At 40.3% G+C, this 72,089-nt stretch overlaps 3 protein-coding genes and 1 non-coding gene across 4 annotated transcripts; 3 read left to right on the forward strand and 1 right to left on the reverse strand.

Annotated features, from left to right (window-relative positions):
* Positions 1–785: 785 nt before the first annotated feature.
* LOC139729521 (deleted in lung and esophageal cancer protein 1-like) lies at positions 786–29,228 on the forward strand. Its single transcript, XM_071640447.1, has 27 exons — positions 786–892; positions 1,576–1,790; positions 2,455–2,624; positions 3,071–3,244; positions 4,053–4,186; positions 4,981–5,073; positions 5,844–5,934; positions 6,826–6,988; positions 7,849–8,050; positions 8,921–9,068; positions 9,153–9,283; positions 10,090–10,314; positions 11,054–11,218; positions 11,670–11,812; positions 12,549–12,702; positions 13,355–13,465; positions 14,360–14,520; positions 15,494–15,697; positions 16,829–17,054; positions 19,827–20,001; positions 20,919–21,268; positions 21,979–22,199; positions 22,721–23,054; positions 24,209–24,373; positions 26,333–26,486; positions 27,867–27,987; positions 29,105–29,228. The coding sequence occupies exons 1-27, from the start codon at positions 824–826 to the stop codon at positions 29,226–29,228; spliced, it is 4,623 nt and encodes a 1,540-aa protein (XP_071496548.1). The 5' UTR covers positions 786–823.
* Positions 28,367–28,439, forward strand: Trnat-ggu (transfer RNA threonine (anticodon GGU)). Its single transcript has one exon. It is a non-coding gene; the product is annotated as a tRNA-Thr (tRNA).
* Positions 29,229–30,146: 918 nt separating the features above from the next.
* Positions 30,147–36,191, reverse strand: LOC139729522 (kelch-like protein 4). Its single transcript, XM_071640448.1, has 2 exons — positions 35,965–36,191; positions 30,147–33,441 (listed from the first exon to the last, which is right to left on the reverse strand). Exon 2 carries the CDS (start codon positions 33,426–33,428, stop codon positions 32,007–32,009), a length of 1,422 nt encoding a protein of 473 aa, XP_071496549.1. The 5' UTR covers positions 33,429–33,441; positions 35,965–36,191; the 3' UTR covers positions 30,147–32,006.
* A 4,995-nt stretch (positions 36,192–41,186) lies between these two features.
* On the forward strand, positions 41,187–55,978 carry LOC139729523 (uncharacterized). Its single transcript, XM_071640449.1, has 3 exons — positions 41,187–41,336; positions 51,683–51,850; positions 52,494–55,978. The coding sequence occupies exons 2-3, from the start codon at positions 51,698–51,700 to the stop codon at positions 53,799–53,801; spliced, it is 1,461 nt and encodes a 486-aa protein (XP_071496550.1). The 5' UTR covers positions 41,187–41,336; positions 51,683–51,697; the 3' UTR covers positions 53,802–55,978.
* Positions 55,979–72,089: the final 16,111 nt, after the last annotated feature.

Raw genomic sequence — 72,089 nt, forward strand, 5'->3', positions numbered from 1 at the left:
TTTTCTTCTTGATTCCATTCTTCTCACATGTAACTTGCATTTTGTGGTTAATCAATATATCAAGCGGTGATCCCTATTGGCTTTTTGTGTAAATTCTAAGTTTCTGTCACAATTTTGTGTACAAAAGTCATGCCTGTACCATTTGAGAGGAAAAATAATCATAGATTTGCCATAAAAGTTACATCATAGGAAAGTTTGAAATTTTATCTATGATTTGCTCATGGCATAACAACAATCTATGAAAAATACATGGATTTGAAAAATAGAATTTGATATCAGCTAGTAAATTTCTGTAAAAAGGTTATTTGTTGGTGGCCTGATTGAGCAACTAAGATTCAAGATTGATTGTTGTATTTCTTTTATTCCAGGCCACCAAAATTTCAAATTCAAAGATTTTAGTGGTCTGAACAGACCACCAGAGAAATTGTTTAGAATAGTGTTGAACCCTGACTTATTACTCCCAAATTCAGGACAATAGCAATAAAAGTTAACCATTGTATTTCTTTTCTCCTCTGACAAAAACAAAACAAAACAAACAAATGCAATGTTCACCATTGCTTTGAGGGAGATCTCACCCTTTCAGAAGCAAGTCAACATAAATTCTATGTGTGTGTGTTTGTGTGAGAGATTTAGTGACTTTGCCACCCTCCCCTACTCCTTCCTCTCCCCCCCCCCCCAAAAAAAAAGAAGAAGATATAAACGAGTAAGAACACAATGTTGTGAAGATTTGGAAGACTCATTCATCTTGGTTTACTTTCTTTGACCAGCTGGAGTAATGCCTCATTATGCGGAAGCTACAAAGACATCTACCAAGCATGTTGAGATGGGAGACAAGGGGTCCATCCCCCATGCACCAGACAGTCTTTCACATAAGAGGCAGAACCGCAGCTCTGTAAGTAATGATATTGTTCATTTATATCTCTCCATTCATTTGTCATATGCAATGTATATCTACTATGTCTCTATGTATACATTGCATGTATTATAATTAGCCTTCAAACTATTGGATCATTTCTGTTATTATCTCCCCCCTTATTTTTTATAACTTTCCTGTGTCTGTACAATTTCTTCACCTAGTCTATGCATACACAGGCTCATGTAGGTAAAGGTCTTGTTGTTGTGGTTTTTTTTTTATTCTTTACTTGTTGTCTGTACTTTAAAATTTTGTTTACTAGGGCCCTTTCCCATTAGTACTACTTCTTTGGGGTTTGCACCTTTGCACTACTCTTCTTTATTTCATCCTGCTTGCACTGATCCTCACTTTTGTGTAATACATTTTTTTTTCTAATCTCTTTACTTTGAAATTGATCGTGGATGAATAAATTGAATTGAAAATGGAATAGTATCGGTGACAGCCTGTTCTTGTAGAGTACACCGCAATATTCTCTACTATGGAAAAGTCATTTCATAACTAGAGTGAAGGAAGATACAAGCAATACACACAAGCAAGACCAGAGCTGTTTGAGGAAGTTTGACAATTATGAGATATCCAGAATATTTCAAAGTGATCACTGCCACTGGAGTACATAGTGCCTTGGTCGATAATACACCTCCTCCCATCTCTTGCATCCACAGAAAAGCGATTCCAAGAACAAGTGGCGAGAGATGACCTCCCCGCAGACGCGAGAGCAGAACCGCAAGGACATGGCCATGGTGTTCAGCAAGTCCAACTTCCTGCGCAACCCGCGTCACCGGCCCCCCTCTGCCCTGGGAGGGGGCCGCACCCTAGTCAAGCCCAACATGGTCACGCATCAACTCGGGGGTGCCAAGTCCACTGTTGTTGATACAGCGTAAGAGAGCACCATTCACAATCTAGGCAAACATGCCGGAGGCCTCTATTTCCCTGAACCTGACTCAAATTTCCTATGCATTCAAAGTTGACAATTATAAAAAAAAAACTAATGCCATTTACCAGACTGCAAAATCTTTGAATTCTATGTGCTGTAGAACTTCTCCCTTTCTCCCTTTTTCCTTGTATCCTTCTCTCCCCTTCCTCTCCCCCTCCCTCTCTTCTCTCTCATCCTCACTGTCACTATTCACCTGCCTGGTAAAGAATTCTTGTTGAATGGAAAGTTGATTTGCACTTTACATGATATCACAAAGATTCCAATCATATATTTTGTTTTGTCCAACACCTTCATACGCACTATCACGACTTGAATCTAATGGCGATACAAGACTAGAAATCTTCCTGTCCTTTGTATTTGTTTTGCTAATGCCGAATAAATGATAAATAATAATAACAATGATGATGATGATGATGATGATGATGATGATGGTGATGATAATAATAATAATGATAATAATAATAATAATAATAATAATAACAATAATAAAGATAATAATAATAATAATAATAATAATAATATAATATTATTATTGTAATGTACTTTTTTACATTTGCTTGCATTGTATTTTTTATCTATTTGATTTTTCTCACATTTGCTCTGATAGGAAAAAAGAGCACTCGGTTGTGTTTGTGCCCATGCCTGAGACAGTCGTCTTCAGCGATTACAAAGTAGGTCAGGTCTATGAGATGACCCTTGATCTGAAGAACATCTCTGCAGCCAGCCGCCCTCTCAGAGTGATCCCACCCAAGTCGGAATACTTCTCCGTAGGCCTCGGTGAGTTCTGACTAGAGTCACAATCCAGATGATACATTGGACTATCTTTGTCGTGTAATGTACCAGGTAGACAGGAGTGAAATGCGTATCTACAAAAGTGGCTTTCTTATTCATAGTGCCTGTTTTGTTTTGTTTTGTTTTGTTTTGTTAAGTTTTTTTTTTTTTTGGGGGGGGAGGTGTGTTTTGCTGGGGGGGGGGGGGAGGGCTATATGAATGGGGGAGGTGTGTTGCTGGGGGGGGGGGGGGGGGGAAGGCTATGTGAATGGCAATGACATAGCTGTCATGTGCACTGATAAGCATCACAGGTGTACTCATTTTTACACCAGGGGCCCTACGACCACATTGGCTGCATGAATTTGCTCAAACCGATTCTTCGCACCCCGACTAAACCGACATCTCCTCTAGCCATAACTGGAAACCTGACTGTATATTTTCCCCCTTCCCAGGTAAATTTCCCGGTGAGGAGGGCATCGTCGCTCCCGGCATGAGCTGCCAGTACAACATCCGCTTCATGCCGGACACTCTCATGGACTTTGAGGATGAGCTGGTCATCAACACGCAGTCCAGCCAGCCGCTCAAGATCAAACTCCTCGGAAGAAGACCCCCACCGCTTTTGTCGTGTGAGTCACACATTTATATACTGATCGTAGTGCACATGGAAAATTTTTCCTCAAACCGTATATCCAGTTGTGTCCTGAAGGCTCTTTGAAACAAGATACTGACACATACTATAAAACCAGACACATTAGCAGGATGAAACTTTCACAAATTGGAGCTGACTGCCTTTTTCTTGACACGACTGTTTCATGAATTGCCACTGGCATTCATAGCTTTGTGTAGATAAAAACCTTTCACATGCATTTTACTTTCGGGAATCTTGGCTCCTCACAAAATTTGTGAAAGTGTCATGCAAGCAAAAATTCCCGGTTTTACAGGGCTTAGTGAATGGTAAAATAAGAGACATGTAAGAAAGGGAGACAAAGTATGCACACATGTAAATGTCATTGATTGGCAATGTGTGAATTTTGCAACTGATTGACGATTTGCCAATCAGTTGCCATAGAAACATCTGGACGGAAGAATTTCATGAATTTGAATGTGTGAATATGTTTAATGTATGTAGCCACCAGTACTTCATCACTTTGAAAAGCTCGTGTGAATACCTTCTGCAAATTGAAATAGATACAGCTACAGCCATATCAGTCAATGAGAAGTGAACCTCTGACATGAATAAAACAAAACAAATCAAAAGATGCATTCTTAAACTATCCTGTTAGTTTGTGCAAGTTTTCATAGCCAGGAGGAGGTTCTCTAATCTTCTCTTCCCTCTTCCCCATCAGAGTTGGTCCATGGTCCAGGTAAAATAGTATCAGCTCAGCAAGCCAGTTACAGGTCTCCTTTCATCCATCTTTCTTTTCACGCCCATAGTGTCCCCCGTCATAGACTGTGGCCATTGTCTGGTGGGAGGGGACTCCAGCACCGAGTTCCTCGTCCAGAACCACGGGGGCAGCGGCCGCTTCTGTGCCATGCCCAGAAGGTGTTGGCCAGCGACAAACTTTTCTGTGAGTGATTTATCTGTGTATTCTACAGTTCAGTCCCACTCATTGTGCTTTATAGTTTTGCTGCTGTTGCCCCCTTTGTTGTTGCTGCTTTTGCTCAGAGCTGATGTTGTTGTCCCGACTGTTGCAGTCACTGATGTTGTCAAGGTTGTAGTGATGCTGTTGCTGCTGATGCAATGTTGCTGTTGATGATTCTTTTTTCTGTCAGATTACTTTTGATATGCAAAAGAGTATCAACAATATTTTTCACTACAGAGCAATTTCAACAGCTCAAATTTCTCATTTGTTTTTTTTTTTGTTTTTTTAATGCAAAATCTTTTTCTTACTTTTTTCTGTTTGGATATGTTGTACAGGTGCAGTTTATTGTGCCAAACTGCATGGGACTGGATTGATCAGAATTTTTCTATGATAAAAAGTTCTCATTTTAATCTTTTATTCGCTTTTGATTTAAAGACAAATACTAGCAGCAAAATAAAAAAAAGAGCTACCTACTTCACATTCAGGATTATATTTTTGTTTTAAAAATTCTGTTATATTCCTTGGTATCACCTGATATCAAGTATGAATGTTTGCAGTTAATCGCTATAAGCATTTCATGCAATACTGATGTTTGCATCATCAGTTGTTTTCATCTTTAATGCACAGTTAGTACATTTGCCATGTATTGCAATATGATATGACCCGGGTCGTCAAATTAATACACTGTACATCAGACGTCAAATGAATCTAACTAAAGTATTCAGTTTGTGTGGAGCCACATGAAGTTGACATTGCTTCCCATCTGATGCTGTTCGCAGTCCATTAGCACCGGAGACAAGGTGAACGTACCCCCTTTCCAGCTCTACCCGGCTGTCTTTGAGATCATGGCGGGGCATGCCATTCCTTTACAGGTAAAGACAACTGTCAGTTGTTGAACAATTTCCTTCCCAAGTGTAATGCTTCCTCTCTCATTGTTTTTGTTTTTGAATGTGTAGGTTGTGTGTTTTCTTCATTGTTGTTTGCTTTTTTTTGGGGGGGGGGGAGGGAATGATCACAATACGCGCAGTGAAACAAACCCATTCGTTTGCTCAGTTTGCAAATGTGATCATTGAGTCTCTATGACAATATTGTCAGTTTCAAATTCATCCTCTTATACATACAATGCTGTTAATTGCATTGTTACATTTTTATTGAGGCTGTGCTTGTATTTGCTGGAAGCATATAACACTTTGAAATGTTGTTGAAGCTATGTGTACTTGGTTAGATCCCACAATATATGCACAAGTAACGCTCATATTGTACAATGTAATCGGCCATATTAAATGGCACAAACCTCCAGATGACTTGAACTTCCAAATAAAAAAAAAACAAAAAAAAAACACAGTATTTTACCATAATGATATTTTCAGATAACAGACAGCTGATGCAACCAGATAACTTGAAAGCAAGATGTAAGAAACAATGCTGTGGTAATAAAACCTGTCTCCCAGTTCTACAGATGTTGGCAGAGTATAAGTTACACAATTTATTCACTTTGTCAACATTGTCCTCAGAAAGAAATTGATGCTGGAGAATTATTCAATGCTCACTGGAGATGCATACATTCTTGATTGGCACATATTCTTGATTGGAATAAGTGTGCAAAAACATACCCCCATTTACTCGTTTGGCCTCTTTTCAGGTTTGCTTCAGTCCGCCTGGTACAGAGGTTTACGAGCAAGAGATCACGATAGTGTGCGACAACTGTACAGTCAAACACTTCACATTGAAAGGTCTGTACTCATTTTTCTATTTACTTTTTTGTCCTGTTTATTTTCCTTTCTAGTGAACACTTGCAGTCATTATTTTAAACCCAAATATGCATATGGATTGAGTAAATACAGCAATATCAATAAATAGATGAACACATCAGCAAAGTTAGAGGAAAACGGGATAATCTGTTTAAAAGTTATGAATTTTTAAAGTTTTAGGGCAGCTGTCACTGGATGAGAAGATTACAGCACATTGTGATGTCACATATGGTAATAAAAAGGATATAATGAAAAAAAAAGAATTCCACATCGTTTGATTTTTATGATGAGAAAATATTCCCTCGATATGTTGCTCACATATCTGAAGGGTGATATTCCGTCTCCTTTCTGGAAGAGGTAAGTCAGTGCTCATTTATCATGCTAGAAAGGTGATAATGTGTTGAATTTTCTTTGTTATTTGTTAATTTCATTTTTCCGTATGTGACGTCATTAAAAAAAAGTGTTTTAGTTCTCTCATCAGTTATGGCTGTGCTAATGCTTTAAAAAGTTATACTTTTTAAACGGACTGTCCGATTTTGAAGCATGAAGAGGCTTGTTTAATACATTTTTAAAATAAACTTCTAAAAGCATGAATATTATATATACTTTAAATGGCTTGTGTTGTTGAAGACATAAGTCGTCCATAATTCCAGTTCACATTAGACCTACTTCTATATGATGCTAACTGGATATTTAGATAATTGGGACCACTGCAGTAATCATGAAATAGTTCCTTTTGGATTTACTCGTGTGTTATGGGGACTTGAAATTAATGTACATGTAACAAATTTTAAGGTATGATGGTGATGGTAGGAAGCCATGCAGGATACACTAATTCCTCTCTCCGTCTTTTTTCTTCCCATAATGCTCCAGGTGAGGGCCAGAAGGCTTCTGTGGTCCTGGAATCAGTGTCCGGGGCCCAGAGTCATCCAACGCCCGGTGAGCTGGCAGATGCGACAGCAGAAAACCACCTCAAGTTTGAGGACATCAACCCTATGACTTACGTGACGGAAGAAATCACCGTTCGGAATCTAACGTGAGATGATGCTCTAATGCAGATTCTATCACCAAATTTGTGTGCCTTTTGTTTTTTCCATTTCATCCATCTAATTTGTCACTTGGTTTTTATTCAGTTTCAGATGAGTTTATCCAGTCAATTTGTAGCATGGTTCCTTTTATAAGGGATTGACAAGGCATTCAAATACTAGCAGTGTTTTTGAAGAAGACCAACCTATGTCAGATCTTTTTCTGTGTTTTGTTGCTTGGACCAAATGAGGTTATAACGGTTAAAATAAGAATAACAGTGCACACTGTAAATTCTGTTATGTTTGTACACAGGAGCATTAGTGTCTCTACTGTGATACAGGAAATAAAGTTACATCCTGCATGATTTAGCATACATCCAAAGTAACTTCAAGTAATAACTCTTTCTGCACTAGAGTTGTTTTGAGAAGTTACAGACATTTTGATAAACTCTGTTATATTCTCTTCTCATGTGGTCCTCTTGAAGATTTATCGTTTTTTATGTGTTGAAATATTGCTACTAAATAGAATCAGCTTTGTTTTGGAGAATTTTGGCACTGTAGATGCACATTTTAAAAACATTTCAGAGAAATTTCTGTCATTGTAGAATAGCGTCAAGTCTCATGCACAGTTTCATCGCACAATTCTTTCATGGCGAACAGAAATCCTTTGTAAAACAATAGGGCTTTCTGAAAATGCAATCATTTCTGCTCATTGATAGCATTTTATCACTGCAGATATCAAGATACAGAATCTTGGAATAGGATGGTGACTATTACTCTCATATTCGAAACAATTCTTTGTGAACTGATTATGCAGAATGTTCATAATTGAAAAAAAAAAAAATCTTCACAATTCAAATCATCTAAACAGCAACGTCGAACTGCCTTTCCAGTGGAAGTTGGTGAGGTCGTCACCACAGTGCGGAGCTCCAGGGCAGGAAGAGGAGAAGCAGGACGGGCACCAAGTCTCCAGGGTACTCGACAACAGAAACATATTCTGCATCAACATGGAGAGGGGAACGTTACCACCCTCTGGCACAGCGGTCACTAGCGTGGCATTTGCACCACCCAAGGTGAGTTCATAGATATGCTGTCAGGCTTTTCAATTAAAGGTCTTGTTTACCTTTGGGAGCAGTGAGTTAAAAAAATGTTCAAGATATCACTTTTGATGCATATATGTAGGTAAGTTGTATCACAAAACTTCCTACCATATACAATTTTTGCAATAAAGCCTAAAATATAAAGAGAGATCACTATATTTCTCATTAAACCATAATTGTAGATAATTTAATATGGAAACATTTTCATAACTATGGCTCACATTTTGTATATATAACAGTACTTAACATCGATTATACTGGTTCACATTCTTACATAGGTTGTTTCTATCCCTAAATTGTATAACTATGTTTTGAAGCACTAATGCTGTGTTTTTGTTTCATCTGCAAATGGTAAATTATGCCCTTAACCCCATCAGCAGAAGATTCATCTGGAGGATAGAAGTTGCCATTTATAATTGAGAGCTGCTGAGAAAGCATCAGATTACAAACATCCTACCAAATTAGAGCGAATTATAACACGGCTATGAGAGTGTCACTGTCAGCGTATTATTGATCATATCATCCTATTGGCCATTGGGACTGCCATTTCAACCAACTGGCATTTGTGCTCTTTGTCCCAGATGAATGTGCAAATGCAGATTTAGTTGTTTTGCAGAAATGGTGAAAAAAAAATCATTTGTTTTTTGTTCATACAATTTATAACACTACGATAGCATCTCATTTAAAACGTCTTCATAATCACAGGTGAATTATCATCTGCACTCGTGTATCACCCGGAATGGAAGGATGTAGTCTTCCCTTCTGTTTTTTTTTTTTTTTTTTTGTGATGTCATGCTATGCTCCATTGTTTTATCTTGACATTCTAATGCTCTGCTGAAACAGGTGGGCGAGTTCGAGAGCGTATTGCAGCTGATTCTGAAGAATGTGCCTCGCCCGACCTCGCGATCGAAAAAGAAGAAGACATCACCACCATCCTCCTCCTCCTCAATGTCCGCGTCACATTCCGGGAGGAAGACGAGTGCCACGCCCCGTCCCGACCAGCCAGCGGAGCCACCCTCCTCACTACCAGCCCTGGAGGCAATGGAGGAGGCGGGTGGGGACGGGACGGGGGAAGAGGGAGACATGCTTGGCCTGGAGGTGGAGCTCAAGGGACTGTGTAAAGAGTATGAGGTCATCATCGACCCCTACGCCATCTTTGTTCCGGGCCAGATGCTGCACTCGACGGCCGCCAGAAAGAAGTTTACTGTAAGTCTTAGTTTGGTGATCAGGGAAATAAATCTGTAAAAAAAAAGAATGAATTGACCAGGCCCTATTTCATAGAAAATTGCTATGATAAGAAGTCTTGTTTGTATGTTTCTTTTTCTATCTTGGAAGATGGTTGGATAGTCCGTATTTAGTTGCACTAGTTGGTCTTCCATGGGGTGTAGTTGTATGTGAGGCAGGACCACTTCAGCGGGTTATGCACCCTGCTCTTTTTGCAATGAATGAATGAAGCAGGATCTCTTACCGTGACTCTCTCACACACAGGTCTGCCGTTTTATGTCCTATCCGAGGGACAGAATGTTTTGCCTCTTACTAGGGGGGACCGTATGTTGTTGTGTTTTTCTGTCCAAAGCTGCAAAGTAAATCGTCAAGTGCCAAAGTACAATGAAAGCTAGTATAATTCCATTCCTCACACAGATACAGCCCAGTTTGCATTGCGTTGTGACCAAATAATGGTATTCTATAGGAGTTTTTTGAGTAAATCTTAATATCCTGTCACGGTTTTGTGTATAAAAGTCATGCCTCTCAGACCTGGACAATGACATTATAGCTACTGGCCATTTGGAAGATCTGTGTAATCAAAGCTTTGTTATAAAATTTACTTCTTGTGTAGCAAAGCCTGGAATTTTCTGTACAAATTTGCTCATTACATGTCTAGGATAAACATTTCTATACAAAGTTGCATGGCTTTGAAATAGATAATGTTTTCCAAAAGCATTCATGCCCTGCAGTCTCAGAATACTGTGGCACACATAGAGTTAATACACCTTCTCCCCATCCTCTCCCAGATGCTGAATTACAGCAAGTTCCCAGTGGTCTTCCATTGGGACTCCCTCAAGGAGAGTCACATCATCGAGGTGCAGACTCCGGAGGGCCAGATCCCACCCGAGAGTTCGGTGGAGCTGGAGATGACCATCATAGGGGGCCACCCGGGTCGGATTGACCACACCCTCCAGTGCCGCATCGACTACCAGGAGACCACCATCCCACTCCGCGTCATCGCTGACATCAAGGTACTGTGTAGACCAAATATTTCACAAGGTTTTTATTTTTGCAAATTTCGTGAGGTGGATGCTTTTCGTGAAATTAACAACACGCGAAATTATTAACTCTCATCCCGACATGAATACAACGTGCATGCATACATGTCCCCATTCTGGACTGTACTCCATAATCATGAAGTCCACCACTCGTGAAATTATTGGGAAGTTCGATTGCCGAAATATTAGACTTGCTATTATATATAACGTACATGGTATTCAACTTTAAGACTCGTAGTTGCTAGACTTACATGAAGTGATAAATCAACTCAAGATAACAGCATGTTGCATATCACCTATAGTGTAAATACACACTTGAAATATCTTTTAGTCTGCATATTTGATAACATAGGATAGTGGTTGGAATGAAAATAACTGCACATTCAAGTGGTATCGACCATCAGCCATGATATTGGTGGGACTTGCTATAGGGGCCTGATGATATTACTCATCATTTGCTAATCAATTGTTTTAGGCCAAAGACAAGCAGCCATGTCATACATTACTGGTCCTGGACAGGTTAACTGTACCTGACATATTGCATTTGTTCTCTGACATCAATTTCACGACCGCTGTTGAGAATAGATTGAATTCTTTACGAAGACTGAGAGAAGATTGAGAGAAGTCTGAATGAACAACAGCAAAAGAAAGTTATTTTCACATCATTTAAATACATGTCAGCTTATTCCATGCATATCCTTCAATATTGCAGGGTCCTGACGTTTCCATTGAAGCACCGTCTTTGGACTTTGGGCTGGTGCGCTTTGATCAGTCAGTGAAGAAGACTTTCTTCATCACCAATGAGTCGCAGGTCGTGGCAAAGTGGAGATTACGGGAAGGCGCAGAATTCTTACTGACGGATGCCGAATCGGGCCAGGTAACGACCTCACCATAGAGTTTTGTGGAACTCAATTGATATACGCAATCATCTTGCAAGAAGAGAAGTAAATTCCTAGTTTGAAATGCAAATCACAATATCATTATTGAAAGACTGACTGAACCAGGCTTCATGAATATGACAGCAGTCACATATGGAGGAGAAGAGGATGAGTTGAAATCAAGGAGGGTACAAGAAAGGGGGAAAGAAAAAAATGCCATGAAATTTCTTTGCATACATGCATATGCTGTGTTATCAGGCAAATCTATCTTTCTTTCATTAACATCAGCCCTATAATCCATGAAGACATTGCAGAGTATTATTGCAAACATATTGCATTTTTGCGAAGATGGTGGAAAAGAAATTTCTACATGTTGGTGGACAACATAGTATAATCTCCATCACTGCCAATATCAGGATCTTGTTTTGTTTTTCTCCCGCATATTTCCAGAAGTTTTCAGAGTTCAGCATCACACCATCAGAAGGAGAGCTGGGACCGCTGCAGTCCACGCCCATTGAGGTTGTCTTCACCCCCACCTGCTGCCGGCGCCTGGATTCTGTCATCGAGATGAACGTGGAGGGAGGCAAGACAAGGTAAAGGGAACATTTCAGCTTCCACTCAATATATCTGCTTCAGTAGCCACTCACAGCAGTCCAGAAACAATGTACCAGGAATCTCAATAAAAAAATTTGTTACCAGTTGTGTGAATGAGGAGCTAAGTTCCAGAAATGTCAATTTCAGTTGGGTAGAGACAAAAATGAGAGATATTACCAAAAATGCAGCATTTCAGAAGAACAGCAATGCATTTTCAGAGCATTCCCAATTTTATTTGCTATGTGATGTTTTATAATCTATCACATCAATTACAATATCTTTGACCATTGCAGTATCCATCCCAGGATAGTGAATGGCATGTGCAGCTTGTTAGCTGCATGCGATTCAGTACTGATGCTAGGGCATGTTCTGAGTCATTACGTACGTATTTATAGTGATGTGTTTTATACCATTATCCACTTTTGAATTGGGTGGCACTTCAGGAAGTTGGGTGCACCTAATTTTATCATTTTAAATAACTGACTATCTAAGGAAATTGTATCAGCCAGACAAGTTTCTAGATAGAACCTTTCAATATTTTGCAAGCAGATTGATAATGGAACCCTTTTGAGAAACCTTTTTTGAACCCTTCTGAGAAGTATATTTTAGCTTTTCGAAAAAGAAATTTTGTGATGATTTTTGAGCAGTTTTGTAACAGATAGTGACATCATTTGTGTAATAGATCGACTTTTCTTAAAAATAAATCTGATCTCTTTCCTTTCATTGTGATTCCAGGTATGTTGGCGTATACGGCGTGATCCAGAGGCCACAGGCATGTCTGCTGTCGTGTTCCCTGGAGCTGCCGGAAGTCTATGTGGGCATTCCAGTCACCAAGACGGTACAGCTGTTCAACCAGTGTCAGCTTCCAGCACACTTTGTATGGAGCAAGGTAAGATTTTGGACCCGTTTTATCATAAGATATTATACAAGTAGTGCATGATTTGGAATGCGATATACTTGATTATGTACGCAACAAATGTACAATTAGCCCAAGTGCGGTTTTATTTCACTGAGGCCGATGCACTATAACAAAATTTATGCACGTCACATGGTATCAATCCAGCCAATTACAAATTTTGCTATCGATAGCACTATTTATTATAATGACTTATAAATTCCCTTACCACATATGCTGCCATAGACTTATGGTAGAAATCCACTATATAATCCAGTATAACTCTTCATAAAACAGGGCCCAGGACAATCTTTGTGTCATCATTTTCTCCTTTCTCACCTTTCACTGCTGTGGTCCTGTTCGGTTAGCAGTTTTTTGTTTTTTGCTTTTTGTTTTTTGTTTTTTGTTTTTTTGCCTGATTTCTAGTTTTATCAGACTGCACCATCTGCCTCTGTTATTTACAGCTCCCATGTTCAGATGAAGCCAGCATTGTGGATCGTGTACACTAACATATGCATGTACCTAAGGTGATGGATTGTTTTCGTAGACACCTCGTAATTATTGTTTGATCATGTGGTATATTGCCAACTCAAATAACTGTGTCTACTTTGGCTATGCCATATCTTTTTTTTTTCTCTCCATGCAGCCAATTGGAAAGCAAGCCTCGTGTTGTGATGTGACCTTTGACCCCGCAGAAGGTGTCCTTGGAGGACATATGCAGATTCCAGTGACCGTCACGATCACCGCCAAGGAAGAGGTTTGTACTAATAAGGACACTTTATGGGGTGCCCAGCATGCAAGGATTTTTCTTAGATTTTAACCCGTTGAGGACGGACTGATTTTGCTACAACACGCATTTCCAATAGACACCTGCCCGAGTATACTCGGGACTCGTCCTCAACGGGTTAACAATAAAAAGGAGCATGTACAGTTACAATGAGCAGATCTATACAATGTAGTACAATACGTATTTTGTGTGAATATGTTCAACATTTATTTTTGTATGTCACTTGTTGAGTGAAAGGTTCAACAAGGCTACTGCCGTCATTCATCATCCAGCGTAGGGTGTCTGTCTTCCATCATGCGTGGTGCATAAACTTTTTCACATTTTCAACTTCTTCTTGAAAACCCCATGATGGATTTTCACCAAATGTTGCAGTTAACATCTCTAGGGTGAAAGGATCTCAGTTTGTTAAAATGGGCACTATGCCCCCTGAAGGCCCCCAAATCCCCAAAGTTTGCTATCTTCTTAACTATAATAATCTGCAAGAATGCATGGAGGGTGAATTTGCGATACTCATGTGAGCGCCAGACACACTGAGTCTTTTTTTCTTTTTTTCTTTTTTCATTCAGAAACCAAAAGTGTGATGGTCAAATCGTCAGCAAAGCAACATACCACATTGGGGATAATGTCACCATGACAAAGCGGACTTGATGAAAATTGTTAATATGTGTTCACTGCACTTTCTATCTCAGAAGCTTAGTTTTCCAGAAACTGCAAACTTGTGTATAAGAAAAGTCTTTCATCTCTTAGCTGCTAGAGTCATGTATGTTTCATGGAAAATAGTAGATCAGATTTCTCTTCTTCCGTGGATGATATCTGAATTCAAGCCACATGTAGTCATAGTCTTCATAATTCACATTTGAATAGGGTGAGCTGACGGAAGTTTGGGTCCCCTGCATGGTCAACGGGATGGAGAAGCCCATCTTTCTGGACGTCAAGGCCAATGTCCAGGGCTTGAGAGTGACCTATGCGACACCTGCCACCAGCAGACCGGTCACTTCACCAGACAATCTCCTCGGCCGAGAAGAGTGAGTTAAAAAGTTCATAGGGCCTGCCTGAAGGATATCTTTACATACATAATGAATTGACTTAGACAGATACACACCAAGCTCTGCATGATACAAACCTACATGATACAAAACCCACTGCATGAAATGCATGTGCTAAAACAAGAGACTTTACACACATTGATTGTGGGGTACACCATTGTTCTCTCCTTATTATTGTTCTACGTGCCCCACAAGTTGGTTTCGGGTACCCACTGAGTGACAGCTGTACACTTTGTGCTGTTTTGTTCTCTTGTTGGTGTGAGGTCACACGCACCAAGAAATGTGTAAAACACAACGAGACTCGTGCTCAGTGGCACACACACACACACACAAATACCGCACAAATAAATAATAAATACCAAGTAACCAAGTAAATACCACACACAATTAACAAATGACTTCCTGCAACCAATCCTGAAGCCAGTGAACTATTTTGGCACAGTTTCCATCCCATACATGCCAGCTTGAATAACACATTGACTGCAAGACTGTAGCAACCTTTTCACTATCATTTGTTGTTGTTGTTGTTGTTGTTGTATGTGTGTGTGTGTGTGTGTGTGTGTATGTGTGTGTATTCTTCTTCTTCTGTACCTCTCTGTCATCAAGATTCAATGTTCAATCTGTATTTATTAAGCCAAGTACAGAACAAAGGACCCACCTTGGTTAAAAGTGGTCACCTCCTGCTTACTGAGCAGCTGCATCATGCAAATTGTGCTGAAGTGTCCTTCCAGCAGTAACACATGACAGAATTAGGCTTGCAGTCTCTATTCGCAAAAACAATCATCTCTTAACATGACCTTCTTTCTTAAAGACATCAATGTACTCATTTATATGCTCTGAATGGTTGACATTCTGATGATACTCTCATTAGTATCATTGTTACATGTGTCACCATAAACATACAATGTACAATAACTGCAAAGTGCTTTCCACTAACACCCCCTTCTGTCAGAGTGTCAAAGGATGACCAGAAGACACCCCTGGCCCTGGACTTTGGGGGTGAAGTGGAGCTGATGTCCACACCGAGCAGAGTTCTTGTCATCACCAACCACACAGCCATTCCTGCCCCCTTCAACCTGATTGTGGATAAGTTCACCGCGGGGAAACCTCCCACCCCGCCTCCAAGGGAGAGAACGAGCGCAGAGAGTCAGAGAAGGTACACACATGGTCTTCTCTTTAACCCTTTGTGCACTTTCCTTGTTGTTTGGCACAGTGGACTTCCATTATAATGAAGTGTTCGTGACTATGGCAGTTTTCTTTCGTTATATTGAAATTTCGTTTTAACTGAACAAATAAACAATAAGAATAATAGAGCCGATAATGTTACAGCCTGAATTTGTATTCCTTTGTAACTGGAATTTCATTATAACCGTGTCTTTTATAACGGGAGTGCACTGTACAGATACACGTATCCAGAAACTAATGAATAGGGATTACCTAATAATCCCCCTTATCACTATGTTTGTATCACCATGACCTTCTAGTTGGACTGGTATCAGAAGGACATTGCTCTACCCAAGTGGGTTTGCTAATCTACTGAATACGTCTAGTTCAAGTCTGGATGTATTACCGAATGCTGATGACAAAGTTTGTCAAGTTCAGCTAGAGGCCTGCTGGGCACATAAAGGGTTGATCTTCCATGAATTACGAGTAAACTCAGCCTCTCCTGTCTTCAATCTTCCTGGTTAGAAATAGCAAAATAATACACAGCAAACGTGCTGTGTGTGTAAATCTGCTCTGCGGTGAAACCGCTTTGTTATGAAATTGGTCTCTATGATTTTTGGAGCATTCATTGTTGTTGTTGGCTTTTTTTTTTATAATTGTCTATCCAGTGTCTTCCTTTACTAATTTTTGTTACTGAGTGCGTTATTCCTTTACACTTTTGTCACTTAGCCTGTCGAGGGCGGACTGATTTTGCTATAATACGCATTTCCGATAGACACCTGCCCGAGTATTCTCAGGACTCATCTTCAACAGGTTAAGAACATATTATTGTGATCAAACCCTACAGGTAGCTGTGCATGAGAAATCGGAACATTTACAATGGAAGATAGCTCAGAGACTGGTGAAGCTGCTGAAAAGAAATAAAAGGCCCATTTTCCAATTATGAATATTAAAAAGGTCCTCAAGTTGATGATTATTCTTATCATAACAAATTATGTCTGTAGGTGGAACTGGGTGGAAATTTTAAAGAAATTGTTAAAAGGTCGTGATAAGTTGCATATTGTGGCTGAGATTTGGAAAGTGTGTATTTAGTTCGTTGTTTTTCTTTGTCTTCCTTGCACAGACCTGGAGCTCTGCTGAGCCGCACCGCCAACCTGGCAGACCCCCGAAGCAAGTCCTCAGCCAAGAACCAAGCCGACTACATGAAGGCCATACTGCGGGATGGGAGGGGAGCCGCGTTCCTGGTCCAGCCCGCCTCAGGGATCCTGGAACCGTTTGCATCTCTGGAGGTGACAGTGACAGCACACAGCGACATGTGGGGCCTTTACACTGACCAGCTGATATGCAAGGTAGGGATCACTGTGTGTCCAGTGCCTCAAACTTAAAGTGTCACAGTGGTACCTGCCCCTGGGGGAAGTTGTATTTTTTTCTGATTAATGTCAGAAAACTAGCTGCTGATTGTGATTTGTAAGCTTTTCAATCTAACTTCTGCATTGCTAAAGTGCTCTTACCTTTTACATGACCCCAGCATTCCATGAACTAAACAGATGAAACAGGAAAGCACTTATTAAATAATCATCTTATAAGAAGTTATTGACACGAATTCAGAGCTGTAGTTTCCAATCAAATCAGAGAATCTAGGGGTTAGATACAGTCCATGGATTCAAACAAGCATGAAGTAGGCTTGCCGTGCTCATGTACATGTTCATTATTGGTTCCCTGTTGATGGACACGACGTGTCATGCACATTTATACAGTCAAACTTTGCATGATCCATGGACTCGATTTAAACTACCTTTCAAATTCTGGCCATTGCGGCTCAAAGTGCCAGTGACTGGTTATTGCTGACTGACCAACACAGTTGGTGGTTGTTGTGTGACTGTTAAAGAGGAGCATTAAATGAACATTCAACAGAATTTAGGACATCTCTGTGTTATTCACTTTGCCATGAAGTGCCATACTACTATCAGTTAATGACAAGAATCCATGTTGCTGTCTTATTAAAGCAGAATACTAAAGGAAACGCATATTTTGTTGGATTATTCCCCCATTTCAAGCTTAGAGCATGTTTAACACAGCGGCCTTTAATTCATCCATTTAGAAAATTGCGTTTTGGAGAACGGCTGCTTAGAAAAATTGTATCCTGAATCATGTTCAATCGGAAGATCCATGGCTATTTTTGGGGCGTGTCCATGACGTCACGGGGTGAAGGGCAAACCCGGAAGTATCACACAACAGCCTGAGCTTACCTATGTATGCTCTCGATGCAAGCGAGATGTCGAGGCTCGTACCCCGAAATCCCAAGACATTTTTTATCAGAATGTCACAAAAAATGAAATAAAATTGTTTTCTACTTCAAGTCTCCTGTGAAATCACACATTTCCTCGTTTAAATAGAGTCTGTTACGTGTTATTTAGGCCACGAATACAGAAGTTGTCAGGCCTAGTGCCTGTAGTGGGTGCTTCGTAGTCGATCAGTCACATGCATGGGCCCATCACCGGCCGCGTATGTCGCAGTGCAGTAGCCTCCGTGTACCAAAGAGCGGAGAAGCCTGGGCTTCGTACCTCTTTGGTACGTACGTACAATATACTATATCAGCAGTTCCTTGGTATGATGTGTAGTACTACAGCTGTGTACGCAATATATTTAGCGAATCTTTTTTTTTTTTTTTGCGAATGGGGACTTGCCAATAATTTCTAGAGTGCTTAAGTTCGTGGTTGTGGAGTACACGAAAGAAGGGGGAAATATATACGGAAAGAGAGTTAATATTTTCTCGTGTCTTTAAATTCGCAAAAAGCACCAGGTTCGCAAAATTGGCAAAAATTTAAAAAACTCGCGAAACATTCGGCGTATGTGGATCGCTAATACTATACCACGCAATGTGCGGGCATATCGGCTAAGTCGAAGTCTTGACTAGGCCGGTTGGCCTATCTGGTGATAAAATAAACGATACAGAGCACTGCGATTTTCATCGATAGTGATAAAACTTTGATGGACTCGGTGAAGTAATGAATGGACCGTGCAGCGAATTTGTGAGGGTACCTAGCTAGATAGAATGCTGATGAGCTGTGAACGGGAGTACGGAGAGAGTGTGATGTGATAAGATATGATAGTACGTAGCCCGACCAGATGCTGCGCTACTTACAGCGACTGGGCTGTGTTCAGTTAGGCCTACTGCTGCTCTGAAGTACGAGTTGAAGTCAGCACTAAGCTCGGTTCATTTTCAGTTCAGAATAAAAACAACTCTTACCAATCTAAATTTTGAAGTCTATCTGCAGCATTGGTCCTGCGTCACCAACATTGTCCCCTGGCCTGCCGTGTGGCAAGGGCTCGTACTGCGGTAAGTCCGTCCGCTTCAAACGGACCGCCCTGGGCCTTCCCCACTAGCTTGCCCGCAGCGTCTCCCTCCTGCGCCCCGCTGTGCGGCTCGTCATCAACATCTATCTCTCCAACTTTACCAGGGTCATCATCACTAGTTTCATCATCACTCGTATATACTGTATCACTCAGTTCATCATCGCTTCCACATTCAAATTCCACCAAGAAATCATCCTGATCATAACTGGCCTTAACGTACGATGTCATTATCGAAAAACAAACTGTCACAAGTTTATATGCAAATACTATCTACAACAACTTGTATAATACAATGCATGCATTATGCGTGCGGGGGCCTGCGGCGCTCGAGACCTTGCGCGATTCTCTTCACCCCATGACATCATTGGCAAAGCCTCGAAATTTACGCTGTGACCTAGATTTCAGAGGGGTGACAGGTGTAAATCTTCAATATCCTCTAACTCCACTTCGAAAAGGCCATTTTAAAAGATGTAAACGACAAATTGTTCTATGTGTCCCACTCTTTGACTTCATATACATGTATAATATAATATCTTCAGTATTCCCCTTTAAACAAATAATGTACATCATACCATATGGTGTATGTAAAACACCTGCATTAGGGAACTCTGAAATAGCCTGAGCACACTCAGCCAGACCCTGTGTATCTTAGACAATTTCAGAAGTTGCATTGTGTTTCTTTCAAACTCTGCAAACAAGCTTTTAGGAAAATCTGTCTACCACCAACTCAATGCAAAACTCTTTTGTTTTGTTTTTTCCAACAGGTGTCCCACCTGGACCCTGTCCACGTCCCGATCAGCATGGATGTCACTGGCTGTCCGCTCAAATTCCAGATGGCCACCATCAAAGGCCAGATTCCCTTTGTGCGGTTTGGCACCCACATCTGCGGCGTCCCTGCCATCAACCGGCCTCTGAAGATCATGAACAACAGTCCCTGCGGTGAGTGCACCCCTTTATTTTGGCATTTATAAAGAAAAAAATTGAGTTTACGAGGACCAGTAACTTTGTGAACAGTGAAAGTTCATTTAGAATAGACCCTTACTTCTCAGGCCTTTTTCACCCGAGGTCCAGTTTGACTCCAACAATTTTTGGGAGGCTCTTTTAGATCAAATAGGATTTTTTTGGGGGTTTATATTTTGAAGACATCGCAACCCATCTATGAGAGCTTTGTCGCTCATCAAGAGTCACAGGTTGAGACCATGCTCTATGGATCAGGACACGTCAATGTCTGGCACATGCTTCCATTATCATTTTGCAAATGCTTATGTTCCTCCAGTTTATGAAGCTGCCTGCAGAGTCTTGTGAAAGGGTCTGCTTCTGGCTCATTAAAGGTCAACTTCTACTGCCTCCAATATGACCCAAATCACCATCTTACGCAGATGATGCCATAAAGATACTGCAGGGAGACTGATTTGATTACTGCCTGACGTCATTGTTGGAGTTCAATGATCTCCCTCACACTTTTTATCTCTCACTCTCTTACTCTCTGTCATCAAAGTTTGTTCTCTGTTGTAACTTTTGAAGACTGGCACTAAGGTTGGAGTTGTAATCAGTTTGTGAGGGCAGCAAGCTCATGCAGTGGTCAAGTTGTGAAGTACTGGTGCACAAGTGCTGGGGTCAGGTGCTGGACAGGGGAACATGTGGTACAGGTGTATGTCTATTCAGAATGTATGATCATGATGCAAATGGAATATTGTCAATCGAGTGGTGAAGGCATTTGCCTAACAGTGATACCACAGCAACCATTTTCAAAACTTCAGGCCTGCAGACACCTCATTTAAGGGAAAAGTGCATCATAGTATTGGAAGAGCTCAATATCTCTAACAGACCTCTCCATCCCACTATTCATCCAACAGAAATCCGGGTTGACTGGCAGATCTTCAACTTGGCAGAAGGTGACCACAAGCTGGTGGACCTGCAGGTCATCTATGGCGATCCGTTCCCCATCAGGGATCCCAGCGGCAAGGAAATCATCCCTGCAGCGGACATCAGTGACCAGGGAAACGGTGGCCTGTCGGAGGAGACGGAAGACTCCGGCGATCCGGAGACCGGTGAGGGGAAGGCATCGATGACGGGCCTCCTGTCCAAGATTGCCAATGACCTCGAGGCGCGGGAAAAAGGGCGGCCCAAGCTGCTGAGCGTACGGCTTCGGGAGCACGAAGGTGTGCCAGCCAATGGTCCTTTTACCATCGACCAACACCAAATGGTGAGAGCCAATCCTAGTTTCTGGCGATTCGTCACTAGACTGCTGTTGGATGCAATGGGTCTGTTTAGGTGCAGATTGTTTTGCTTTGTTTGTCTGAAGAAGAGGATGTGTGTGGAAGGGCACCAAATCTGTTACAGGTCACTGCTGCTGTTGAAAATGCCCCTTCTGTACTCACACAACAGAGCATAATCTCAAATATTTTAATGAACATAGAGGCAAAACCTAATTATTCTTCAGTTATTCTGCTTACAGAACTCAAAGCAACTGTTCATCAAGGCTAATTAATTATGTTTGATTGAGAGATACCTCTATGTAAAATAAAAAAAGGTACCATTGACCCTTCGCCCCCGATTGCCCCTCAGTCCCCAACCCCCCTCCCCCCCCCCCCCCCACACACACACACACAATACACACAAATGTTCCACAACCCTGCTATAAAGCTAACTGAATGTTGAATTTTGTATTGGTTGATTTTACTGGATGAACGGGACTCCTGGTATAAAGGGAGAAAAGTAATTTTCCCCTACCCTTCCTGATTGTACCAGGTCTTCTGTAAGACAGTTAGAGATTATAGGGACCATAAATTAAAAAAAAAAAGCAGGTAAGTCACATGATGTACAATCACCATCATAGTGTACAAACCATTGTTGCATGTCTCAGCAAGCAGGATTGTTGAGGTGCAGAATTTGTTGCAATTTGTTTTTCTCCAGGTCATACCTGGAAGGGGAACGGCCAACATTGTCGCCAGCTTCCTTCCCGATGCTAGCTTCCTTCCAGCCCAGGAAGCGGCAGACTGCGTCGGCTATGCACTGGGCTTCCTCAGTCTGGACCGGCCCGAGCTGGTCAGCGAACCGGGTCGTGTGACCAGGGGTCAGGGCTACGAGGTACCACCACTGCGACTGGACTTCACCGCATTCATCAAGACGGCCTTGTATGTACCCATCATTCTCTCTGAAGTTTCTCTAGTTCACTTCTTGCTATTCGAGATGCTTGCTGAATATGAAATATCCTACAAGATTCTTTTATTTTTCATTTTCTTCAACCTTAACTTTTGCAAGAAATCACTTCATAATAAGATTCATCAAGATACTCCATGGTATATGAGGATCTTTTAATGTAAGGGAAACAAGTTGAAAGGACATATTCAATAAAAAAAAAAGTTTTTGGGTCTGAGCAAAACAAGACAACCATGTATGGCTTACAGTAACCATGTCGCATGACAAGGATAACACTTTCGAAGGAATGCTGTAGTAGCCTTATTACAAGATTTCCTGACGTTTAAAGGGTCATAACTTTGTTCAGTTGTCAAATATTTGCCAGTCTTTTGCAAGTCTTTTGCAAAACAGGAAAACAAACATGGCAAATACAGTAGGAACGGCTGAAAGGACGGTCAGGTGTTAACAGTTCACATCCTCATGACTCCTCTCTCTGTCGCCCTCACTTGATGCGCAGTGTCACAGTGGAGACATCCGAGGAGGAGGGACTAACTTACCGCACAGCTGCCAGCCAGCTTCTGGACCTGGCCCCTCCCCCACCACCCACCCCGACCCTTAGGGACCGCCCCACCGTGAGAGAGACCGCCCTCCACGCCTGCCACATCACCAGCCTGTCCGCCACGCTGACCAACAACACACAGACCCCGCTCTCCTTCCAAGCCGTGACCCCGCCCCCTTTTCTGCTCCAGAGGGTGGACCCAGTCAGCAAGAAGGGGGCAAAGGGCACTGTGAAGTCGCAGGTCACTGGAGACGGGATTCTGTACACCCTGCCTACGCAGCACAACCTGCAGGTGAAAAGCATCTCCATCCATGTCTTTGTGATATACATTGTAGACACATCGATCTGCCACGGTTTTCAGTTGTACATGTAGTTAATGGTCTATGTGAATGCTCTTTCCTATAACTGTGCAAAGAGCTTATGAAATCAGAGTCATATTACCAATTGTGTACAAGAACCATAGATAAGAAGGAATATCAATTCTGAAGGTGACACTTTTGCATGAATTTCTTGTGCACAAACTGTACCACTTGCATCATAAGCAAAAATGGTTTGAATTAATGCAACTGAAACATATTTGACAACTTTATAGAACTTTACTCTTTGCTCCACACGAACATTAAAGGTTAGTTTTGGACTAAATCTATTTCCTCTGCAATTGTTAGAATAGCTTTTTAATAATTGATTGTGTCTCACAGCTACAATCAGCCCAATGTTTACTGGAATCTTGTCATCCACAAATGGTCATTTAGCTACATTCAAGCAGTCAGAAGTTTTGTGTTGTTACATTATGATAATTACATAATTATATATTATACAGTGCACTCCCGTTACAACGAACACGGTTATAACGAAATTTTGTTATTACGAAGTAAAACTTCTGGTCCCGAAATTATTACCATTAAAGTCTATGGTACAAAATTCGCTTATAACGAACACGGTTATAACGAAATGTTCGATATAACGAAGTCTTTTTCGAGTGCCACTGACAAAGAAAAACAAAAGAATTGTGCCCCGTTATAACGAAATGCAAATTGCTTTCGAAATACATAGTGGAACAAGCATTTATAGCGTCTCTGCATGGGCGAACGCTGCACATCACTGTGTGTTCGCTCCGTGTGTCACACACAGTTTCTGAGAGGAACTTGCGTTTAATATTTTAATACAATAATCCCATCCCATTTCACATATCTTTCCAGTGTATGATGAGTATTCAGCAAACAGAATATATATGCGTGGTTTCATTGTTTCGTTATGTTGTCTTTGTTCGGTTATAACGAAATTTCGTTATAACGAAAGAAAACTGCCGGTCCCGAGCATTTTGTTATAGGAGTGCACTGTATTGGATTTAGATTAAAGTTTTCGCTGCTCCCCTGGCATTGCCGTCGAGACTCGACTTTGACAGCTCAAGATCTCACCATCCCCCTCCCCCTGCTTCTTTCCCAGGTCAAGCTCGGTTTCCAGCTGGACTTGGCTCTCATCATGAACAACCTGGAAGGGCTGTTGGTGGGCCAGGCCAAAGATGGAGTCCTTCTAACGTCGGAGCAAGGGGAGCGTAAGCTGAATATTCACAAGGATCTCCTCCTTTGCTACACAAACAACACAGTGCAGGTACAAAGATGCATCTAAAGTTTTTTTTGTTTTTGTTTTTGTTCATTTTCTTCATTCATATCTGTCAAAAAAGTGGATGGAAAGCATTTTGTTTTGCTCTACTGTTTGTACCAGGGAGTTTAGGATTTATCATTTTACATTGTTTTGTTCCCATTTTGTTTCATTATTTTGCTTTTATCTTGATACAGTATTATGTGCAGTAGTTTTGTACTTGAATACAATTAGACATATTTCTAAAAAACAAAACAAAAAAACATCATGTATTAACCCTAAAAGGGCCAGGCTTTTTTGGCTATGCTAAGACCGAGGGGGTGGGGGGTTAGGGGTGGAGCGGATTCCGCCCCCTTGAGATCTCAGCCATCGGTGGTGCGATCGCGATGAAATTTTGCATGTGTGAGACCCATGTCATAATCTACAAGATTGTGTCATAAGATTTTTTGAAACAATCAATTTCTAATTTTAATTGATTAATTATGCACATTAAGCTCAAGATCATATTTTAGCCTAATTAAAAGCATTGAGAGTCTAATTTTTTATCAGTGTATCTGTTTAAACATTTTCAACAATTGTACATCACAAAAACTTTCAAAACTGATTTCAATTCTTATGTACTTTATTGTTTTCAGAATTTCTTATGTATTTCTTTGTTTTTTCTTTGTTTTTTATTAGAAATTGTCACTGACCACTCTTCTACCATAATTAGCATAAAATTAATCAATAAAAGTGATTAATTGTAAAAATAATCAGGTTTTTATGACTTTCATGACAGACCACTGTTTTCCATAGGAAATGTACACAAAATCACAAAATTGTACCTATTTTGGGGCGACATTCTGTTACAAAAATGGGCGTGGCTTCGCACAAGTATGCGCGGATGTTGCAAATTTGGTCTCAAAAGTTGCGCAAGACTTGAACAAAAAAAGTCAAGAAGCCTCGCGATGAGACCCTCTCGCGCTACAGAATTATAGCGCGAAACAGCGAAGGGGGGGGGGGTGGATTCCGAACCCCCCGGCCCTTTTAGGGTTAAGGGGGTCATAAAGTTTGGGTTGAGACCTAACTTCAGGTTTCTAACTTTTTTCGGTGAGGTAATGAGAAACCTCTTATGAAATATGAAAGAGCATGTAATTCCAAGAGGAATTCAACGCCAATTTGGTGAAAATTGGTTTTGAAATGGCCGTGATACGCAAAATAGAGCAATCCTAATAAAAGGTGGGACCCACCTTTTATTATAATCGCTTTATTTTACTTTGTTTTTGGATGTCTCAGCCATTCCAAAACCGATTTTCATCAAATAAACTGTGAATGCATTTTAGAATGGTATGCTCTGTCCTATTTCATAAGTGGTTTCTTGGTATATCACGAAAAGTTAAAAGCCTAATCCTCACCTCCACCAATACTGTACTATCCCTATAAAATGTATTTTGCTGGACCATCTATTGAGATTTTTTTTTTTTTTTTTTTTTTTTTTTTTTTGGGGGGGGGGGTATATTCTGACTGTTCTCTCAAAATTTTGGGATATTACCAGAAATACCCAGACGTTCTAATTTTAGGATCCTATTCTTAAGGCAATGTGGCCCAGGATAGCCAGACTGGTAGTCTTGTCAAATTAACACATAATCTGCCATGAAAATGAAACATCCCACTCCTCATAATGTTTGTATGTTTGCATGCATGGATGTATTTGTGCACATGTGGGTGTACATGGAATGCTTTGATGTTTAGGTGGGTTCGACGATCTGTACAACCAAGAATTGATATATCAATGAATTTTTCTATAGAATTTTTTTTTTTTTTCCAGGCTTGGAGGACTCTTCTTAGTACATAGGAGGTGCTTTACCCAGTATTCTCAGGTTGGGGTAAATGGGAAATGTGTGTTACAGGAAAATCAGTCTGTCTGTAATGGCTTAATCTACAGCGCTTTCACCCTCAAATATACCCACCTCTTTTCCTTCCCTCTAGCGACTGCCTCTCTACGCTGTGGTGGTCCTCCCATCTTTTGAGCTCGCCCCGTCGCAGCTGGACTTTGGCTCCTGCCTGGTCGGTCAAGAGCGCAGTCTGAGAGTGACCATCACCAACCCCACTAGCTCTGGCTCGTACTGGACGGTGTCCTTTGGTAAGGACTTCTAGAGGAGAGGGTGCCCCTCTTCGCAGATAACAGGGTTGCAAGGTGTTTCCTTGCTTTGAAATTGTGGAAAACCAGAGCAGTTTTTCTTTTATCCTTAATTCACTGGAATGGGCTGTTTTACTATGCATATCTAAGATTCATGGACACATTTGTACTATAAAATAGCTCTTCCATAATATGGGATATAAGGGTTCTATTGACATTTGACCTCCGGTGCAAAGGATGCCCCACCCCCCCCTTAAAAAATTTTTCTGTGACCCCTGTTTATTATGAATATCTGATTTGTTGGTCTGAGCATGTAAATATGGTCCAGAGAGATGGGGGAGGGGGGAGGCTGAGGGAGAACGTTCTACTTCCACGTCACATTTCCACTGACAAACTTTTAACCCGTTAAGGACGAATCCCGAGTATACTCGGGCAGGTGTCTGTGGGAAATGCGTGTTGTAGCAAATTCAGTCTGTCCTCAACGGGTTAATGGATTCCTTCCATTCATTCACACAGGAGAGGAAGCCTCCAGTAATCACAGCATAAAGATCTAGTGTCACTCTCTCTCTCTGTTGATCAGATGCATATATATTGGTTGATAGTTCAATGTATCCTACATTGAATGGAGGCTAAACTATACATTGTACACTGCACATCCTGTGTATAACGAGATTCAATATGACCAACGTTTGCCTTGTATGATGTGTGCAAGATGTATGCCTCTTTGTACACTCTCTGAGTTAGCTGGGAAGTTTAGTATTTTGCTACGTTTTTCAGTCTGGTTGAAATGGACAAAGCAACAAGGGAAATCATGTCATTTGAACCCATAAATCCTCTCACACCGATGATATCTCGTGTGTGTCTGAAATTTGCTAGGTATGTTTAGCGAGTTGTGCCATACATGTGGGTGCTAATAAATCTGTACTGGGAAAATGCATGAATAATATCCTGCTTTATTTCCTTTCATTACGATGGGGTTTGCTTATATAATGTAGACCATTGCTGAATTGGTAGCTCATGAGCAGAAGTACGGTATATATCAGGGAAATAAGTTCAGCTTCAAGTATCATACATTCCTTATTGTCTTCACTAATATGTAGAGTAGTATAGTTGTCATCTGGTGAAGTTGAAACAAGGGTTCATTTTTGTGACGCATGTAGTATATCATGTCATGTATCATGCTGTTCCTTCCCCCCTCTAGGAATATGTATGCATGGGCCATCACAGAGCAGTTAAGTTTACATTAAAAAAACCCAACAAAAACAAAAAACAATATTATGCAGCTCATTGAGTTTTGGAGTACATTAAACAGTATGTTAATCTGTCCAGGTGTTTACATTTTCTATTTTCTTTCTTTTTGCATCCATTTGTGTGTGCATGTAGATGCATGGAGTACCACAGCAGATGATGTATTTGAAGTCTCACCTCCAGCAGGCTACCTGGAGCCTCACGTCACACACGTCTCAAACAGCAGAGCCATTCTGACTGTCTACTTCAAACCTAGGTATATGTGAATCACAAATTCATATCTGTTGTATTACATTTTACAGCACTTAAGTTTTTCCTTCAAATTCATGAAATTCTTCTGTCGAGGAGTTTTCATTGCAACTGATTGACAAATTGCCCTACATCGACGTAAATATTTTTTCTTTTTGCATCCATTCGTGTGTACATAGATGCATGGAGTACCACAGCAGATGCATGTGTTTGAATTTCGCCCCCAGCGGGCTACTTGGAGCCTCACATCACACACATCTCAAATAGCAATTTGTCAATCAGTTGCAATGAAAACTCCTTAACGGAAGAATTTCATGAATTTGAATAATTACGCAGTACCAGCTGCATGCTATAAGGATTAGAACCAACACTTGCTGTCGGGTGAAAGCTCGGTGGTCTAGTGGAGATGACGCCTGTCCGGTGATCAGGAGGTCGTAGGTTCGAATCCTACTCGAGTTTGTACGCCCATGATTTTTTATCATGGCTACTACTAAAACACTGATCAATTCAGTGCTTATTTATGTCGATGCAGGGCGATTTGTCAATCAGTTGCAACGTTAGTTTTTTTTGTATTATATTTGATGTATCATATCAAATATTCTCCAACATTTAAAGCAAAACAAATCCTGTGAAGTGGTGCTAACTAAGCAGAACCACCCGAGTTACACACATGCAGTTCACACTTGTGCACTCTTGTATCCATATCTATACTGACATTTGCAAGCATTCTATAGCAATTAACCAACATCTTTTAGCAGCTGTTTGTACAGTAGAATGTGGCAGTTGAAACAGTTTCTGTAATTACAAGTATGCCTTTTTGTTTACTGCTGTCTTTTACTGTCTCAAAACTGAATTGGCTACACCAATATCCTTTTCATTTTGTTCTTTTCTAAAACAGTAAATGTGTTGTGGAAACAATGGACAACATAAAGTCTTTTCTTGATTTGCTCCATGACAGTCCCTCAAGATGTATCCTTTATTTATTTTTTTATTATTTTTTTTTTGGGGGGGGGGGGGGGGGGAAGGGGAGGAGATTATAATGGCAATATTGGCCATTTTCCCCTTTAATTTATGTTGATTTTCTCTCTGTTGTGATGCCAAAAACCTTTTCATTGATTTGACAGGCACAACATTTCCTACCAAGGGTCATTCATCTTCAAGGGCATGCTGGGGGAAGAAATCAAATTCCTACAGGTCAGAGGTCAAGGCACTTACGACAGCCGACACGAGGCCCTCGTGAACCCCTGAGAGGAGCGATGGCCGGATCATGTGACAGGGAAGCAATACTTGTCATATAAGTCATGTGACTACCATCTCCTTTTGCGCAAGTCAGTCGGGACATCGAGTCTAAAACAAACAAAAACCCAATAAGAGCAGCAACAACAAACAATTCTTGCTACTATGCAAACCTTCCTAACACAAACCTTTGAACGATTTGGTGGATTTTGCTGCCAGTGTTTTGTCAGGCATGCATTCTGCATGAGCACATCATATCGTATACATACTGTATAGCATGCATGAATGGCAGAAGATGTCATAAATAATGCACTCAGAACACTGCACAGCATGGAACCATAAGGACTTTTATTGCTTTGGACTCTTGGAATATCAACAGTGTACATGTATGTTCACATAAGACTTTATGGCTTTCTATGTACATGATTATGCAAATGAAGATTTAACATCAATTAAATGGAGTGGCAAAGACAACATTTGGATGAGAGTGCAGAGTTTCAAGTGAAGAAAGTTTTGTCTTATTTTTTTTTTATTTTTTTTTTTTGTGACACCAAGCTCAGAGCTTGCCTTTTTAACACTACAATATGTGTCATCATTGATGTCAATGAGCAAGCCTCTGCATATAAAGAGCTGTATCAGCAGCCAAATTATTTAGATTTTCCACCATGCACCATTACCGCGTTTTGATTGGCATTTTGATTATGCAGTCAATGACAACAACGTAATATGCCAATTCTGATGGAACATCACTGCATGGGTGTTTTAATTACTAGGAAGGACAATGTTCGTAACATGAGATTTATTGTTTGACTTGTCTAAATCCCAGATCCTACATGGTCATCGCACTTTATAATTTAATTCTAGTCAAATGGATAAAACTAATTTGTCAATATTTTTTATTATGTACATATAGACTAAACTTCACAGAGATATTAAGTGTGTGATACTACACCACGCTTGAAGTGAGAGATAGACTGTGTAAATATGTATACAAAATGACTGTAAATAAATATGTATTATCATAAACTGCAGAATGGGAAATTCCCCCTTTTACATTTGCAAATGCTCTGTACATTGCTTCAACTTCTATTCGTGTCAAGTGTCTGATTATACATGGTGTGGTTTGATGTCCTATACATACATAAGGTATCTACATTTTTGTACTATCAAAGATAATCCACAGAGAGCTGTGGATCGGTATCCTAAAACCATTTATGGAACATACTTTCACTGCATGAGCACTGCAGTCATCAGTCTGCCCTTTTGAGGAAACTGTAAGTAAAGCTCAACTTTATGTTCAGGATAACTTTACTTTTTCATAAAACTACATATAGGATAATCCCCAACAAATAAATTTTTGAAAAGTTCCTTTGTATTTGAGCGAAAGAGAACTTTGAGATGGTCACTACCATAAATACAGTGTATGTTTCCCCAAACCATCTTATCGTTTACACAAAACTCAAATGAACAAATGTACCATCACCCCATGAGTGTCCTGTTCGTTTCCACTCAAACATGAACTTCAAATTTCAATTATGAAAGCAATTCAAAATGAAGAAATTATATTTGACATAAGAAAGTAAAGAGTAGTGAAAGGTGTGGGTGGAGTGGGAATTAGTTAGTGTGAAAGGGTACAATCTGATTTGATTAAAAGAACTGGAATCAAAATCGGAAGGTAAAATACTTCGATCACAGTGGTAGATGTCCACACTTTAATTTTCGCCATCTTTTCTGCCAGAAATATTTCAGGTAGCTGCAAGGTAGTGCCTACATACAGGAAGATAATTACACGTATAATGCAGCTCACACTCTTATGTACAGTTCCGAAAGGAACGTTGCTAACGTGTTTTCAAATCTATTTTTTTTTTCCTCTCTTCTACAGTATGTTTACTGTAATACTTGGGGCATTGTGTACAACCGTAGCCCTGACATAAAAGCCACCTCCTCTTATATAGAAATGGTAAATAAAAGAAAAAGTAAATAATAAAATGGTAAATGTACCTATTCAGTCCCACGCAAACGCTGCATGTACTGAATGCCTGTATGTACCACATCGGCCGCAAACCAAGGTGCTACCTACTGTTCTTTGTGGATTTTTCATTCCTTCACACTTCCCCATCCACGGCCCACCAATGGGCAACCCATACACACAATATTTTCCAGTTTTTTTTTTTCCAGATGAGGAGAGAAACTGTTAAAACTAGCAATACACCAAGACTCTGACAGATCATTACAAAAGCTACATCCTAACAGACATCACAAAAACAAAAGAAACATGCTAAAGCTGAAGCACTGTCTCTCACACTTTAATGATTCACGTGAAAAAGTAAAAATGATTTTAGCCAACAAGTTAAGACTTTAGATAGAGTCTCTTTATATACAATGCTATTTGAGGAATTAAGGCAAACTTGCATTTTCTTTTCTCTTTTTTTTTCTGATTAAAAAGTTGTATACAGATGCATTTTCAATGTATAGGGGTCTTTGCTGGATGCATAAGGTTGCAAAGTGGGGCCTACTTGTTGGAGAGCATCCAATACTTGTCCAAAAAAAGAAACTTTGCATATAGATTTTGGATGTGATGATTGTAGCAGAGACGCTTGCATCACACGAACTTGCCTGATCTTTGCTATCAACTAGCTTCATACAAAAGTTCATAGGGCCTACGTACCTCACATGGGTCTCTGGGAGAAATGGCAAAAACCCCAAACACGAGCAGCATGTCAAAATAAAATCTGGCAAAGGGTGGCGTTATTCTTGAAACTTCATTAGAATTATTCCCATTCCATCTCATCACTCATGTATGTCGTCATCTTTATTTGATATGTAAATACAACTCATTGCCTTGATTCTTGCGGGCTTCTTCCCAGCAAAGATGGGTGGAGTGCGTACAGTGACGACATGATGGGATTCTCCATGGTAACAATTTGACACTTCCACTAAGTTTGACACCTCCTGGAAGGAACCCTGGCACACCGTCACAACTGGGTTGTCTAGTAGGTAAAATTCAGCATCCTCGTCGCTATTTGTGGTCACAATGGCTATTCTGTAGTACTTTCCCTTGTGTTGTATTCTTGCCCTGGGGGTTTCATAGTACCCACACTCATCATTACATAGACCATTGTGCAATATGATATTGTACTTTGCACGCCATACCTCTACATCATCTGACTTTTGGGACTCCAGCTTCACTAACATCCCCTGGAAGGTGTGCATCCATAACCCATTCTTCATCTGTATGCTACACCATACCTTTGTTACAGAATCTACAAGAAGCGGCTGAAATTTCTCGTCTTCAGATCCTCTGGAATGATGACTGTGTCTTTGCTGGGTAAATGATGCAGCGTTAAGGTATAACCTTGGTTGAGTATTCTTGCATAGTGGGAAGCACTCTCCCTGTCCTGTTGGATCCTCATCATAGCCCATCTCGGAGCAGAGAGCGCGGAACTTATATGCCTTCGACAGCAGATGTGGGCACTCTTTGTCAACAAATTGGACTAGTGGTGAGGTCTTTGTCAGAGAGACAAGCTTGGCAGCCCCCACCAATGGAAGTCGTATCTTACTGGCCATCTTCTCGTACAGCTCCTTGATGCCTCCAGCGTGTTCATGCCCCAGGAGCCAGGCATCCACCTTCTTGATGACGGTTTCTTCATCAGCCACAACAAGGTCACTCCTTTCTATGATGGCCAGAACCTCGTCCGCTGAGAGTCCAAGCCACAAGGTCTCGGTTATGTACTCAAAGTACTGAGCCAAGGTTTGGATGCATCGATCCTTTATAGTCTTGAAACAGCCTTCATCTGATTCCCTCAGCCACTTGATGACACCCACCATACTGTCACCATGCAACGACTCAAACAACCAATCCTGTGCTATTTTGCTCAATTCCGGCATAGCTAGTCGGTGAGCCCAACCAATCATCAATCGGATGTTCTCTCCTGAAAACGTAATCTCGCCAGTGTACATGTAGCCCAACATCCGCTCAAAGACCTCAATCTCACTCTCCGTGGCTTCTGCTTTCAACTGGAGAATCTTCCCAGGATTCTCCTCCATCATCTTTGCAAGGGTTCCACTTGCTGCACCGAGGACCAAGCGGTGAGCGGGGTACTGTCTTAATCCGACTTTGATGAAGATGTCTGATAGTTCACTATTCTTTAGATATACCTTGAGCTTTTGAGGAAGTGCCCCTTGGCCAGAGTACAATGCCTCCTGAGCCATCTTGCAGGAATACCTGTGTGTAAAATATTCATTGATTAATTGGATAAGAGGGTGATCTTTACGTGGGAAACTTTATGAATACAGAAAAAAAAGAAGCTCTACTGAGGAAAATAATCATTGTACTTCTCGGTCTTCTATTTCAGAATATTATGCAGTATATGTGCACTCAAAATTATTAGGGCCCATATTGACATGCACTTTACTAAGTACTACAGTGTGTATAAAAAAAAAATAATCCAAATTTGGATAGCTACTATTTCATAATTGTCAGCTATGGAGAGCTCATGCAATGGTGGTTGTGAGGAAAGAAGAACTCTTCCTCTTTCCATTGGTACCGAAATGTAATCGTGTTGACAAATGCCATGCATGACTGAGCACATGAACTTTAAAGACACCATTGACAAATTGCACTTTTTCCAAGTTTGAACATCACATGGAGAAACGATGAATGGCTCACTGAATGGATGAGATCTGTCATTGAAAGTGGCCATGATAGGCCAGCCTGTACAAATGCAGATTTGTTTAAGATTTTTTGTGTAATATTTTAAGATCCATAATCTTTCACATTAGGAGTTGCCACCTGTCCAATAACTGTCACTCCTACATTCGTACAAAGGCCAACCCACATAGACCTCTTTTCTCTGTATATATTTAACATATATAGCTTGCAGTGACAATCCATGTCTTGAATATGAAAAGAGAAAATGCATAGTGGGTTAGCTTTCTTGGGGAGTGGCCAAGTTATTGACAATGTGTCTATGTCCAAGGTTATGTACCATAACATGTTAGAAAAACAAACAAACCCTGAACACAAACCTGCAGTTGTGTAGCCTGGCCTCTTAGTGTGATCACTTTCATTTGCAGATCTCAATTATGAGTCAGTGAGATATTAACTGTTCCTTCACGGTATTCGAACACTCAAAATTGGGGGAAAATTGCAATTTGTCAGCGTTGTCTTTAAAGTTCATACGCTCACTTATGCATGATATATATGTCGGCATAATCCCCTTTCTTCACAACCAACATTGCATTCTCCATATATGACAGGTATGAAATAGTAGCCCTCCAAAGTTTGATTACCTTTTTTTGATATGCCCTGTAGAGTGATTATGATCTTATGAGATGATTTTAGGAGTTGCAAAAGTATTAACTTGGTTCCAGACATGTCATGATAATGGAGTAATTTCTTCATGATTGATATTCTGTTCTCTTCACTCACATAACATGTTACACTATCAGTGTGTGTTAATACATGTATGTGGCATCGGCTTCTCTCTAGAAGTGACACTACAAAAATGGCAGCTCAAGGGGACCATTACCGGTACTATATTACTCCATATTGGCACACATGCAAGCGTCTTCTAAAGGCAGGCTTACATCACTGAAAGATTACAGTCAGCAATGATGCACATAAAAAAGGGAAAAGTACATAGATCTTGAATGGAATGTAAAATTTTCCTCAAACTTCAGTGATGTGCTATACTAATCTTGCTGCATCTCCCCCCCCCCCCAACACACCCTCAGATGTTCAACAATACACATATATAAGCCTACAATAGTTCCAGATTCTTAGAGATACCTCATTTAGGAATGGAAATGATCTACGATTTTGGCCCCTGTCACAAGCTTTTGGAAGGGAAGCCATCAAAATCACCCCTATCATGCTACAGTTATGTTTAATTTTGTGTTGTGTTGTGTTGTGTTGTGTTGTTGTTTTTTTTTTTTGGGGGGGGGGGTATTGAAGGGAAGATATCACAAAATTATCCCTTTAACGAAGGAAGAGTTCAGAGGTAAAGAGTGTTCACAATTTCAGCCCTTGCATTCACAGGAATGTCTTTAGAGACTCTCCAGTCATGCCTGATATACAACTGTAGGGCCTACCAGAGAAAGTATACTTTCTTGCAAAAAAGAAGGCCAGCAAAAATGCAGTATGCACATTCAGGAGAATCGGGACGAACATGCACTACTGGTAATTCTTTATCTTGGGGCGGGGGATGAAACTAACCCTATTTGGGATATTTCAGGATTGTTGAGAAATATTTCAAAAAGCACCCCTACCTGAGAATATATATCTCGGAGAAAAATCCTGTAAGACCCCCCAGCATTTCAAATTTTTTTCGGGATTTCCCTGTCCGCATTGGGCCCCTAGAGTAAACACCCCTTTTCTGAAAAATCGGGAATGGGCATTCAATACAAAATGACCACCTTAGTGAGGGGGGCGTGTGCTGCATTCACTCAATCCACAAGAATATTTGGAAAATTTCCCCTTTTTAATTCAATTTTAGTTTTCTGGCCAGGTAGCAGCTGTCTCCCTCACTCCTTCGCTTCCTACTCAACCTCTCTGCTCAAGCTCCTCTCCATCAGATAGGCCTATCTATCCCATTCAACTCTTGTTGATGAATATACACGTACTAACTATATTGTTACTGTCAAAATGTCATTGTACATAATGATCATAGTGCGATATAGGCAGTTTCTAATCTCATGCAGGTGACTGGTGAGTTTAATAAGCAACATTACGGCTTTATAGTCTTACCATCAATCGCAGTTTTCGATTTTAGTTCGTCGTAATGCGTCTTCTCATGTCATGCGATTTTTTGTTCCTCTGGAAATTCCGATGTCCTTTTTCTGCTCTGCAAAACAAGGATTTCCAACGATCTTGCGTGCATGCATGAACACACAGTTACACAATAAATGTAATTGTCACAGTTTTAAAAAGTAGCAAGCATTCAGAGGGCGCAATCATGTCACTGCACTGTAGGATGCCCGTGCACTCTCTGCTATATCTTCAGTGTGAACAATATTCAAATTCCCTGCATGGTTTTCTCCACAGCCTGTTTCCCGCTGTGGAATTTCCCCACATGTTTGGCACAGTATCTATACATAGCAACAATGATGGGGTTTCCCACTGCGTATAAAGATTATAAAGAATCATTAACGGTCATATATCATTATGGTAATAGGTTGTACAAAAGAGTGTGCAGATGGCAATCTCTGTATACATCGTAGAATTATATAGGACAGATAGGACCTAGCAATGGTAAAACAGACGTTGTATTTACAGCATATAATTATCATGTGCATAATCTTGTTGGAACGAATCGTATCCCAGACCGTAGGCGAGTAGGCCTATCTCAGGAGGTTATGCACAGTACAGGAAGAAGAAGAAGAAGAAGAAGAAGAAGAAGAAGAAGAAGAAGAAGAGAGTGTGCAAGAAAATCATGGGATCCGTCCCACACCCTGTACTGGAACCCCATGCTCGGTACTGCCCATTTCAGTTTTCCAGCAGCCGAAGTATAAAGAAATAATAATAATAATAATAATAATAATAATAATAATCATCAAAAGAAATAGAAAATTGCGCAAGCCCTCCGTTTGAAAAAAAGAGAAGAAAAGACGCAGACGCGGATCTAGTGGGGCGCGGCGCCCCTCCCCGTCTCTATTTTTGTTAAAACAAATGTAATAACATGAAAAAAAGGGGAGGGGTTGAGCCAGCTTTTAATTGTGAAGGCGCCTCCCCTTTACGGAATATCTGGATCCGCCCCTGTGATGCGTAATTACATTTGCAGTAAATTTGGAAATTTTGACATTTTTGTGGTCGACGTGTTATGACAATTGTGATTAATCCGATTGTGACTTTTGTGGTTGACGCAATCTCGGATCGAAAGTGGGCGCATTCCCCTCTTGTGCCCTTTTCTATTTTGTTTAAGCAACAGAAATGAATAGAATGGGGGGGGGGGGGGGGTCGGCCAGCCTTTGATTTTGTAAAGGCGCCTCCCCTTTCCTGGATCAGCCCCTGTGACGCGTTATGGCATTAGATGCAGGTAAATGGAAATTTTGACATTTTGTCGTCGACGTGTTTACGGTGTTATGACATTTGCGGTAAAAATGAACATGTTGCCAATTGTCGTCGACGTGTTATGACATTTGTGGTTAATCCGATTTTGACATTTGTCGTCGACATTCTTTGACATTAGTTGTTGTTATGACATTAGTGGTACCGTTGTTACGACATTAGCGGTCGATTTTGACATTAGTGGGCTCTCCAGGGGTTGTTCAGTTCAAACTATGTCCGAAACTAGGGTTCGCAAAGCCAGACTTCGAGTTCTTGTCACTCCAAAATCACCTATTTTCTGTATATGCATCTATTGAAATATAGTCCGTGCAAATTCCACGAGAAAAGCTCTCATCTTCCAACCAAAACGCAGTTTCAGTCAGACCGCAGTACGTATGCTAATGAGCCGATCCGGCAAGATTTTATTCAGCACTCTCGGCTCGTTGACGATCTTTGCGTTCGAAAGGTGTCTCGTACGTGCGAGATTTTGCGAGAGTTTGACACTGATGACAGGGCTATGGTTTTCACAGTGTAATGACTTGTACATACATCTATCACGGCTACAAGTCACGGTAAGTTGTTCTCCAGACTTTGATCTTTATTTTGACACCAATTTTGCGTATAATATTGGTTCTTATCATGACGATATAATCAGTTGAATTTGCGTAAATTTTACCTGCTTTTACGGAAGATTTTGTCGTCTAAAGTTCGTTTTTGGTTCCTTACCGGATTAAGAAACTGTTGTTTCTAATTTTGGCTTTTTCGTAGGGAGGAAACTATAGATGCTAATTATACATTGGAGTGACGGTGACGCAAGCATGATTTATAATAGTTTTTCTATTTTGAAATGTCTGTAAAATTCATTCCTAAGCCTGCAGTATGCTCCACACAAAGTGTACAGTGGCGCGAAACAAGTCCGAAGCACAGAGCTACACGCGTGTCTGTATCTCTGTGGCCTGTATGCACCCTGCTCGGAAAAAAAAAATACCACAAATGTATTATAAAAATATTTCAAAAATCACCCCAAAATATATTTTTACGATATTTTTGTATTAAAAAATATACTGAAAATATAGGACAAATACCTAAAAAATATATTCACTTCCGCTATTAAAGGGGGAGGTTATGTTTTCGTTACCGTTGGTTTGTTGGTTAGTTCGTTAGTCAAGCATGCACTATGCACGCACGTGGCATGGAACCGTAGCAGCGTAATGACGTAATGCAAGCGCTGAATGTAAGCGCTGTCCAATGAGAGAGCTTACTCTTGAGATTTCACGGTTTGAAGCTGACCAGCACTGACATCGATGTATATTCCCTGCTCGAAAAAATATCACAAAAATATTATAAAAACACTTCAAAAATCACCCCAAAAATACATTTTTAATCTAAAAATATAGTAAAAATATATGAAAAATACTTCGAAAATATATATATTTTTTTGAAAATGTATTTTTTTCGTTCAGTTTTTGAACGCCGAATACTGTATGCTGAAAATATATTTTTTAAAATATTTTTTGTCACGTCGTGCTGAGCACTACAGAAAAAAAAAATCTGTAAAAATATGTTTTCTAGCTATTTCTAATGCCTTTATGATTTGGGGCTACAAAAAATACTGCAAAATTATATTTTCAAATATTTTTTTTTACATGTTCGAGTTTGGACAAAATAAAATATATTTTCTTGAGTTATACGTTGATATTAGAGCGTATCCCAGAACATAAAACTGTATGTGTGAGGACACTACCAATATCCAAATTAACCTTTCAGAATCATACCCCTACAGCTAGTGTCAGAGACTAGGCCTATGTAAACCAGTAAACCTATGTCTACACCTTATACCTAGATACTTGTAGTACCGGTTGTTGTTTTAGACTTGTGGAGCTCTCTGCCGGGTGGGCAATTTGCTCCAAAAAATATAATTATTCAAATATACCCTTAAATTCAATTATAAAATCCTACATTACTTCTAATTATTTACAAAAAAAAAAAACTAATCACATCTATTTTGATATTTACGAGTGATATATTTACATAGGAAGGAAAGGGGACAGGTTTTCGTAAATTATGTCACCTGCCTACTCCTGCACCGAAATGCAAGGGATACGCCGTTCCCGTCGGCAAAGCAGGTAGAGGACCCGCCCGCCGACGCCGGTGTTGTACCGGATTCATCACACTCACTTATATAGGGCGATTTTGTTATAAACTTTTAAGGCATGGTTACCAAGTAAATTACACTTTTGATATTGAAAAATGAAAAAGCCTCCCCATAACACAAGTTGAAATTATGAATAACGCAACAATAGTATTGAATAAACTTTTAAACAAAGTTCAAAGCTTATTGTTATCATAAAACAATAAGAACTAAAATTTTCCTTCTCCATTCCAAGAGAATTTGAATAGCTTATGAATATTCATGACCAAGAAACCAGTAAAAAAACAACAACTGGAATCAATTGGTATTATGGTAAATGGGTTTCAATCTGGAATGAACTGGTAAGCAAGCCCAGTCAGGTACATAGCTTTCAAGTGTCAACAAACTGTTTACACACAAATTAACACACACACGCACACACACACACACATATATATATATATATATATATACGCACACACATGCACAAACACACACAAGAGCATTATACATACCTGGGGGGCGTTTCATCAACGAGTTCGTTGGAGGCTTTCACCGACGAATTTGCTATCAGCCAATCAGACGCAAGGATTTACACTGACAACTGTTAAAAGCTAATGAAATCCTTGGTCTGATTGGCTGATAGCAAGTTCGTCGGTGAAAACTCCGACGAACTCGTTGATGAAACGCCCCCCTGGTCTATAGTTTGCTAGTTGAAATGTCAACTGACTTCAATTTGTACCAACTGAATTCACTTTTACCACAATTTTACCATATTTGTAATTTAAAGCATATTTTCATGCTTTTTATCAATTTGTTTTAATTAAGCTGAAAAAATACAGAAAAAATATAATTCAAACATAAATTATATTTCTAAATTGACAAAAACAGACTAAAAAATCCTATTTTTAGAGTATTTTTACAAACTGGCAACAACGTTTATAGGGAAGATGAAAAATATACTAAAAAAATATTCATCTCATCTGAAACTCGAAAAAATACCCCAAAAATATGCTATTTCAGAGTATTTTTTAAAAATTAGGAATAAAATATGCTATTTTTAGAGTATTTTCCCCAAAAATATCACAAAAATATGCATTTTTAAAGAAAATACTCAAAAATATCCAACAAATATGTAAAAAAAAACCCAGAAACGACTGGGGTTTTACTGGTTTCTGACCGGATTAAGAAACAAATTGTCAAGATATTTACATGGATACAAAGATTAAGAGATACTAGAGATACTACCAAGTAATGCAATTTCATTGAGACGCAAGGTGAATTTGGTATTCTTTTGACGTCTTGAACGTGTACTACACGAATCACTTTTTCATCATTTTTCAAGCTCAAATTATGCTATGATAGTTTTCATTTACAATAATTTGAGTAACATGTGACAAAAGCTTACATATTTTCCTTGAATTTGATACCAAATTTGTGAATATAAGGTGTATTTTTGCTGCCGAAAGCCCAAGGACAAAATCCCCTCCCGCAACTCATTAGGTATGCAAGTCTCGAGCGGGCTTGCATACGAGTTGAATAAATACGAGCGAATTATCGGGTACTGCGGTCTGACTCGTTTGTAGAATAATTAATACTCAATATCTGCAGTCATTCAGGTTTGTTTTTGTTTGTTTGTTTGTTTGTATGTGTGTGTGTGTGGTTTTTTTTGCCAAACTGCATTTTTTTTTAATTTTCTTCATTTATTTCAGTAGGCCTATCTTCAGTACGATTTTGTGAAGCGGCCAGGGACATTCCATTACATTTACAGGTGTGAGCCCATTACGTGAGCTACTGCATTAGACGTGAATCGCTCCGTGCCCTCATTCATTTTACAAATATCTGATCTGATTCATTTCCTGATTGTATCATTACATTTTTGTCAGTATATCAGAGTTAAAAGGAGCTTGTTAAGGATTCAAGCATCACGGCAGCAGAGCTGGTAAGTGTTAAGTCATAATGATTAATCCAGTCGTTAGTTGTTTATAACAATATTTCTCTTGTTACAAAGCCAGGCGTTGTTGCGGGGCTATTACACTACACATTGTATAAGTAATGTACACCTTTCTAGCACAATACACTATTTATACATGACCATATCAGAGCTCCGAGGTGGGATCATGGACAGAAGTGTGCATTTCTCTCTATATAACGCATCACTTTTCGTTTTGTGATTCTTCATGTCTATATATTACTACTGTATTCCTCATGCACTGAGTTTTCCGATCAAGGAGGCTCAAGAAATGGAGCTCCAAATAGCTGTAATTATTCCGCAGACCGATGTGCACTATAATTGCGCTTTTGATAATTGCAATCTGAAAATTCATTTTGAACGCTATTGAGGGTATAACGTTGACTACATTTTGCTTGATTCTTTATCAAATTAAATGAAATTACACCAAATACTAAAGTATATCATGAAACAAAAGTAAATCCTGTCCAGAAATAATGTACAAAAATGTAGAAGAGTATTTGCTGTATGTTGTGGAAACGTTATTTTGTGACTGTATACTATTACTGGTAAGCCGATTCTATCAATTTTCCATCGCTTTCAAGTGAAACTGATTTATCCTCCAGCTACAATTCCATTCTTATACATAAATTTCGTCAGATTAATGTAAAGTCATGTAGAGTCGAGCAATCCTAATTTTTATTTCGTCAATTTGTTGCACAATTTTTATTTCCGCATCCCCATGTCTTTCCCAGTATGTTTTGTAAGAAAAGACGGCGAAAAGTAATCGCCGGCCTAAGAAACATATCTTCCGAACGTGACTTATCAGTATGCAATGACTTCTGGATCCACTGCATTCCTGTCTGGTTGGGCAACTCCAATTAGCACGAAGGCCCATCGATACCCCAAATAATTATTTTTGGATGGCTGCATCAAACATGCCGGATCAAAGGAAACAAGACTGTTATTACTCCGTCTCTTGAACCTCTTTGATGTAACTGATTAGACTACACTACATGTAACGTACTTGCTATCTTTGGTGTGCAAAACCCACATTTATAGTATTTTGGAATATTCATATTTACCTTTTCATATTATCTCCGTGAATGCTTACCAAACGATAACCTCTTATATACTAGTATCAAACTTGGTGAGAGAAATCCGGGTGGAAAACTCGATTAAAGGGGATGGCTAGTAACTGATCAGTGGGAATGCTGGGGAATGATTGTTCCAATTCTTGTGGGATTCATTTAAGAGTATTGTTCTGTGCAAATTACCAGCTTCAAAATGGTCTCATATTCAAGTAATGTGCAGTTTAATGTTTCCAGGTTCGCATGCCTGTACAGTGATGGGACATTAAACTACACATTATACTTGAATGTGAAACCGTTATGAAGTAGATCATTTGCATACAGCAATAGATATACTCTCAAATGAATCCCACAAGAATTGGAACAATCATTCCCCAGCATTCCCACTGATTCCCACTGATCAGTTACTAGTCATCCCCTAAAGGAATCTGGTGCACATGGGGAAACGGCGTGGTAGGGACCTATCGCTATAACTTATAATGACGTTTGCATGCATGCATGGCGATAACATTGGGGGAAAGGTACATGTAAGTATACGCTATGCAATTTTGTGGTAACTGCACGTGCAAGGTGATACATGTCTCGTGTGACGTACTGCGAAAATGTCAGTCTTGGTAAATAATTATTGAGGAACTTTGACCAGAGCAAGATTGATAGGACCTACGTGATCTGGGATACACCATTATTTTCAGAAACATACAGAATGCTCTTAATCCGGAAGTGACGTAGAGCACCATTACGGGCATGCACGTGACGGGAAAGCCCATTAAGAGCACTGTGATAGACTGCTCGGTTACACACGTAATATACTATAAGCTATACTCAAAACATAATGTCGAATTCTGTACATACCAGACTATGGGATATTGCTATATGTGAAATATCCTGATGTCATTTTAAAATGTTACATCCGTTTTTAGATCATTAATTTTCCATTTATCCATGAACATGAATTATCTGTTTTCAAATAGTAACCGTTTCCAAGTAACTGAGCAGGATCCGTTTTTGAAGATGGAATCAAAGGTAGACAGTCAATAATTAAATTTCTTTGTGGATGGAGTTTATCGCAGAAGGCAGAAAAAACCAGGAAGTCCTGCTTCTGCAGTAGTTGGAACAAATAATAATAATAAAGATGTGATTATTCTTCTGAGGCGTTACACAAGCGAAACTCTCGGCCTTAAGATGTTATCAAACGCTCGAACTTCAGATCTCTCTGTGTTGAAGTGACCAAAATGTCATCCTGTCTTTACCCGAGATCCCTTACATGTATAACATAGAAAAGGGTTAACCCTTATGGAAAAGTCATAGTGTTGCTACATAGTAAAACACACTGTGATTCACAGAGTAAAACACACTGTGATTCACAGAGTGAAACACAATGTGTTATGTCACACTATGGTTACCTGTGAAATAGGGACATGTGGTAATGCTGTTTTATTATCACGCTGTGGAAAATCACAGGGTGGATACTGTGGTAGGTAACACGTACTGTGGTAGGTAACACAGTAGGCCCTATAATGTCAAACTGAGACATCCCATACTGTGTTATCTACCACATCCCCTCACAGTCTCACACTGTGTTATCTATCACAGTCTTTCAGTCTGTGTTATCAACCACAGTTGGGGGAAAAATCTGGAACAATCAATAGCCATGTATGTATATCAGAATTTACCTAATAGTCGAGTGATGAATTTCAGGACAAACATGGCCATACCTATACAAACTGCCCTTCTCCTAAATACCTCAAACAGCTCATACGGTCTACTACCATTCTAGTCCTAAATAGATCTATAATAGTCATCCCATTCCTAATTAGTTATCGGGTGTATCAGTACATGTATATATAATATATATATGGTTATGTTACATTACGAAGAGATGGCCTATATACAAATATCAATACCGGCCTACATACATATGGAGATGGAGAGACAAATGTGTTGACGTGATCTGAATGCTGATTCAACTGAGTGTACATATAATATCAATACATATATTATAGGCCATCTATTCGAAATGCATGGCATGGTTACTAATTAGACAATACTTTATCATCAAGATATGAAATTGCACTTTCATCACAAAATCTATGACATTGGGAACGTCATAAAATTATTAGACAATCATTAATAAACTTCAAAGTCCCATCATAAATACTCTAAAATTAAAGTCTTTATGTATTTTCTAAAGTTTTGTTTGCTTTATATGAATATTCATGAGCTATGTAAGAATGTGTGCCACAGGGTTACCTCAGGGTTACCACATGAGTACCACAGGAATACCACGTGAAGTATCACATACTGTTCCTCAGCAACCTAATAGGTAATATTGTAAGAGCATAGATAGGTCAGGGTAAATACTGCTTAAATCAATTATTATGAATCACATCATAACTCATCTACCAATTAAATTCTTGAATATGTGTGTGGTTTGTTTGTTTGTTGTTTCTTTTTCCAGTTGGTACTGCTGCGTGATACTCATGTGATGTGTGAGGTACTGATGTGTGGTACGTTGTATTGTCTTGTGATAGTCCTGTGGTATAGTACATCAAGAAAAAACAAACAAACACAAGCATACCCTGCTGGCATTTTTCTGTGGTACTTTCATTCGTACTTTGTGCGATCTTGCCTTATTGTGTAATTGCTGTGTGGTATTAAGTATTGTTGTGTGCTACTGCTGTGCGATATACTGTACCATGTGGTTCTGCTTGTGGTACTCTTGTGCGATACTATACTGTTTGGTGTTGTCCTGTGGTAGTACTATGGTATGTGTGACAAAATACCACAGGAATATCCAGGGTATTTTCCTGTGGTACTTTCTGTTCTATATTTTCTTTGGTTTTGTTTTTTGGTACTTCTGTTTGCTATTGCAGTGTGGTGTTGCTGTGCGATAACTATGTGGTTTTGCTGTGTGGTACTCCTGTGTGGTATTGTCCTGTGATAAATGTCCCCAAATACCACAGGAGTATCCTGTGTCCCATTCAAATTGTGAATGAATGTTTTTTCCCATTATTATTGTTATCGTATTTTAATGGCATAGGGGAGAGCGGGGTGAGTTGGGACGCGGGTCAAGTGGGACATGTTCTCTGAATCAAAAACTGTTCAACCAATCAGCGATTGGCCTATTTCTCCTATATCTACAATAAGCCCCTAGCAACCATACTTCACGCTAAGAAAGCCATGCAGTTCGGCAAATTCTAGATATGTATAAATTGCTATTGAAAAATTTCCCCAAAATATAATATATTTTTTTTGAAATCAGGTTAATTAACCCGTTGTCTTCGTATTCATGATTTCAAGGGCACAATTTAAGCTGGTGGTGAGCCTTATTAATATGCAACTAACATGACTAATATAACTTGTTTTTGACAAATGCCTGCATGGTTACTGAGTAGTCCTATACATATTTATGTACAAGTATATGTTATGTGAGGGACAGTTGGGACAACGTGTCCCATTTGTCCCTCATAATACCATTACATGTACTTGGAATTCACACAAAACAAACAGACATATTAAGATGAAAGTTGAATCAAACAATATTTAATATTACCCAAATTCACAGTTGATATACTCTGAAACGAAAATGCAAAGACCAATAAAGATAAGGGAGATACAGCAGGCATAAGTTTATATTTATTAACTACTGGGCATAATTTGTTCAGGAAACAAAAGCAGTTCAGATTTTCAAACATGTTGTTCAAACTAGTTTTGTTGAAATAAAGATCATTTTAAAGCATGTTTGACTGTTTTCATTACCGATGTTTCATTACGCCTTCCAACTTTGACATTTCTATAGAATGTCCCACTTTACCCCAACGTCCCATTTCTCCCTTGCCGTTGTCCCACTTTACCAACGGGTGGGTCAACTTCTCTCCCAAAAGAAGGTTTTTTCTTTTCATTAGCTGCAGAAAATTGAGAACAGTGCCACCCCCAGCTTATGGCTCTTTATGCATAACCTACCATATGAACCTTAATGCAAGCCCAAAAGGAAATGTAATCACCTCTTCTATGAAAAGATATAAGAAGAAAATCGGCGAACTTGAAATAATGTCCCACTTCTCCCCGCTCTCCTCTACACCATTCACTTGTGGGTCGGTCTGTACTGCGACAAATCTTTACCACTACATTTCAACGTGCTGTGTGACACGTTCTGTGGTTATTTTGTGGTAAGCTGTAGTAGATGATGAGTCACTATGTGACTTTTGGGTGAGAAACCACATAATCTAGAATTTCACACTGTGACAATTCGGCGGACACATTCCCACAAACAGTACTGCAATATGTGACACAACGTGTTTTTTTTTTTTTTGGTTTTTTTATTTTTGGTTTTTGTTGTGTGTGTGTGTGTATTTGTGTGTGTGTGTGTGTGTGGCAAGCGCTGTAGCAACTGTTGTTACTATGTGACTTTCAGTGAAGAACCACATAGACTAGAATTCCACACTGTGGCACAAATTTCGCATATTACTGTATGTGGCACACTATGGTCATTATGATTATGGGAAGCTGTGGTAACTGTGATTTCTATGAGATAAGCATGTGGTAAGTCACATAGTTTTAAATACACACTGTGCTCTTACGTGAACATATATTTCCCACAGACTGAAATATGTAGCACACTGTGACCATTATGTGGTAGCTGTGGTAACTGTATACTACATGTGGCTAGTAGGAGATAAACAACATAGTCCATTGTTTCACACTGTGACAACCCTGTGGAGGCACTATTCCCTTTGACCCCGTTTACAGTGCGGGGCTGGGACGAGCCCAGCCTCAATTGCGAGGCCGAGCCCCGCAATTTTGTCTGTTTGCACTGCCGGGCTCGGCCGCGCTTTTGATTCAAACCTTTCAATATTTTGTCGTAGTGGCGCTCTGCTTGTAAACAAACGCAATTTGGTATTGTCTGGTTTTCAGACCCTTTGCCAATTGAATTCCGTGGCGACGAAGTCGCCGTTCGGGCAAAGGCTTTATCTCATAGAAAGGCTTTCTCTCATGGAAATCGGGAAAAAATCCTTTGCAGGACAAAACCACCTAAAATCATACTAGTTTTTGACGTTGAGGGGGTTAATATACTGAATATCGAAATAGTACAGGCAGAGGGTTTGGAAATCAGACTAAAATTGGCCGAACATTTGGTCCAGTTAGCGTTTACACTGAAAAAAGGCCGGGCTCGGCCGCGGCCGAGCGAGACCACCTCCAGAGCGTGGCCAAATGCGAGGACAATTTTGGCCTCGCATTCGGCCTTTTGCGCGTTTACACTGAAATGAAGGTGGACTCGGCCGCGGCCGAGCCGCGGCCGAGCCTCGCACTGTAAACAGGGTCATAGACTGCAATATATGACACACTGGTGGCTATTATGTGGTAACTTCATGTCACCATTATGTAAGACCCCGTTTACAGTGCGGGGCTGGGCCGAGCCCCGCAATTTTGTCTGTTTACACTGCCGGGCTCGGCCGCGCTTTTGATTCAAACCTTTCAATTTTTTGTCGTAGTGGCGCTCTGCTTGTAAACAAAAGCAATTTGGTATTGTCTGGTTTTCAGACCCTTTGCCAACTGAATTCCGTGGCGACGAAGTCGCCGTTCGGGCAAAGGCCTTTGCCGAAGGAAAAAATCTTTTGCAGGACAAGACAACCTTAAACTATACTAGTTTTCGACGTTGAGAGGGTTAATATCCAGAATAGCGAAATCGTACAGGCAGAGGGTGTGGAAGCCAGACTAAAATTGGCCGCGCATTTGGCCCAGTTTGCGTTTACACTGAGAAAAGGCCGGGCTCGGCCGCGGCCGAGCCGCGGCCGAGACCACCTCCAGAGCGAGGCCAAATGCGAGGCCAATTTTGGCCCCGCATTTGGCCCTTTGCGCGTTTACACTGAAGCGGGGCTGGGCCCAGCCGCGGCCGAGCCGCGGCCGAGCCTCGCACTGTAAACGGGGTCTTAGTATGTGGTTAATCACATAGTCTGAAACTTCATACTATGACAACTCTATGAACACACCATGCCCCCATATACTGCAGCATATGACACACTGTGACCATTATGTGGTAAGCTGTGGTAACTGCATGTGTATGACTATGTGAGTTGTATGCTGTGAACCACAGTTTGACCCCGTTTACAGTGCGGGGCTGGGCCGAGCCGCGGCCGAGCCCAGCCTCAATTGCAGGCCGGGCCATGCAATTTTGTCCGTTTACACTGCCGGGCTCGGCCGCGCTTTTGATTCAAACCTTTCACTATGTTATCGTAGTGGCGATCTGCTTGTAAACAAATGCAGTTTGGTATTGTCTGGTTTTCAGACCCTTTGCCAATTGAATTCCGTGGCGACGAAGTCGCCGTTCGGGCAAAGGCTTTATCTCATAGAAAGGCTTTCTCTCATGGAAATCGGGAAAAAATCCTTTGCAGGACAAAACCACCTAAAATCATACTAGTTTTTGACGTTGAGGGGGTTAATATACTGAATATCGAAATAGTACAGGCAGAGGGTTTGGAAATCAGACTAAAATTGGCCGAACATTTGGTCCAGTTAGCGTTTACACTGAAAAAAGGCCGGGCTCGGCCGCGGCCGAGCGAGACCACCTCCAGAGCGTGGCCAAATGCGAGGACAATTTTGGCCTCGCATTCGGCCTTTTGCGCGTTTACACTGAAATGAAGGTGGACTCGGCCGCGGCCGAGCCGCGGCCGAGCCTCGCACTGTAAACAGGGTCATAGACTGCAATATATGACACACTGGTGGCTATTATGTGGTAACTTCATGTCACCATTATGTAAGACCCCGTTTACAGTGCGGGGCTGGGCCGAGCCCCGCAATTTTGTCTGTTTACACTGCCGGGCTGGGCCGCGCTTTTGATTCAAACCTTTCAATTTTTTGTCGTAGTGGCGCTCTGCTTGTAAACAAAAGCAATTTGGTATTGTCTGGTTTTCAGACCCTTTGCCAACTGAATTCCGTGGCGACGAAGTCGCCGTTCGGGCAAAGGCCTTTGCCGAAGGAAAAAATCTTTTGCAGGACAAGACAACCTTAAACTATACTAGTTTTCGACGTTGAGAGGGTTAATATCCAGAATAGCGAAATAGTACAGGCAGAGTGTGTGGAAGCCAGACTAAAATTGGCCGCGCATTTGGCCCAGTTTGCGTTTACACTGAGAAAAGGCCGGGCTCGGCCGCGGCCGAGCCGCGGCCGAGACCACCTCCAGAGCGAGGCCAAATGCGAGGCCAATTTTGGCCCCGCATTTGGCCCTTTGCGCGTTTACACTGAAGCGGGGCTGGGCCCAGCCGCGGCCGAGCCGCGGCCGAGCCTCGCACTGTAAACGGGGTCTTAGTATGTGGTTAATCACATAGTCTGAAACTTCATACTATGACAACTCTATGAACACACCATGCCCCCATATACTGCAGCATATGACACACTGTGACCATTATGTGGTAAGCTGTGGTAACTGCATGTGTATGACTATGTGAGTTGTATGCTGTGAACCACAGTTTGACCCCGTTTACAGTGCGGGGCTGGGCCGAGCCGCGGCCGAGCCCAGCCTCAATTGCAGGCCGGGCCATGCAATTTTGTCCGTTTACACTGCCGGGCTCGGCCGCGCTTTTGATTCAAACCTTTCACTATGTTATCGTAGTGGCGATCTGCTTGTAAACAAATGCAGTTTGGTATTGTCTGGTTTTCAGACCCTTTGCCAACTGAATTCCGTGGCGACGAAGTCGCCGTTCGGGCAAAGGCCTTTGCCGAAGGAAAAAAAAAATACTTTGCAGGACAAAACCACCTTAAACTATACTAGTTTTCGACGTTGAGGGGGGTTAATATCCTGAACAGCGAAATAGTGCAGGCAGAGGGTGTGGAAGCCAGACTAAAATTGGCCGCGCATTTGGCCCAGTTTACGTTTACACTGAGAAAAGGCCGGGCTCGGCCGCGGCTCGGCCGCGGCCGAGACCACCTCCAGAGCGAGGCCAAATGCGAGGCCAATTTCGGCCTCGCATTTGGCCTTTTGCGCGTCTACACTAAAGCGGGGCTGGGCTCGGCCGCGGCTCGGCCGCGGCCGAGCCTCGCACTGTAAACGGGGTCTTAGACACTGTGGCAACAATGTGACCACACTATATTCACACAATTTACACATATGTGAACATAATGTGGTAACACTGTGTTTGTTCCATATGATTATAATGCAGTTTGTGCATTGACAAGAGGAAATGCAAGAACGAATTTAACGCAATACCCTTACATGATCTTTGCATAACTTTAATGGGTGTGTACAGTTCTGGTTGAGGTGAGGATTTAGCTTTTAACGTTTTGCGAGATATTCAGTAACCACTCTATGAGATGTCAAAGAGCATGCAATTCTCAGTGGTATCAAACTTTATATGATGAAAATCGGTTTTGAAATGACTGAGATATCCAAAAACGAGGTGAAACAGAGGTCCTAATAAAAGGCGTGACCTGTCGCCTTTAATCATTTTCACATTTTTGAATATCTCAGCCATTTTCATCAAATAAACGTTGAATCCTTCTTAAAATTACGTGCTCTTTCATATATTTCCATTAGATGTTTCTCATTATTCTCACTAAGGAATGCTCAAAACATGAATGTATCCCCCAACTCAACCATTACTGTACAGTCCCTTTAATTGTGATAAAATAAGAGAAATGTTTCTAACAATGAAGCCTTATAGTGGTAGAAGGAACATTGTGGAAATTCACTGCGGCTCCCTTAAAGAAACAAGTCTTATGGTGAAATGGCGTTTATGTCCATTTGGGCAAAATGTTATCCGTGCACTTCGGAATAGTATGTTCTTTATCCTGGAGAGAGAGAGAGAGAGAGAGAGAGAGAGAGAGAGAAACAACTTTCAGTTGGAACCCCTCCATGGTAAGGAATCCTGTCCGGAAGGAATAGAGCTTGGGAGCCTAATGATTATTATACATTAAGAACAGCAGATGATAATTAAAACACGAAACAAAAACACATCGCGTCTGGGAAGGAAAAACGACCTACACTTGTAGACAGGGAGAGGTGGGCAGAGGGGGGTTGGGCGGGAGAGGGGGAGAAAGGAGTTAACATGAGGAGACAGGAAGGATCGGGTGTTATTCTGCGACTGCGCTGTTGAAATGCAAATTAAATTGTCTATAATCGCAACTGACATTAACTTTTGATGTATTCTAATCGCAACTGACATTATTTTTTGATGTATATTAATCGCAACTGACATTAATTTTTGATGTATTCAAAAGAGTCAAGGTTTAACACCACGTATATTTTCGCAGGCAAAGAAAAGCAGGATGTACAGGTATGTCCCGTATTACGACTACGATGCCGATTCCGGGTCCAACTCCGACAATCGTTACGAAGGCATTATTCAATCAATGCAATTTGGATGGACGGAAGATGACAGCGATTCCCATAAACACAAGAAACAGCGTCAAGACAGTCAGGTACACGTGGTTCTTAATAAAAGTATGTCGATATGATACTCTAAGTCTAACACAATTGTACGGACATATTTTCTTGATATCAACTGTTTTATTGAATGTGTCTTTCAGCACTCTAGAGTTTCAACCATCTTCGTGAATAGAATTTCGAAATTCAAATGTTTTGGGGCAATTAATGAGGGGTTAATCTCACGAGACCGACACCCTCGAGGCATATACAGCCCACGAGTTTGACATCGAATAAAGGTCCGCATGAAGTTACAACCCATGAGTTCGGCATCACAGCACGGCACGTAATGTGTCTGTGTCGTGGGGCATGTTTGCTTGGTGTCGAACTCATAGGCTGTATGACTCGTGGGCCTTATGACTCATGTATGATTCGTGGCTGTCGAACTCGCGTTATAGTGCACCCTAAAGGACTGTGTTTGACAAGCAATCATTTTCAAACGAGAATTAAGATATTTATATCACATCCTTGTTAATACCCATTTTTGTCTTGTTTCTCATATAGCTGTTGATCTCGGTAGGACCTACTCTTTACGAAAACATATTATTGTATATAATCAAAGCTTAGGTACTTGTTACCTAACGATGAAAATTCACTCACTCACATTATGCCGTAATACTGTTTTTTTTTTTTTTTTAGGCCGCTCGCAAGTCTTTGCTTGAAGGTACTCGAAGGGGAAATCTTGGTGGAGACACTGCTTTTGGAGCATTGTACGACCAGGAACAGTACAGTGATCTGATTCTCAGCGTAGGGAATCGCACATTCTTTGCACATCGTCTAGTTCTCTGTGCCTGGAGTGATGTCTTTAAAACTATGTTGTCTGATCCCACCTGGCAACCTAACAATGAGCTTTGTGATGAAAGTAGCGACAACGCTTCTGGACAAGTCATCCGACAGGAGCTGGTAGAGGAAGACCCCGACGCACTAGTTTTCGAGGATTTTCTGAAGTTCCTCTACACAGCCACCGTGGCCCTCACCACTGAAAACGTCTTGTCGCTGGCCAGGCTCGCCGATAAATACATGATCCCTACGCTTCATGAGCTCTGTTGTAAGTTTGTCGACGACACTTCAAGTGACGTGGAGACGATGCTTATGCTTCTGCCGACAGCTCGAGAATTCAACATGCCAGACATCGTGAAGGTGTGCCACCAATCCTTTCTCACAAATTTCAACTTGCTTTCAGGTCAGCAGCTGCTCGACATCGACACAGAAACCATGCTAGGCATACTGGACAGCGGACCCAACTTGGTCGTGGAAAACGAGTACGCCCTCTTTGAGAAGATTGAGCCATGGCTCACCCAATGCGAGGACGACGACATCTTGGTGAAGATCATCAATTGCATTCGGTTCCCGTTCATGACTGCCGCGCAGCTGCTGAAGGCGACGACCACTGCTGTATTCTCTCGAGCCTCAAAAAAGCTCCCAGAGTTACATTCAGACGTGTGGCGGCTAAAGACACTCTTCCGCGAAGGCTTGTACAAAGACTTACCGGATGAGTTCCCATGTCCACGGCTTTATCTATGTCAACCAAGCAGCTATGACTCTGAATACCTGATCAGGGGATTCCATGGGAACGAGATGAACATCGTCCCTGCTTCTTTAGAGGGGTCGTTTGAAATCACTCCCTGGATTACGACGGTAGCTGGAGAGAAACAAATTTTTATTCTAGCTGATGAAATTATATTGGATGTGCTTCTGAAAAAAGTGTCACACGATCAAATCAAAATACACGTAAGCTCTTCAGAGCTACCCTCTTCTACACAGACATTTCATACAGCCATGAGAATTTGCCTGCCCAACCAGAAACCCAAATACTTTAAGGCCAGTGCCTTCAAACTGTCTGAATATAGACCTACTACACTTCTGAAGGTCAACACAGAATTTAGTCGGCCGATTGAACAATATCCAGTGCTACAAATTCTTGTAGCTTTGATCATTAAGCAATAAGCAAGAAGATGATAATAGGGAGCGTTAGATTTTCGCGACGGGAGCGTTCAGAGGGGAAATCAAATCTGGTCTGAGCATGCGCAGAATCGCCCATCAAAGTCGATCTTATAGCTCCCGCTCCTGAGTTTTCACTACGCGCGTTCTGTGCTATTTACGTCCGCTCAGTTCACGACGTAGAGAGTTACTTCATGCACCAATCATATGGGGGCGCCATTTTAGTTTTTTATACGTTGCGTCCAAAGAGAAATATCCCCAGTGGTGGGGAGGAGAATATCTTAGGTTGCGTCTTTGCAACGTACTTAGTAATCTAAATCTACTTTTCAGCAGGACGCAGGGAAGAAGAGAACGTCCAGCTCAAGCGTCGTCTCCAACGTCCGTGCAGCAAATCTAAAGCTCCCTAATAGCAAAAGTGTGAACACAGACAACGAAGATTATGTCAAAAAGGAATACCAACTTTGATGACTTAGAGCCGGCGCACAGTGGGCCAGGGAGATGCCAAAGTGCAGCAAAAGTAATTTTGGGCACTTTACCGAGTGGATTTTTTACATTTTTTACATACCCTGTTGAAAGACAATGGACCCTACTTGGAAGAATACTTCAATAAAAGAATAAATTAACTCAGGTATGTACATTAAAGGGCTGTATTTCCTACCTGAAGTAGCAAAATACAACATATTAAAGGCATAAGTTACCATTTGCAGATGAAACAAAAATCCAGCATTAGTGCTTTAAAATAGTTCTAAAAGTGAGTTAGGGATAGAAACAACCACTGTAAAATTTTGCATCCGTATAATCGATGTTAAGTATTGTAAAATACACAAAATGTGAACAACAGTTATAATAGGAATGTTTCAAGACTAAACCGTCTACAGTTATGGTTAATTGAGAAAAATACTGATATCGTCTTGTATTTTAGGCTTTAGTGCAAAAGTTTTACACGGTAGGATTTTTTGTGATACAACAGACCTACAAACATTTTAAAATGTTAAAACATTTTTGAATCACTGCTCCCAAAGGAAAACAGAACCTTTTAGAGTTTCAAAGCAAACTGTAACCACTTTGATAAATAAGTAATTTAAACATGCTGTTTTTAAGATATCGACCTATAGCTCCCCCACACATTTCTCAGAGTTCATTTTACTTTATGAATATTGTAAAAATGCAAAGAAACTTATTCTTCATGAATAATTATGGTAAATATCCTCCAAAAGAGGTTAATTATTTGTTGTTTTCATATAACCAAATGAAAAGCTTAGATTTCCACTGATTTCCAACTCAATTCTATTACCAACACATTCCTCGATGTCTCAGCTTTAAGCTGATACCAGATTTGCCTGCCACCTTTTGCCTCGTTTTGAGTTATAGCCAATTTCCGCGACATAATACGTCTATTTTGGAGCTGGCGGCCGCTTAGAAGTTCTTAGTCATCACACGGCTCCGCATGAGGGCGCGCATGACTTTTTTTATTTTATGTATTTTTTTTCTTACACGTTAAAGGTCCAGAAATATCATTAACACTGAAAAAGAAGTAAACTAAGGGCTAGTTCTTGAGCTATATAGTATAAGGCTTGTTTTGGCTCCTAAAAGACCCCTCTTTCAAAGATCATTAAGATGAAAGGATAGATCTAGACAATTGCACATAATATAGCCAAGGAGGTATATTAGTAGTAGACTCGCCCTGTTACCTCTTCAGTATGTGTACAATATACATGTAATTGCCACTGCGATACATGTAAGGACACCTAGAAACTTCGATCCTACTCTTCACTTTAAATATAGCCGATTACGAGAGTCATCTTTTCCGGTTCGGTTTTGTTGCAAGTAACTTATGCTCTTTTAGTGAAAAAGAAGAAGAAACATAAAAACATTTATTTTACACTTGTAAGCATGTGAAATTAATCTGGAAATTATGTGAGAGAAAAGGGATGATGTTTATTTAAAAACTGTACTTGGGAAGAAATTCTGTTCGGGAGGTAGGAGGGCAATATGGGAAAACACCCATTGTCAAATCATATCTTAATTTTGGTTAAATATTTGAAGAGAATATGGAAAGCCGCCTACTATATAATGAAATAAAAAATGATATTTTAGAGGATAGATTTGAGGAAAAGAAATTAGCATCAGGAGGGGAACTTTAACTATTCATTTCAGTAAATGGGAAAATTTGAAAGTATAAAGACAAGTATGGAAGGACCCGTAGTTTGATGGGGGGTATTGGTTTATAATCGCGGGGGGGGGGGGGGGGGGGGGGAGGGGTGTGTGATAAAAGGGGAAGATCGATTCCACTTTAGTGTGTGTATAGATTTATGACGTGTTTAGTATCTTGTTCTTTAAGTATTTTTTTTCTTCTTTATGAATGTATACCGTCTTGCTGAAAGTACAGCTCGATTTGATTTTCAACGAAAGTAAGTGAACAGTGCACGTGTTCCTTTTTTCCGGTACATGGTACATTTTTTTACGATGCACTGTTTTGCTGAAGGTACAGCTTGACTTGATTTCACTATAATTGTGTTATGCTGAATCGTGGATTTTGTAATATATGTGATTTGAGTTGTCATGAATTTGTTTTGAATATGGAATCAATAAAAGATTATGGAAAAAAAAAAACATATGCAGCTAAAACGTGAGACGCTGTTCACCAAAACACAGAGATTTTATTCTCATCGGTCACTCGCCGGAAGCTAAGTCTGTTGCTTCCATCTACTTACCGAAATGTATCGGATCGCAGTCTGATGAATCCGATTTGTGTCGGTCGACTATCGGGTCAGTGTCAGCCATTGCTCGCGTGATCCTCATCGGACGATCTCGCCTCATCGGATTATGCCCGAGATGACGTCTGACATTGACCTTATAGGCGACCCACACGAGTCGGATTCATCAGACTGTGATCCGAGACACTTTGGTGGGTTGCCGAAAGCAAAAATCCGTGCTTCCCAATGACCGTGCTGACTGATGAGAAAAAAACAAACCCTGTGGAACCGGGATATAATTTCACATGGTAGTGATGCCGAAAGCCTTTTCAAAATTAAGTCTTTTAGTGTATCTTTTTTTTTTCATGCAAACTTTCATACACTGCAGACTCGTTCTTAGTTGCTAAATCATAACCTTTCTTTATCCTGATTACTGACTTCCTATAATTTGTTCTTTGTAGTATAATTAGACAAAATGGTTTTTGGACTGCTGCGCTTGTACTAATTGATGTGACATAGGTCTATAGGCTTGTAAGGTTATAAAGTAGTACGTTAAGAACAGTACTTTATCGAAGACTGATTTTATATCACGCATTTTACATGTCCTGCTGGGATAGATGGAAGAGATTGGCCCAGTTGAACAGCGTACATTATAAACTTGTATTCTCACTAATTCAATTTCAATTTCAATTTTATTTCCGCATTTCTCGATGGAAAATGCATGATATATAACAAAATATGATAATGCAGCATGTCAAGCTTGGATATATACAAGAAGAAATAGGAATACAAACTTGTGAATATGTCATTGTCTTCAGGGATTTTTCCTTCTTCATTCAAGTCTTCACATGATACTCCAATCTTGAAAAAACCTCAGCTGGACGTGGACAACTTCGCAAATTATAGGCCAATTGCCAATCAGATGTTTCTTGGGAAAGTGTTGGAACGACTTGCTGCAAGTCAACTACGGGCATACCTTCAGGAACATGAGCTACTACCTCCTCTGCAGTCGGCATACCGTCATGGTCACTCCACAGAAACTGCTCTCCTCAAGGTCTTCAATGACATTTTGCTCGCCTTAGACAACGGACACGAAGTCGTTTTGGTTCTGTTGGACTATTCGGCAGCGTTCGACACAATTGGCCATGATACAATGATCCAACGCTTCAGTCACAATTATGGCATTGAAGGAACTGCTCTGACCTGGCTGAAGTCATATTTCGAAATCCGGAAGCAAACTGTCATCATCAACGGCGCGGAATCAGACGGACGCCCTCTCTTGTGGGGGGTTCCGCAAGGCTCTGTAATGGGTCCATTGGCTTTCGTCTTGTATACTGGCCCTCTGAGTGAGGTCATCGCGGCTCACAGATATATAAGCCACATGCTGTATGCAGATGATACCCAGTTGTATGTTGTCATAAAACGTAATCATCTAGTTGGCAGCCTTTCATCTATGGAAGACTGTGTGAGGGATATAAAGGCTTGGGCTCGCGGCAACAACATGATGTTAAACGAAAACAAAACAGAAGTCGTCCACATTGTGTCACAATTTCGGAAAAGAATCGAGTCTGTTAGCCTCACCATCGATGGATCCACCATAAATGCGTCCAAATCTGCCAGAGATCTCGGCGTTATCGTGGACAACTCCTTGGATGGAAAGGAGCACATTCGCAAGGTGTGCCGGGCTGCTTCTTCTGGCATCTACAGGATCAGGAAAATCCGGAAATACCTCAACCAGAGCTCCACGGAACGACTTGTTAATGCTCTTGTAACATCGCACCGGGGATTATTGCAACAGTTTGCTCATCAACTTACCTGCCTGTCATCTCGCTCCACTTCAGCATATACAGAACACTGCTGCCCGTCTTATCACTTGTACTAGGAAGTATGATCGCATCACTCCTGTCATCCACAAGATCTACACTGGCTGTTAATCCCACAACGAATCAAGTTCAAGATCCTTCTCATCACCTACAACATCATCCATAACCGCTCTCCCATATATCTAACTGACCTGATCTCATCGAAACCCAGACCGGATACACACATGGACCTAAGATCATCATCTGCAACCCAACTTAAACTTGGCCCTCGCACCCACAACCGCTATGGTGACCGTGCTTTTTCCGTTTGTGCCCCCCTTCTTTGGAACACTCTCCCTACTCACATTCAGACCTCCACCTCCGTTGACATCTTCAAAAAGAAACTTAAAACTCATTTATTTTTAGAGCAGAATTAATGATTATGTAGGCCCTGTATGCATTTGTATATTTGTTATTCTAAGCTGATTTGTATGTTTGTTTGTTTGGTTGTTTAGCATTGTAAAGCGCTTCGAAACGTGTTGTATTAAGCGCTAAATAAATATTTCATATTATTATTATTATTATTATAGTACATAGCGTCGATGTGTTATTTTCAATCAAAGTAAAAGATGCAAAGAGAAATACGATGGAACCTACTAAAAAGCAAAGCTTGTTGAGTGTTGGTCCCAACAAAAGCCTATATAGTGTGGGGAACAGGATGAGGAGCACGGGTACAACAATATTATTTTGCTGTAATTGTGTATTGTGGAACTTTCAGCATCTTTCAGAAATCAAAATACATACATGTATATATACTAAGATCAACATAAATCAGCATTACATAATATTATATTACATAATCGATGAAATCAAATTTAGCTGTACATTCAGCGAAAGATACATTTGATTAAAAAACAACATGTGTGGATATATCATAAATAAAGCACTTAAATGGAATCTTTTTCCTTTTTGTGTCTTCCACTCAGTGGTTAAAACCAATACTCCCATCACTCTCTATACCCCTCCCCTCCCATCCCCACCCTTCACACTATTTTCTCTACCTCTCCCATCCCACCCTCACTTTCTCCCTGATGACATCTGGCTCCGGGTTCTTCCACACTAATTAGTATACATCAAGGTTTTCCTATTTACTGAAATGAATAGTTAAAGTTCCCTTCATTAATGTTAATTTCCTTTTCTCTAATCTTTCTTCTAAAACATTACTTGTTTTTTTATTTCATTATATCAAGGCGGCTTCTATATCCTCTGCTTTGGAAAATCAACTATTAAACAAGAATTAGAATATGAAGTGAAAATTTTCTTTAATTTGTCTCCCTCTACAAATGAAATCGCAACTGCTGATCTATCATTTAACAAATATGCCGGAAAAAGGAACTAGGGACTTGAACCTGTCATCTACTGCTTTCTGCCTGGTTGCTGACAGTGACATGAGAATTGAGACAAATCGAGAAGAAAATTGTAACCTCAACCTTCACCCCTCTGCTTAATTTTTTTTTTTTTTGTTAAGATATGATTTAAAAGTTGATATTTTCCCGCATTACACTCCTTCATCCCCAACAGGATTTCTTCCCAAGTACAGTTTCGTAAATCAACATCGAACATTCTCCCACATAATTTCCAGATTATTTTCACGTATTCGCAAGTACAAAATAATATATGTTTCTTCTTCTTTTTCACAAAAAGAACGTAAATAACTTGAAACTATACCAAACCGAAGATGATAATTTGTATATACCAGTTTAAATTGAAACTCACGTAATCGGCTATTCAATATACATTGTCTTGGCTTTAAAAATGTGTTTTCTTTCTCCTTGACAGAAAACCCATATAAGAAACATAAATCTATCTCCTTGATATATAGAAAACCCACAATTATTGATGAAGCGCATCTATTGAAAATATACAGCTTATCTTTTTTTTTCTTTCAAATAGAGGAGAAATCATTGTATAGGCCTACATGGCAGTCACGCACCTGAGCTTATCATTTTCTCTCCTTTTTCTTCACTAAACACATGTTATTGATGAAGCGCATCAATTGCAAATAATTATACTGCATATTTGATATTGTATTTTTTTTCTTTTGCAAACAGAATATGACCAATGTATGTATGGCAGCCACCTGGGTTTATTTTTCTCCTTTCACTTCCGAACGGTTATGAATTGATCGTTAATACTCTCTGAGAGTGACAATAAAGGGTTTTATTGTGCGAGAGCTATAAAATACTCTTGCATATCGTTCTGTCATGCTACGTAACTAAGACATTTTGTAAAATCGATTACACTATGGTATAGAGGTTGTACATGCATTGCTGATAGAAAAGAAAGTTGTTCATGCATTATTGATGGAGCGCATCAATTTCAAACATACAACCTTTTTTTTTTTTTTTTTTTTTTTTTTTTTTTTTTGGTGTGCGCCTCCATAGGTAGCCCCACTCATTTAGGGCTCTGATTATATTGCCTATTTTACCAGGTTTTTGCTGCATTTTTGCAGTATGGTTGTTTATATTGTATTCTGTTTGTGTCAAGGATCTTGCTAGACCATTTCCAGTCAATTTGTTGGTAAGTTAGCTGTATATTTAAGCAGATGAATTTTGTATCTTGATACTGTTGCCTACTCTGTATTGCCATTTTCACTTTCCAGCCCAGTGTTGTACACTTGCTTCATGCATCTTGTATGTGTACTTGCTTTGTACTTTCAATAGCACCTTTTGTTGTCACACCGTTCACATGTGTATGTCAATAGCATCACCTCCACAGCAATGGAGGGGATTAAGATCTGGCGTCTCTGGAATCTATTCTTTTGTATACCTCTGATTGTATCTCTCTTGAACGTGAACCATGTATTCATGCTGCCAACTGATGCTTGTAACTGTAATCACAGTCTACTTTCTCCTGTTCACAGGCTTGTCAGACACTGTGGTAAACCTGTTGCATACTATAGCAACACATGTGTATGTTTTCAGTTAGCCATCCTACTGTCCGGTGACATTCAAACAAACCCAGGTCCATGTACTGAAGTCGATGTAATGCAACATGCTAATGAGTATTGCAGTAGTTTTCAACCGAATCGTATTACATATGATGTACATGCCCTCCATCAGTTTAATGGGAAGCCCAGTCATCTACTCCCTTTGACTGTTTGGAGAAGGGTATGTGATCTTGGAATTGCGCAGCAGCGGCATACTCACAGGGGACGCCGCAGGCGGAGGATTCCAAGGTCACAGTCCCTTTGTGATGCTTCCAGTGGGTCTCAATTTGGTTTATGGAACGCAAGATCCTTGACGAATAAAGTCGATGCAGTGTCAACTCTGATTATAGATAATGATATTGATGTGTTAGTCATCACTGAGTCATGGCTTTCAGGTGACCAGAGGGATGAGCCTACCCTTGCTGAATTGAAATTATCCCTTCCAAATTTCAATATTATCAATCATCCCAGAAAGACATCTAGAGGAGGTGGTATCTGCGTCCTGTATAGGTCTGCTGCGCGTTGTGTTGTCAATGACACACACAAATTTTTGTCTTTTGAACTGCTAGATCTCACGATTCATCTCACTTCTTCATCTACTGTTCGGGTTTATTGCATTTATCGCCCACCCCATTCCTCTCGTCACACCTTTACCAGCAACGACTTTCTTGATGAGTTTTTAACTCTCCTCGAGAGTGCTGCTGTTGATGCTCATCCAACCATTCTTCTTGGTGACTTTAATATACATGTAGATGATTCTGCTGATAGTTTCGCTCAGTCTTTTCTCAATGCCGTTGAAGCCTTTGGGTTTCATCAACATGTTAAGGGTGCCACTCACCAAGCAGGCCACACACTTGATTTAGTCTTTAGTAGGAAATCTGAAGATGTTATTTCCCATACCACTGTATTGCCATCTTTGCCATCTGATCACTCCGCCATTCTTTCCGCCATTAATCTTAAAAGCCCACCAAACCCTAGAAGGAAAGTTAGCTTTAGAAAGCTTCGCAATATTGACACCAACTCTTTCCGCCATGATATTAAACAGGCTTTGTTGACTTCCCAGTGTACATCTTGTCCTACAGAAGCAATTTCTATGTATAATGACATGCTGAGTAATCTGTTGGACAAGCATGCCCCTGTTAAAACCGTGACTGTGACAATTAGACCCAATGCCCCTTGGTTCTCTGATGAGATTAGGGAGGCCAGGAGGCGTCGGCGTCGTGCTGAACGTCGCATGTTGAAGTCCGGCATGCAGTCTGCCATGGACCTGTATCGTCAAGAATGTGAGCTGTACTACAGTCTGATTACCGATGCAAAGTCCCAGTACCTGAGAAAAGAGATCGCCAATGCTGACTCTAAACGACTATTCAACTTCGTGAAGAAACTGTCCACCCCTTCTGACTCTTCTATTTATCCTGAACACTCATCTGATTCAGAACTGGCGCACAGGTTCAGTATGTTCTTCATGAAGAAAATCGATGATATTGTGTCTTCCTTTGTATCTGACGTGAACCATTTGGAGTTATCCGTCCAGGCTCCTGAGAACTCTTTGAACTGCAACCTGAGCGAGTTTAATCCGGTCACTGATGAACAGCTTCGACGTCTCATCATGCTATCTCCACCAAAATCTTGCACTCTGGACCCTCTTCCAACTTGGCTGCTCAAAGAGTGCCTTGATGAGCTGCTTCCGGTTCTTAAAAACATCATTAACACATCATTGTCATCGGGTATAGTTCCAATACCTTTCAAGACATCTCTTGTTTCCCCTCTGTTGAAGAAACCGAACCTAGATCCCGATGTCCTGAGCAATTACCGACCAATTGCCAATCTGCCATTTGTGAGTAAGCTTCTTGAAAGGATTGTGTCTACACAGTTAATGTCTTATGTTGACAGTAATCATCTGCTTCCTACAAACCAGTCAGCATACCGCAACCTCCACTCAACAGAAACTGCCTTGTTGAAAGTGCTCAACGATCTCCTTCTTGCTGTCGACAAGGGCAATGAGGCTGCTCTTCTTCTTCTTGACTATTCGGCTGCGTTTGACACGCTCGACCACACGTTGCTACTACAACGACTTAGTAATGACTACTCCATCACAGGCACTGCCATCCATTGGATCAAGTCATATCTTCAAGATCGCACACAGAGGGTGATAATCAATGGGACCTGTTCACGTCCTAGTCCTATCAGCTGCGGAGTTCCGCAAGGATCCGTTGCCGGCCCCCTTCTTTTTCTCCTCTATACAGGTCCACTCACCAGAATCATCAATTGTCATCATGGAGTCAACTACGCTATGTATGCTGACGACACTCAAATTTACATAACTATGTCACCTGGCGATAGGATTGCTGCTGTTAATTCACTGAGAGAATGTCTCAACGACATCAAAGCCTGGTCCACTGCCAACAGACTCCGTCTGAACGAAGACAAGTCTGAACTCATCCATTTCTCATCACAGTTTAGGAGCACAGTTCCTCTACCAGATCTAACTACTCGGGATGGGATTATTAAGGTCTCTGACTGTGTTAGAGACCTTGGCTTTACTTTGGACAAACACTTAACTCTTAAACACCATATCACAAACATTTGTAAGTCTGCATCATGGGGTATTTTCAAAATAGGGAAGATCAGGCGTCTGCTTGATCAATCATCAGCTGAGCGGCTCGTCCATGCCTTCGTCTCCTCCTATCTGGACTACTGCAACTCCCTCCTTGCCGGCCTCCCTCTTTCTCACATATCCCCTCTCCAACGTATCCAAAATTCAGCCGCTAGATTAGTCTCCCTTAGTAGGAGACATGACCATATATCTCCTGTTCTCCGCTCACTACATTGGCTTCCAGTCCATTCCCGTATTACTTTCAAGATCCTACTTCTGACGTACAAAATCACACGCAATCTTGCACCCATATATCTTCAAAACCTAGTCTCTCTCCGCTCCTCCTCTTCTGCCAGACCCCTCCGTTCATCTTCCTCTCTCCAATTACTTCATGGCCCACGTACAAAAACCCGTTATGGTGACCGAGTCTTCTCTTCCATTGCTCCCACTCTTTGGAATAAACTCCCTCTGTATATTCAGAATGCCTCATCTGTCGAATCATTTAAAATTCTTCTTAAAACTCACATGTTTAATCAGTTGTAATTTTTTTTTTTCCTGGAGGCGCACACAGTTATCAATTATTGTACCATTGTATCACATGTATTTTTCTTTTCTTTTCTTTTCTTTCTTCTTCTTTTGTTACTGTTAACGCTGATTTTGTTAATGTTATTGTGTTTTCTAATCTATTTGTATGAGTAGCAAAGTGCGCTTAGAAACGTCAGTATGAAGCGCCATATAAATGCAATTATTATTATTATTATTATTATTGGATTTTTTTTTCAAGAAGAAGATAAATCAGTATTTACATGGCAGCCACCTGAGTTTATTATTTTCATTCTTCTTTTTCTTTTTTCTTTCTCCTTTGTCTTCACTGAACATGTAAATTTTCTGTTTGTTGCATACTGTTGAGTATTGATCGACAGTACTCCCAGAAATTTATATTTTTGTGATTTTTCTAATAAAGATATAAAATGTATTTTTAGGAGGATAAAAAGTAGCACTTTCAGTTCTGTTTTGAGGGATTTTCAATATAGATTATTGCATGGAATAGTGTACACAAATCATACATTATTTCAGTTTAATGGGACTGTACAGTACTGGTTGAGGTAGGGATTCATGTTTTAAACATTCCTAAGTGAGATAATGAAAAGCCTCTTATGAAATATGAAAGAGCATGTAATTTTAAGAAGGATTCAACGTTTATTTGATGAAAATTGGTTTTCAAATGGCTGAGATATCCCAAAAAAGTGCTAATAATAAAAGGCAACATGTCCCAACTTTATTAGGATCTCTTTGTTTCACCTTGTCTCAGTCATCTCAAAACCGATTTTCATCGAATAAACTTTTGATACCCCTTAGAACTGCATGCTCTTTGACATCTCATAGAGTGGTTTCTGAATATCTCGCAAAATGTTAAAAGCTAAATCTACACCTCGACCAGAACTGTACACACCCTTTAAAGGGGATGGCTAGTAACTGATCAGTGGGAATCAGTGGGAATGCTGGGGGATGATTGTTCCAGTCCTTGTGGGATTCATTTAAGAGTACATTATATATCTACTGTTGTGTGAAAATTATTTGCTTCAGAACGGTCTCATATTCAAGTAATGTGCAGATTAATGCCCCGTCACTGACCATGCCAGGCACGCTAACTTGGAAACATTAAACTGCACATTACTTGAATATGAGACCATTCTGAAGCAAATAATTTTCACACAACAATAGATATATAATGTACTCTTAAATGAATCCCACAAGGATTGGAACAATCATCCTCCAGCATTCCCACTGATTCCCACTGATCAGTTACTAGCCATCCCCTTTAAGTTCGTAAATGATAATTTATGTTCCTCTTGTCATAAAGAGGAAGAGACGTATAAACATATATTTTATACATGTGAATTTGCTAGGAATGTTTGGAGAAAACTGCAGTACTTTTTTTGAATATGTTGATTTGCAACAAATGAATTGGGAAGAGATTTTTTTTTTTGGTATAGAGCTACCAGATAAAGGAAAAGCTCAGTTAGTTAACCATGTTATAATTTTGGTGAAGAAATTGCTTTTTTTTTAGGAAGGAAAAATAAGACACCCCCAACGGAATATTTCATTAAAAGGTCTGTAGAGCAGGATAAGTTAGAAGAAAAGAAGAAAAGTTAGCAGTTACACGTAATACGTTGCCAATACATTTGCAAAAGTGGGAAAACTGGAAAAAGAATTGAGAATTTGTTTTGCTTTTATTTAATAGAGTAGGGTCTGGTGCACATCCACCAGGAAATGCCTTCCCACGCACTCGTATTGAAATATGTGTTATAATGTATGTCAGGACACACAGGTTTCAGTTGCCTTTGAGGTTTTGTTGTGATGGGGGTTTTGGAAGGGGTAGGGTATAGTAAGAGGGAGAATGGACAGGGGTATAGGGTGGTGGGGGGGGGGGCGGGTTGCGTGTGAGTTTTTTGTTTTGTTTTGTTTTTTTTTTAACAATAAACTTCAATCAATGGATATTGATTTTTTAAGTTGGATTGAATGAATGCTGAAAAGAAATAATTTTTTGGGGTAAGTGATTTAGTTAATAAAATTTGTAATGCAATGAAGGAATATAGTTAAAAAGAGAATGAGGGATTAGTAGTGTAAAAATAGAAAAGAAGAGATATGTATATGGATTGTGTATATGGATTGTGAAAAAATGTATCAGAATGTATCAAAATGTATTAAATTGATGTGAAGTTTTGGTATAAATTTTGTATCCATTGACGAAAATGATTATGAAATTGGTCCAGAGAATTTTGTATAAATTTGTTTGTATATTATGTTTCCCATTGATGAAGAATAAAATATTCTTTAAAACAAAAAAAAAAGAGTGTGACTATACATGTACAGTCAAACCTGTCTATAGCAACCACCCCAAGGGAGACGAAAAAACGGCCGTTGAAAACATGCGGCCGCTATAGACAAGGTCGTTCTCTTTGAGGAAATAGTGTTTAGTGGTCACATACGGTGTGTGGTCGCTATAGACGGTGGTCGCTGTAGACAGGTTTGATTGTACACAGTTTTACTGCAAATTTTTGGCTTCATATCGTTCTGTGTCACTCCGCAATTAAGATTTTTTTTTATAATCGATTACACTAAAAATTGTACTATTGATGAAGCGAATCAATTGCTAATACTCAGTTTTATTGTAGTGTTGTTGTCTTTTTTTTAAACAAAGGAGAAATCAGTGTCTGCATGCCAACCACTTGAGCTTATTTTTTCTTCGTTTTTCTCCGCTAGACATTGTCAATACTCTGTAATGCCATTAAAGCTTATTGATCGATAATACTCCCAGAGTGTGACAATTCTTGTTTTACTGTACGAGTGTAAACTCTTGGATATCGTTTTGTGTCACACTCCGCAACCAAGATGTTGTGTAATCGATTACACTAAAGATTGTATTTTATATGAAGAGCATCAATTTTAAATATAAAAGCTTATTGCAATTTTTTTTCAAAGCAAGAATTGAAATCAGTGTATAACTGGCAGTCACCTGAGTTATTTTTTTCTCTTCTCTCTTTTTTCTTTGCCCCTTTTCTTCACCAAACATGGTAAATATTCTGCATGCTGCGTACGGTTATGTATTGGTCGATAGTGACTCCCAGAGTGTGACGTTAATGTACACTGACTGTTTTACTGTACGAGTGCTAACTCTAGGATGACTGTGTGACCTATTAACTGTGTGACCTATTAACTATATACACGTGTTATGTCAGGCCAGTGATGGAGTACGCTACTCCCGTTTGGAACGCCGGCATCACAAAGGATCAAGCTACCAAGCTAGAGTCCGCGCAGAAGCGAGCCCTCCGAATCCTACTTGGTTCGCAGTATACGTCCTATGACGAGGCTCTCCTCCTCGTAAACCTACCTACCCTAGCTCACCGCCGTACTACATTGTCCCGCAAATTTGCCTTGAAACTTTCTGCTCCTACCTCAGGTCTTCGCCATCTACTCCCAACTCGAAATCCCGGCATACGGACAACGAGACACACCCAGCCTATCCCCCAACTTAGATTCCGAACAAATAGACTCCGAGATTCCGCAATACCATATTTTGTTACTCTCATCAACCAGCCGTAATTATGTCTTTAATCAATTGTTAACCGACTCTGAAATAATTGTATCAACAATTTTGCAGTATATTGCTTTATTTTCTGTCACCCCATAGCATGTGTATTTAAATGCACTGATCATTATTATACATGTGTTACACCGCTGTGCGCATGCTCAGGGCACAAGCAAACTATTATGTCGTACTTGTGGGTGTACGTGTGTGTCTGTGTTGTATACTGCTTGGGTATATTATGCGTATACTTGTATGTTCGGAAAAGAATAATATGCGTATGTGTATGCCTTTTATGTGTACAGCACATTATGTCCTGTATGTGTGGGCGTGAATGTGTTTGAGCGTGTATAATGGGTATGTGTGCCTGTGTGCATGAACTACTATTTGCCTGTTTGTACGTATGTATGTACCAGATCGAGCACATGTATACTTGCATTATCATAGATGAGTGGGTGCGAGTACAAGTTCATATAAATTGAAATACTCACGGTAGGTGTGGCTCTGTTTGGTTGTATTGTTATTACCGCAACACGAACTGAATGGATTTAATCACGGAATTTACTATGTCCATTTTTGTGTTTGTACTTTTTTTTTTCTCCTTAGGAGTGATTGCAAGTGATTTCAAGCTTTTGATGCAATGTAACATGTGCAATTTGAAGTTAACATATTGAAGATGAATCTGATATATTTTTTGAAGATACTGTGAAGTTTTTACATCTTTGTTTATAGACTCAACAAACTGGATTTTTTTTTTGCCGCTCTCATGTACTTCTGTATTATATATTCACATCCGAAATCATTTACCCTTTATTTGTGTGCGTTTGTGTGTGTAAGTGTATATGTGTGAATGTGTGTGTCTGTGTGTGTATGCGTTTGTGTACGTGTGTATATGTGTGTTGGCGTGGGTGCGTGTGCGTGTGTGTGTTGTGAGGGTATGGTGTGCATCTTAGTGTTTCACTTGTCACTTGATTGGTTTATACCATAATTTAAAGCACGCGGAATAACTGGAGCGCTAATATTTATCACTTGGTTCAGGTTATATTTTAGTACACCATGTAATAGCAACAAATGTAACCGATACTCATAAGTGATGCAATAATAATTTTTATATTTTTGATATGGTCAATGATAAATAAGTGATTGATATTTTTATTCATGTTGATTGTTGCCGTTTAAGGAGGTATTCTTACAGCGTGAAGTAAACTTATTATTTTCTCACAGTTTTATCTATATGAATATAATATGTACGAGTGTATATGTGTGTGGGCGTGAATGCGTGTGTGTGTGAATGTGTGTGTGTGAGTGTGTTGTGAGGGTATGTGTGTGCATCTTAGTGTTTCACTTGTCACTTGATTGGTTTATGCCACAATTCAAAGCACACGGTATACAGAATAACAGGAGTGTTAATATTATCACTTGGTTCAGGTTATATTTTAGTACACCATGTAATAGCAACCCATGTACCCGATACTCATAAGTGATGCAATAATTTTTATACTTTTGATATGGTCAATGATAAATAAGTGATTGATATTTTTATTCATGTTGATTGTTGCCGTTTAAGTATGTGTTCTTACAGCGTGAAGTAAACTTATTATTTCCTCACAGTTTTATCTACATTGTATGAATATAATGTGTACAAGTGTATGATCATTATATATTGTTCTCATGCAATAATGACTTTTTATATTTCATTGTGTATACATTTGTACTACTCCGCAATTCAGCCATTTGGCTGCCATGGCAGTATTATGAATAAACCTGATTGAATTGAATTGATATTATTCTGTGTCACACTCCGCAACCAAGATTGCATTATTGCTGATGCGCATCAACAGCTCATTGTGTGTGTCTGTTTGTGTGTGTTCGTGCTTGCGTGTGTGTATTTTTTTTTTCAAATAGAGGAAAAATCAAAGTATGCATGGCAACCATCTGAGCTTATTTTTTGTCCTTTTTTCACTAGATATGGTCATTAATCTGTATGGCGTGAATGCTTAAAAATGATTGATGGCAACCCCCAGAGTGTGACAATACACTGTTTTACTGTAGGAGAGCAATCTCGTGGATATCGTTCCGTGTCACATTATATCAATCGTAGATATTCGTAGGTTGTATTTAGTTAGTTCGCTGTTATGTACGTACACTGTAGTTGATGTTGTATTAAGCCCAGCTCACACCTTTGCGGTTTTAGCTGCGTATAGCTGCGTCAGTCGAACGCAGCCTTAAAGCAGCCTAACGCAGCACTGCGCGGCAAAATATTTTGTAGCAGTCACATTGTTGCGTTGTAGCTCGTATATTTTGTACAAAATGGTTGCCTACGGTTGCCTTAGTTTGCTTTTCACCTCGCTCCAGCTCGCTTTTGCTCGTAACAGTACGTTTCAGTACGAAGATTGCTCGCCCCGTTGCGCGTGTACCTCGTTCCCCACTCGTTCGTTGCTCGCTGGCATCTCGCACTAGCTCGTAGCATCTCGCACTAGCTCGTAGCAGCTCGCATGAACTCGTTTCTCCTCGTTTCACTGCTCATCCACTCGACTGTTGCTCGTTCCTGCTCGATCCGCTGCGTATCAGTTCGCACTGCTGCGTGTAAGCTCGTAGAGAGCTTCACTGGTATATAATTTTTGACATTTTACAGTTACGGGGGTGGGGGCAGAAGGACTTTTTGGTTAAAATTCTTCAAAAAGCACTAAATTTGGTACACGTGTTGCCAAAACCATACTATTTCAATTTTTGATGGGCGCCAAGAAGGGCGCCCTGAGGCCATATTGGCCAAATCCAATATGGCCGCCATCTGAAATTCGAAAGTCACTTCCATTGTTTAAAAAGTTAAACATTTTACAATAATTTTCACAATCTGTATTATAGGTTTTCTGGGTCAATGAAATCGATTCTGAATGTTGTTTTCATGGTCTAAAGTCAACTTTTCCTTATAGGGTCACCCTTAATGTCGCTTTGGGTCAGGACATTATTTTCACTACAGGTTATTTCAAAATGGCTTGCCTACGGTCACTATAACAGGAATGACAACATTGCTCATTACCTGCAGTTGTTGAGGACTGAACAGAGCATATCACTGTGTTAAAAAAAATACTTTTCAGCAATATACTTTTCAGCAATATACATTGTGTGGTAATACAATTCTGAGAAAAAAAAGATTTTCCACAAAACCTACAATAACAGCGGGAAACTCAGTTTGAGGTGTTTTTAAAAACTGATATGTTTGAATCTGATGTTGCTGAAAGCACACAATCATTCCAAAAGCTTCATGATTTGATAAGCATATTGTGTTTCTTAGTCAACTAAGTAAATTTTCATTAAATCTAACTAGATTTTGTATGAACAGATATATACGCAGTCATAGCGAGCTAAAGCGAGCAGCATCGAACAGGATCGAGGAGGAACGAGGTAAGGCGAGGATGAACGAGGGGGAGCGAGCGACGGACGAGCTAGATTCGCAATGAAGCGAGTTACATCCGCAACGGTCCTTGCTAATGCGAGAAGAGTACTAGGAGTAGAGTGAGGTGATGCGAGGTAAAGCGAGGTAACGCGAACTAAAGCGAGGTAAGTCGAGGTGAAGCGAGCAGGTATCGTAACCACACGCAGTGAAACGCAGTTCAAAGTAAAAGGCCGTGTCACACCATAACGCGGGCTTGTGGCGAGGAGGTAGTTTCCAGCACGTAGAAGATTTTCAGCGGGCGAACAAGAATGTTTGCAATTTTCATTCATGCCTTGTCATACCGTACGGGGGAACTTCTGCGGCTTGACTTGCGGGGAAACAAATTTACTCCAAGGAGCTCTCCGCAGTTGGTCCGCACCTGACAGTATCTTGCGCGCAGTTGCCCGGAGGTGCTCACGCAAGTCCGATTTAACCGCAGCCAAGTTTTGAGCATGACCAAAACTTTTTCCGGGTGAGTCGCGGGAATGCCCGTAGAGGTCCACGCAGAACGCCAGTAGGAGACCCTTAGCGGCAGTACTTCCCAGGCAATTCCCACGCAGGTACTTCGCAGTCCCGTATGCAGCCAAGATAATTAAATTCTGTGAGATTTCAGCCATTCCATTAGAGGAATTCCTTCACTAAGTTGTCAGCCCCCACGCGAATGGTACAAAGGTCACACAGTATA

This window comes from Diadema antillarum, unplaced genomic scaffold (genome assembly GCF_040938485.1).
Source record: "Diadema antillarum isolate AM-2024a unplaced genomic scaffold, OU_Dant_1.0 seq00000244_RagTag, whole genome shotgun sequence".
NCBI classification, from domain to species: Eukaryota; Metazoa; Echinodermata; class Echinoidea; order Diadematoida; family Diadematidae; genus Diadema; species Diadema antillarum.

Bases quoted from the DNA above. Each gene is read 5' to 3' on its own strand.
- LOC139729522 (XM_071640448.1), bottom strand. From the start codon at position 33,428: ATGGCTCAGGAGGCATTGTACTCTGGCCAAGGGGCACTTCCTCAAAAG.
- LOC139729523 (XM_071640449.1), top strand. From the start codon at position 51,698: ATGTACAGGTATGTCCCGTATTACGACTACGATGCCGATTCCGGGTCC. The intron at 51,851-52,493 runs GTACACGTGGTT...TTTTTTTTTTAG, and splicing joins AACAGCGTCAAGACAGTCAG to GCCGCTCGCAAGTCTTTGCT.
- LOC139729521 (XM_071640447.1), top strand. From the start codon at position 824: ATGGGAGACAAGGGGTCCATCCCCCATGCACCAGACAGTCTTTCACAT. The intron at 20,002-20,918 runs GTGAGTGCACCC...TTCATCCAACAG, and splicing joins CATGAACAACAGTCCCTGCG to AAATCCGGGTTGACTGGCAG. The intron at 24,374-26,332 runs GTACAAAGATGC...CCTTCCCTCTAG, and splicing joins ACACAAACAACACAGTGCAG to CGACTGCCTCTCTACGCTGT.